The sequence below is a fragment of the Phoxinus phoxinus genome (assembly GCF_949152265.1).
Source record: "Phoxinus phoxinus genome assembly, chromosome: 16".
Classification (NCBI taxonomy): Eukaryota; Metazoa; Chordata; class Actinopteri; order Cypriniformes; family Leuciscidae; genus Phoxinus; species Phoxinus phoxinus.
In genome coordinates this window covers 25,251,491-25,311,284 of record NC_136891.1, presented here as the reverse complement: position 1 = coordinate 25,311,284, position 59,794 = coordinate 25,251,491, and the positions used below count along the sequence as shown (strand labels likewise).

The window sequence follows — 59,794 nt, the reverse complement described above, 5'->3', positions numbered from 1 at the left end:
GAGGATAGTTGTAACAGTTCATTAAAAATGTTACAACCAACCCCTGATTCCAAGTTATTCGGTCACATCCTCTGTTAAGGCGACGTCACATGAGTTTTTTGTTGTGCATCCAGACAATGTTATGTTTGGTTATGTTGATGGTTAAAGATGGTTGTTTCCATCGTTTATTCGCATGTTATCAGATAAAAACACTTACTGCCTGTAATGAGCACATTAACGTGTTTTTGAGCAGATTTTTTGAATTTATGCGCATCTTGGCATTTCCATCCAGTGTTTTTTTATAATGTGATATCACAAAATTCACATAAAAATAGTGAATTGCAACATTGCTGAACCCTAATGTGGCAGGAATACAGTACGCACAGGAACACTCACATAAATACACACGGCAACAGTTTTTTGTGCTAAAAGTTCTAAAAAAATAAGTTTGTCACTTTACATTATTCAAAAGTTCTTATATTATAAATCTTATTTCTGCAAATTACCTCTCATTGTTACATGTATCCCCAGCTAGTGTTACAACTCACCCCAGTAACAACAGAACTCTTTGTGTTTGGCATTAACTCACAAAATCTGTGATTGCGTAATTGCCAACGTAATCATAACGTTGGCTGTATCAATGAACTAGAATAATTTGTAAACAGGAATAAATTGGAAATGCAACCACAAACATAAAAAATAACTGTCAAAGGACTAAACTGAACAGAGAGTATATATACGCAGGGGATAATCACAAACCAAAATAGATATCGCTAATGATAATTAATCACAGAAACAAACAGACAAAATTAAAATCAGGAAACAGGAACTAAAGGAAACAACATCAAACTAAGAGTCCAAAGCTGTAACAGTAGTACACTGCCAAGTGAGTTTTATTTGTAGTAGACAAATGTGGTTACCGTGAATCAAAGCTTGAGAGACAAGCAACCACTGCCTCACTGATGCTCAAACTAAAAGTGTTACTACCATCCCCGCTCTCCCTTAAGAAAAATAAAAAGTAACCGTTCAACAAACAATTTTTTAAAATAACAATAAAGTGTTCACCAATTTACCCACCCATAAAAATACCTCCCTTATGTTAGCAAGCTCTGACTTCGGAATAAAGAATGACATTTCCTCATATTTACTGCAGCAATCCTCAAGAAACATTCCATTTATGGCGCTTTTCCACTGCACAGTACCAGCTCGCCTTGGCTCGCCTCACCTCGACTCGACTCGCCTCTGTTTGGTTTTCCACTGTGTAAAAGTTGTACCAGTACCTGCTTCCAGGTACTTTTTTTCGTATCACCTCCGGCGAGGTTCTAATGGCGCTTTTCCACTGCATGGTACGGCTCGGTTCGGTTCGGTACGGTTCAACACGGCGTGGAGCGGTTCGGTTCGCTTTGCTTTTCCACTGCGTGGTACGACTCAACTCGGTACGGCACGGTTTGGTTTGCTTTAGCTCGGTTGCTTTTCCACTGCAGTTAGTACCGCTTCAAAGTGGGTGGGACTGATCGTTAAGTTGTATGTCTGGTGGTAGCCGTGTGCGGCTAAGAGCTGTGCTACTTCCGCTCCTCGGCAACCAACGAGAGGAACGTCTGCACCTCGTCCACTGACCACGATTCAGCCATTTCTTGTTTGATTTTTTTGAACTTTTTTTGTCAAGTAAAAACTCTAAAAACAGGTGCTACCGCGTTTGCTGTTGTCTGGCTATTTAAATATAGCGGGTTTAGTGTCTCGTGTAGCAAATATACAATGACGCTGAAGTGACGATTCTGTCTGACCAATCAGTGATCTGCAGTGTTTTCACGTCACGTTTAGTATCGGTACGGTACGCTTGGAACCTCAACAGAGGTGGTACCATTTAAAGCGAGCTGAAGCGAGCCGTACCGTACCGTACCATGCAGTGGAAATGCGCCATAAGAGAGCCGTACCGAACCGAGCCGTACCGTACCATGCAGTGGAAAAGCGCCAAAGCGTGCTGTGCCGTACCGAACCGTACCGTACCATGCAGTGGAAAAGCGCCATAAGCGAGCCGAGGCGAGCTGAGGCGATACTAAAACGTGACGTGACACACGGGAGACTGCTGATTGGTCAGCGAGAATCGTCACTATTCACTGCGCCATCATTGCACGCGCCAGACGGAGTATCCTGAATAACCCTGGCATTTTTAAATAGTTTTGCCAGAGATTGCGTGATATACCCATTACTAATATTATGTAAAACAGCATACACTCGATTTCCTCCATTGTCCTGTGTGTGTGGGTAGCGGGTGTGTGTCGCGTCGCTATGACGACCACCAGGTACTATTGTGGAAGTACTATGCAATGGAAAACGGAGCGAAACGCGAGCCGAGTCGAGCTGAGCTGAGACGAGCTGAGTCGAGTCGAGCTGGTACTGGTAATGGAAAAGCGCCAATAGATGACAATGACGTCTTGTGCCACATAGTTCTCTGATTATTCCTGATCACCTGCCTCAGCAAAATCTTACAACTAAACATCTTATAGCTAATACTTAAATGTAATTATTATACTGGTGAGTCATGCTTTTTGTTGGTGGCAGTAAAGTAGAGGATGATCTGCCAAAAGCCCATTACATTGGGCCCAGCTGTGCCAAACTCATCGTATTTCTGAAATGAATGGTGGAGTCTGTTTTACTGCTATTTTTGGTCTCTTTCATGTTGCCAAGTTTGAGCTTGTTAAATCCTTGCAACTGAGTTCATTGTTTGAGAGTGTGATTGATGATGCAGATTGCACATTTTATCAAGGAGACACTGACGAAAGGCTTCATTGTATTGTTGAGGGCAAACTGGAATGTGTGGAACTTTTCACAAAACGGGTACCAGACCTGGAACAAAAAAATATATATATTTAACAAATGGTCTGTGAAAAGAGGTGCTTCATTTTCAAAAAAAAGTTGGTCTTATATATGAGTTACATTTAAATGAGCTGTTTTATTTTCATCTTTAATTTAATTAAACATTTTCAACCATGTTACCAAAATTGTCCAAAACCTTGATTTTTGTGCTTTTTCAAAACAACATTATAGCAATAAACAAAAATAACTTAAGTAAAAAAATAAAAAGCCAAAAGTACATTTAAAAAAAAAAAAGAATGGGTAACAGGGTTTCAAATGAACATACAAAACTCATAAAAAGTTTTCAGTTTTTTGTTGAAAATGGTGTCGTGCAAATGCCACTTCGTCTAAATTAAGCTGTTTCTTAGAAGACACTAGCAAGTTTGGTATTATATGTTTGTTTGTTTTTTGTTATTGACTGACATACATTTTCCGCAAATTTAAGATTAATTATCAATAACTTTTGCAACAGGGCTGTAGTTTGAGTTTGAATAGGGCATAAATAAATTAAATATTTTTTACTACATTAAATTCATATCAATTCCACATATTTCAATAATGTACCTTAACAATCGTGCAATTCGTTCCAGAAGTCAATTGCTTTTTTATTGGTTAATTGGTTAATTTTATGTTAGGTAAAACTTTATCAACATATCAAATAGCAACATACTGTATGAAACCCATTTTGCATAGAACATCTTCAGAATTCAACAGCCATTCATCTGCACACTGATTAACACAATCAGTGCTGTGACAGTTTTTATGATATATTTGTGTTTTATGATGTTAAGAGCACCCCATAGGTTGCGTAAAATCAAACTATAACACATCATCAGTGCACACAAACCATCACTAAACCAGTTTTCGGCAGCTTTGGGTCAATCGTTGGACTTCCTTATCAGATACTGAATTGCCTGTACTGTACACCTGAAAGCTTTGTGTGTCTTATCACGATTATTGTTCAGTTGGCTAAGTTGAACAGGAAATTGATCATTAGCACCACGTGGAGCTGACGGCGTCTTATCCAATCAAGTAGCTGTGTAGTTGTGATCTCAACAGCAGCTGGGTTTGAAGTGTGCAAGCTGATGACCTGTTAGCGCTGCTGTTTATCTTGGTATGTCAGCCATAAAAAAGTCATGAGTCATTTCCTCCCTGCAGGTAATAAACACTCCTACGCCTTACTCATCACCATGTACACGGTCTACACACACATCTTCATTTAGCAGGAACCGTTTACAGTTTCCAGTAAAAGGGGACCAACGGTTAAAAAGGGGAAAAAGACAAGTTCTGGCAGGGAGTTTGATGGGAGGAAAAATAGGAGTGAGCGAGAGCATCTTCATACGAAAGTCATTGTGAGCGCTGATGTGCTGGAGGGCAGAGATTATCATTTGAGAGATGAGGAAAGGAATGGGTTTGGTTAAGCGCTGGAAAAGCAAGCCCAGACCTGATCTGACAGTGCTGCAGCTACACGGCAGGTAAAGGGATAAAGACTTGAGATTTTCCATAAGCAAAGCTCCTTGTTAACTCACAATAGGTTCAATAGGCAGGGCTGATTATTCCATCGCATTCACTCCTGCGTAGTGGCAGCAGGGATGGTTCACACACAACAAAGATATAATGCCATAATTTCATCACCCTCTTGCTGTTTCAAACTTGCTGTATGACTTTCTTTCTTCCTTTCAACACTCACGAAAACTCATGGAGAATCTGCCTGCTCTTCCATGAAAGCTTTAGCGTAGGTTCTCCCAGCAAGACTCAATTGTTACGTCACTCATTACCTTCTCATCTAAACAATTGTTATCTAATACTCATAGTATAAAAGATCGGTACTTACACATGTCTGAGTTCGCAGATGCTGACGCCAACATTCACCTCCATCCTCCCCTCCATCACCAGGATGATCCCTTCCTATACCTCCCAGGGGTCGGCTGCGCCCCTGCCTTCGTTTTCAGGCAGGCTATGCAGGCTCTGTTACCCTCGGATTGCGAGCTACGGACGGGGCTACGCCAAAGAACTTTATTACTTAATGCTTGCTGAGCTGTTAATAAATGTATGCTTTGCTATGTCATTTTGCCTCCCGAGTCTTTCTGGTAGAAATAAAATGAAACTTAATGGGCACAGGTGCTGTCGTTTTAGTAAGATAAGAAATGACCAACAAGAGAACACTTTTTAATAATATAATTATTTAAGTGTAAAATGTGTTATTCTAGTTCCCCTTCGAAGTGAAACTCAACACTGTCTTGGATTGATGCAGCATGACTGGTGTCTGAAGCATGTGTGCCAAACACACCAATTGTATTGACCGAAGACAGTCCATGACATTACTAGCTGAGTGCCTGTGCATATACACAGTAGGAGGGTGCCTGTAATAAAGGTCATCAGCTCTTTTGTCTTCAGAAGATGCTTATTTGTATGCAGATGTAAGACAAACACTCCGGTTGAGCGCCAATTAATAATAATAATAATAATATGTTTATTTTATATAGCGCCTTTCTAAAGACTCAAGGTCGCTTTACAATAAATTACAAAAACACATGACATAGAAACATGACATAAAAACATGACATAGAAACTGTGAAGATACATATAGAATCAGAACAAGTGACAAAAAGATATGTTTTAATGTGGGTTTTGAAGTCATGTAGTGATGAGAGATAACGGTTGTGTTGTGGAATGGAATTCCAGAGAGTTGGGGCAGCGGTGCAAAATGCTCTACCACCAAACAATGCAAGTTTGTGCCGTGGGATCGTCAACAGACCGGTATCAGAAGATCTAAGTGTGCGAACAGGGGAGTGTGTATGGATGAGGTCAGAAAGTTGGGGGCAAGACCATAGAGTGCTTTGAATGTAATAAGGAGTATCTTGTACTGAATGCGATAGCGAATGGGTAACCAATGTAGACTGCGTAAAATTGGAGTAATGTGGGAAGATTTCTTTGAGTGAGTGAGGACTCTGGCGGCAGAGTTCTGGATATATAGAATTTTATTTAATGATGAATTGGGTAAGCCATAGAAAGTGAATTGCAGTAGTCAAGCCGTGAACTGATGAAAGCGTGAACTAGGGTCTCAGCATCACTGATGTTAAGAAAAGGACATAAGCGTGCAATATTGCGAAGGTGGAAGAAGGCAGACTTAGTGAGCGAGGAGATGTGAGGAAGGAAGGAAAGAGAGTAATCAAAGATTATACCCAGGTTTTTGACAGTGGTGGAAGGTTGAACCAGAACTCCAGCAATATTGACATTGTCAACATAGACAAGGGATGTAGTTTGAGGTGAACCAATAAGAAGTAAATCTGTTTTATCAGTGTTAAGTTTGAGAAAATTAGTGGTCATCCAAGCATTTATTTCATCAATACAAGCTGATATGGAAAGCGTTGGGAAAGGTGCATTGCGTTGAGAATGGATGTATAATTGGGTATCATCTGCATAGCAGTGGAAATTGAAGCCATGATGACGGATGATATTACCTAATGGGAGCATGTAGATGATGAAGAGAAGAGTTCCAAGAACAGAACCCTGAGGAACAACGTGCGGGACAGAGGCAGAAGTGGACTTAGACTGGCGGATGGAGATGTAATGTTGGCGATCTGACAGGTAGGAGGTGAACCAGGATACGGCAGTTCCAGAAATACCAAGAGCAGAGAGTCGTGAAATGAGAATACTATGAGAGATTGTATCAAATGCAGAGGAAATGTCTAGAAAAATTAGAATACTGGTGGAGCCGGAGTCAGTGGCCACAAGGAAATTATTAACAAACCCTAAGAAATGCAGTCTCAGTCCTGTGGAGGGTGCGAAAACCGGATTGAAAACATTCATAGAGGTTGTTGGATGACAGATGAGTTTGAAGTTGAGCAGCAACCACTTTCTCAAGTAGTTTTGAAAGAAATGGTAGATTAGAAATTGGTCTGTATTTGAACATGTCAGAGGGGTCGAGGCCAGGTTTCTTTAGAACAGGAGTGACGGCAGCAGTTTTTAGTTCGAGAGGAACAACACCAGTACTTAGAAGTTGAGAGATGAGAAGTGAAATCGAGGGTGAAATAACGGGTGCACATTTTTTAAGTAAAGTCGTAGGAATTGTCAATTGTCTGCTAATTCAATTCTGAGGAATTGAATGCAAAGAAAGTTAAGGCAGGTGTAATTAATACCTTGACTCCCGAGGCAGCTGCACAAGCCACAGATCTAGCCATCCATGCCACAAACCACACAACCGAGAGAGATCTGTGATAGGAGAAAAAAATCCTTGATGCTTTCAGCAGCTTCCACGAGATATCTTGCTTTCTGGCGTTTGAAGTGGGGGTAATTAACCCCAAACACACACCCACCCTCCAGCTTATGCTAAGGTTGGAGTCAGCCTTCATGGACCTGCAAGATAGGCACTGAGGGCCAGTCTAGATGTACGTACATCTGCGAACGCAGCGTTAATAGCGCCATGGCTAAGACGCAGAAAGCGCTTGATGTGAAACCGTAGTGTGTGTGTTATGTACTGTACCAAACCTGCAGTTCATCAGGTAATCAGCGCCTTTCCCCACCCACTATACCGTAAATTGCGTGTATTTAAACGCACAATTGAACGGGCCTCCTCTTCTCTTTCCATCATGCTATGACTGTTTGAAATGATCCTGATGCCAATAGTTGTAATGTAGCGAGGAGTTTACCAACTGCTGGAATGGAATGTGAACGCTGAGTCGGAGATTCGATGTCATCTTTGATTTCTTCCAGTAACTGTAATAATGCGTAGCTGCTTAATCTGTAACACTTAATGATTTCGTTTTCACTCAACTGAAAAAGTGTGATTCTTGTGGCAAAAATCTTTTCAGCTCGTCTCCTTAGCCTATGTCTTCGTCTTGCTCGGATTACTGCTGCCATTTCACCAGGCATATGCCAGGAAACCCGCTTCCTACACCTGCTTTTATGAGGCGGAGAATTTTCAGCGCAAAATCAGGCACGCTTTCACCGGCTTTTTCTGTACAAAACATGGAATACATAATTAGGAGTTTACGCTTCCCCTCCCATCTCTTTGTGTGACACTCCCACTTTCCCCTTGACCAACCCATGAATGCATATGCATGACAAGAAAAGCGCATTTTGCAATTTTCAGTTCCCGCGACAGGCAGTCTGCGTTTTCAATTCGGTGCGTCCCGTTCGTACATACCTCGCCATGGTTTTATGCGCACTTTGCGAAACAAATACGCCTAAAGTGGGCGCAAAAGCGTTAGTACATCTGGCCCTGAGTATGGACTAATTGTTAAGAAACCACTGAAAATGTTGTGTTCCACTATCTTTTCAATCTAGAGCAATGCTGTGGTTCAGCTTGCTCCTCTACATAATAATGTATGGCCCCTTCCTGAGGGAGGGTTTGAGAGCAACCACTGCCGAATTGGCAAAGGAATAGAGAAGGTTTTGGATAGGCAAAACCGAAATCTAAAACTCCTCTACCGGTCACCCGTTTTATATTACTTGCTGAGCAGTGCATGATTGCTTATGTCTGCCGGTGCATTTTCGGCAAAGATAGGTGGGCTGGGCATTTGTCTGAGGACAGAGCAGTGGGTGGAGTTTGATTGTCTCTAAAAGAAGGCATCTCTTTTACTCCACTCTGATACCCTGAAGCATCGTTTTCCAAGGTTGAGCTATATTCTCCTCTTATTTGAGGGTCTAAGTAGAAATGTTGTTTAGTAAGTACCCCCTTAAGTGTCAATGCAGGGAGAACAGAGTTATGTAGGGCACTATAGATTCCCTCTACTTGGTTTACCTCCTAGTGTTGGGTATTGAAGTAGGGATGTACAGTATGCTCCCATTCTGTATGGGTGCTTCATATGCCTCTCTAGTTTGACCTATGTTCAAAACTATAGCAGGTCCTGGAAGAACCTTTATTCAAGTCAGGGTTTAACTGCTCTCCCCCAGTGAATTAGGGGTTTTAAGTAGAGAATAAGAACACCTGTGGCTTCCTTGGGGTTAGAGTAAGGTGGATGTGAGCTATTGACAAACTGCTATTGTTATCTTTATCTCCCCCCCTAGAAGTAGTGGTAATATCCAAGGTCGTTGTTGATACTATTCTCCCTTTGGCGGATGGGGCTGTGTCAAGGTAAAAGAAGCCAACATAGCTGAGCTATTTATTCCTTAGAATGCTCTTGGTGTCTCATAAGGCTGATTTCTGGCCCACTAGGGAGGGAGGACGGTTGTAAAGGCAAAGAGCATCTTTTTCTTGGAAGATAGTGGCTTGAGGAGTAATACCACTAGACAGTCTCTATAAGTCTTTTTGGATGCACCCCCTGACTGGCTAAATAATCCGTAGAGTAAATTTATGATATGCCCATTATGTTTGTGCATATTCACACATTATGAGGCAGGCAGGGTATTGTTCCCTAGAGCGTCAATCCAAGACGCAGTGTCGGGGTTCACTTTGAAAGGGAACATCTCAGGTTGCGATTGTAACCACCCTGTGAAGGGGAATGAGACACTGCGTCTTGTTGACATGCCTCATATACATGGGTGCTTCGCTAGTGACGCCACGGACTGATGTCGGCCAATAAAATGTACATGTTTGGCACGTCTGGCTTTAGACAGGTCACGCTGATGGTGTTCCCCCATAGCGTCAATCCAAGACGCAGTAGCTGTGTTCCAATGTGAAGGCTGCATTCTTCGAAGGCCGCGGACTTCAAAAGATGCAGCCTATGCGTCCTTCAAAGGACGCACCATGTAGCCTTCGTAGGATTTCCTAATTGCGCAACCAGGTGTTCCCGATTACCGCTCCAGGCACCAAGCAACGGTGCAAGAGTATATGCTGCCACCCTGATCATTCATTTGATATAATTGAGTAAACAGCTATGGAGCCAGAATTGGCTATTGTAATTTTTATGTTTTATATTTTACTGGAGGACATGGTGAGGATGTTTCAGGTCATGTATTTCCAAAAATTCAAATGTTCATTTATATCTTACCTAGATGTGATTTTGTAGGCTAGTGTATTCTTTTTATTATGCACATAAATGGACCATGGTAAATATATTTACACAGGTTTTCAACCCTATTTGAATATAAAACCCAGTTGAATATAAAAAAGTCCAGTGCGAATGTTACTCCCGCTCGTCATCGGCAGCTGTCACTGTTGCTAGGCGACAAGAACTATCGTCCGTAGGCTAGACCGGTCGGAGCATAGACATGTATAGAAAGGCTAGATGGCTCAAGGCGGAGTCAGCTGTGTCGTCACTTGGCGGCCATCTTAGGTCAGGAGACTGCGCTGCTGCTCCCTGCTGCTGTGGACGGAAGGTGAGTGACATACGCCAACTAAAATGCTCGTAACCTGCTGAATTCTTGACGGATTTACAAACGGTTTGGTTTATTACAAACCTTATTAACGTGGCTATGATTTGTGCTGATGCCGATGTTTAAATTGTAGCTTCACGTTTTGAGAAACGCTTAACATTGCAGCGTAGCTGTGTATAGCCGCATCCCTGACGTTTATGACACACCAAGCCGTTTGAAAATCGGTTGAAAATTGAGCAAAATATAGTTATTTCAGCACTACATGCACAATAGACTTTAATGTTATAACTGGACGAGCGGTCCTGTCCTAAGATGGCCGCCATGTGACGTCGTCGGGTCCCATTGGCTCTCAGCGCCGGTAAGCTATCTAGCCTTTCTATACATGTCTCATGGCTCAACACCTCATCCATGAGGACAATCCAGGGCCAAGTTTCAGCAGTGGGTTTCCTACTCACACCCTCACCTGTCCCAGGACACTTGCAAACCTCAGGCAGAGCAAATTAACCATGGCTTGTTAACAACAACAGCACAATACATTTCAGCAAAGATGTGTGTATTAACTTTCTTCCTTTGTATTTTTTTTAAAGTAGTCCCATTTTTTGGGCCTGTATGGGAGTTACCTTCCCCAGCATTTTCCAGAATTGCTCTAAAAAAGCATAAAAGGGTACTTATGAAAAATATTAACACATGGGGTGCAATCTTAACATTAGTGTTAACACTGCAACATATGACACATCAGGACATGCATACAAAATACTTCAAAAATCATATTTCTGGATACTCAAATTTGGTTAAAACCTTTGTAGACGTAGCTTGCATGACAGCACTACAAAAGTGAAACCCCATTGCCTTATCTACTGCTTTTCTTATTGTTGTGGGCTTTATAGGGTGAGTGATATTTCTTATTTACACAAGTTAGGCACACTAGTGAAAATATTACAATAAAATTTAGTTGAATTTATTTAGTTGATTTATTTATTTAATTGCAATTGAATACATTTAGCTGTCTGCTCCTTGCTCCCTGAAACAATTATTAAAGGATAATTCCGGTATTTAACACCTTGAGTCTATATTGTAGTTTGTTTTGGATGAACAAGAGTGGTAGACAACATTTTTTTGACAATGGTTCCTCTCTCGAGTTTTTGACTATAAAAGTATTGGCCATGGACCCATTTAACATTGGAGTCAATGTGCATGTCCAAAAATGTCATTAAAACAGCCAATAATGTTCGTTTACAAAACTGTGCAACTCACCGAGTGGTTAGTGGTGTTAGTTGATGTTCCAGAAACAAAAAGTGTTGCGAAATTCAGTTTCTGTCGTGTTTTATTCGTCATTTTGTAAAATCCCATTGAATTCTGTTGAAGGACTGAGTGCTCGTTAATATTTATGCGCTACCGGAAACGGAAAGTGGGCTGTTTACATTTGGTCGATGTAGTCTTTTTGCTCGCTTCCGTTTCTCATAAGGCTAGTGAGCAGAGCAACTGTGCTCCGGGAGAGTAAGCGAAATAAACAAACAAAACCTTGAAAATTGAAAGACGTGACCACTGACCAGTGCAATATGAAGTTGAACTCGACTGTGACCGTGAGTGTCCCGCGAGACATAAACATCGGTTATCGCCATCAAGTGGTCGGGAGTATGCTAACGCTTCAGATTCAAATATTGAGCGGGAGTTACACGGTTGTGAAGTGTCTGAAAAAATTGTTCCACTATAGCAAAATAAACGGATTGGAATCATATATTGCGACGATATATTGTTTATAATCATCAACGAACACCACTAACCACTCGGTGAGTTTAACAGTTTTGTAAACGAACATTATTGGCTGTTTTAATGACATTTTCGGACATGCACATTGACTCCAATGTTAAATGGTTCCATGGCCAATTCTTTTATAGTCAAAAACTCGAGAGAGGAACCATTGTCAAAAAAATGTTGTCTACCACTCTTGTTCATCCAAAACAAACTACAATATAGACTTAAGGTGTTAAATACCGGAATTATCCTTTAAACTAATATTAGCACAAGTTTTGCCTCAAACCACCTGACAAATTAAGCCATGCAATGGTGACGAAGGAGTTAAGAGGAAGTTTATAAGAAAGAAAAACTTTTAACTCAGGTTTCGCTAGCTATTTGAGTAAATGAAAACATAATACTTACATTTAAATGTGAATTTGCCGTCCACCACCGAACTCTCGGCCGTAATAAAAAAAACAATCAAAAGTGACCGTAAAAATTATTTATAAATATGACAAAAGTTTTGTTTCAAATGAATGCTGTTTTGTTTCTTTGTTTTTACCTTTTTATCAGATAAGCCTGGAAAATGTATCAGTTTCCACAAAAATACGTAGCAGCACAACTGTTATTAACATTTAAAACAAGAAATGTTTCTTGAGCATTAAACCAGCCCTTCAGAGTGATTTCTAAAGGATCATGTGACACTGAAGACTGGAGGAATGGCTGCTGAAAATTCTGCTTTGTGAATGTGAAAATGTGCCTTGATATTACAAACTTAGTGCCGGTCACATTGGAAGTTACAGAGCTGGGAACTATTTTCAGGCGCTGCGTAATATCATTGCGCCTGCTGCACCCATGGTACGGCAGCACAGATCCTTGATTATTACGCAGGAATGAGAGTATAGTTCCTAGTCATATTGGCCTAGAAATTTGCAACTTTTCATTTTCTGTCGGTCTTAGTACACAATGTAACTACAGAAGAGTCAAGTTTTAAATAGAAAGAAAAATATCAAAACTCCTTGGTCATTTTTTTGAGATAGAGAATGTGCTAACGGTCTAATTAGTTTCAATTATCTATGCTAAGCTAGTGCTACCGCCAGACCCGGAGATCGGCTGAATGTATTCGAAAACGGTAAAAGTCAACTGTTTAACTCTAGGGGAGTTGGAAAATGAGACTATTTCCAAAAAAAGTGGAGTGTTCCTTTAAGTGAAGAACAGACCGATAAGTCATTTCTCCCTGGAAATCTTGCTATCATCTGTAACTTTATCTCATTTACGTTCATTCAAACATAGCATGTCAAGATTGTTGCAACTTATTTTTTGTTCCATAAAACGACATTTTTGGTCAAAATTCCTTTTGCAGTCATTCAACTTTTATTTGTCCACTGTTTTTGGGTAGGGGAGGCTTGTTTTTTTTTACTATGAAGGATAATGTGAGATTGACACTTTTGCAAGTTAAGAGTGATAATTTGACCCCGGTAGACCATAATAACCAGTAACTATGGCAACGAGAGTTGTTCTCTTTCTGTGTCATGCTGAAAGGCCCATCCATCCTGACACCCTGATATGATTGTGTGTTTGAGTTTTTCTCTCATCAGTTGTTTCTGGCAGTGTGATGTGCCACATCCTGTCTATTTGCTGCTTACACATGCCAGCTAGATAAGACTCTTTTGTTTTCCCCTTTCCCCCAAAATGTTTCGGAACGGGCACATCCTGTAAATGGGAAATCGCTTTCAGTTGGAAAACTGAGGATATATGCAGAAAAGAGAAGTGGGACAATAGGCCGGATCTACGGCAGTTCCTAAAGCCTCAATGTTCTGAATCACTGATGTTTATTTCACACAAATATACAAGCACATAATCGAATGCAAACAACCAGACAGAAAGGCGGAAGGAGAAGAAACTGGTTTTCTAATATATAAAATTCAAATTAAATTAAATTAAATTAAATATGAACAAATTACCAAATAATTACAGTGACTCAAATGACCGAATTGACTTTCTTGTTTGCCCCAGTTGTTTTTCTCGAGTTGCTATGTCATAACTCGCAGGTCGTTCACTCTCACAATCAGTCCATAGATTGACGTCTCCTTATTCAAGGCCAAGGCCACGAAAACACGGACCGTCGCAAACAACACACAGAAGCGCAACGTCATCTCTCATTGTTATTTTATTCCCGAACAGTGCAAACACAAGTATAAAAGATCTCAATATGAAATTTACATTCACATAGAACCATCTCAATAAATACATTGCAACCCCAAAAATAGCACAAATATTACAAATCATCAATAAAATACTCTTTTCGTTTACTCTACAATATATTTAATACGTACAATAATTTTGACCCGTATCAAATATGAAAATATCTAATCGACATGAAAATCTACTCTATGGTTTTACTGTGCACACTTTATGCATTATTAAAGTTAATATGTCATTAATGTTCATAACATCAGTAAGTTAGGCCACTGTAGTCAAAATAGATCATATTAAGCCATATCAAATAGAACCATTTAGCTGTTTGGCTACATTTGTTGGATCATAGAATCTGAAATATTCAGTGATACATTAAGCATTTTGGCATTCGGCATTTATGTTCATTAAATAAAAACAAAAAAATCTACAAATATGGAATTTGAATGGACAGCTCCTTACTTTACATTATTAAATATGTCTAAATGCGGCAAAAAGTATAGGCTAATCAGAGAAAGCATTCCTGAATACGTAGCTTAACATGAATGAAACATAGAAATAAAGGAATTGCCCATTTTGCGAGTCTGTATTAAGCCCCACGCCACGTGGTTCGATCAGTCCATATGAGAGTACAGTTCGAAACGGAACCGAATGCACACAATGTCGCAAAGTTGTGCTATAAAGGAACAAGTTTGATATGTTGGTAATGTGTGTTGGCACATATTCAAAGAAATACACTTTTTCTTACAGACCCTGGATAAAAAGGCAGTCACTTTAAGAGCTCAAAAAGGCGCCAATGCTACAAAACTCCCAGAAAGCTTTCCCCACAGCACCCCGCATGAAACAGGTAAGCGGATACACCGTCAGAAAAAGATTAGGATAAAAAAACAAAAAACAAAACAAGATGGTTCGTTTCATCAAGGCCATTATTCTGGGCTCATGCAGTGCTACTAAAGCATGTTTCGCAACATATCTTCGACACTTTTCACCCTTGGTTTGTTTTTGCAGTAGGCATGCATTAGAGACACAAATCAGTTTTCAAATAGAGGGACGTGACAGAATTACGGCATGCTGAGAGGGACATGCAGAACGGCATGCTTGAAGCCATTCCCTAGGCATCATGGGAAATCTATCAAAGATACAGTAATAACACATAAAGTAAATCAAAAGATATTTCCTAACTCGTATGAAATGAGACTCGTGAGGCTTTCGAGACCGAGAGCAGATTTGCATGCTCTGAAATACAGTAGATGCACTAAAATCCAGATGTTTAACCTAAGACCTACAGAGCACATGACACATCCAGCACTAAAATATCATGCATGTTCGACCGCGTGTTAAAAATCATTCCGCAAGCACAGTGAGAGATGCTACCGTTGATAGGAGAATCCGAAAGCTAAGTGCCACTTAGAAAAACCACAGACAAAATATAGGCTATGTGAAATAGATGTACTGTTAAGCCATTTTATCTCATACTGTAAGCCAATTTGGTTGTTTTTTTGTGAATAGTACAACGATTGTGCTGGCGTCTCAAGCAGTGAAGCAATTGTAACGCTATTTTGTGTCCTTGACTTATTATAATTCACGTTGGATCTGTTGTCATGTTATTACTGGAAAGGATATCCCAGAGGGCAAAGGGCAGCAGCAAATGCATACAGATGTTTTGTCCAAGCACCAAGTGCGTACACACATCACATACAGGAAAACTGTGCTGATTTAACCCACGCAAAGTTAAACATTTACCCACGTCACAGACTCGACCGACTTTCTGTAAATGATTACAAGACATCATAGCGTTAGCATTCGCTAGTAAATCATTGGAGTCTCTGATTCACTGCGGTTGTTTAGTATTTCTGCCGATCTCTCTCTCTCTCTCTCTCTCTCTCTCTCTCTCTCTCTCTCTCTCTCGCTCTATCTCGCTCTCTCGCTCTCTCTCCCTCTCTCTCTCTCTCTCTCTGCAACCGCCGACGTGTGCCTGAAAATCGAAGAGCTGGGAATAACTTTGCTATCAAGTCTGTAAACCCGTGACGTGTTCTTCGTGTAAACAATTTATTCAAAGCAAATCTCAATATGAGGAACCGTTTTTTTTCCCTTTTGTCTTTTTTGAAAACCCCAACAACGTGTTTGAAGTTTCTCCCTTCGTCGCCTGACTCAGTTACGTACAAAATACAGCGCTGTTTTGAATCGGAACTTTTGGTCCTCACCACTCACGTGTTAAAAATATTCATCACCGTGGCATCTCTTGACATTTTCAGGTGCAAGATAACACAAACACACACACACACACACGCTGGGTACGTGTCTCCACGGCTGGTGTGAAGCTGCCTTTGCAGTAGATCGCATGCTCCCGTGTAGGAGACCCTGATATCCTGTTGGTCTGGGGAAGACTCATTAAAACACACGCATACGTGCACACGTAAAGACATACATGCTTATTATGAACTTGCGTGAAGGGGCAGTGCCTTTCTCAGTTTGGCACGTTTGAATGTTTCTCTCCTCAGTGCAAAACTGTCTCGTCTCTCCGTGGTCTGCATCCCACTTCCTACCTTGTGTTCGGTTTCCCTCCCTGCCTCTGATTTACTAATGCATCGATTGATCACCGTCGAAACCCGTCTACTTGCGATCACACCTCCATCTCTACGTCGACGGATACGGAGGGCAGGTACAGAATGCTGTTATTCGGGGTGCTAATGTGCCCTACGGTGAGACTTTTCACGCCGTAACTGCTGACAGCGGGCGCGGATCCAAGCTTGGTCCGGATGCAGGGGCTCAAACCACGCGCTGGATTCTTGGATCGCGTGGGGTTCATGCCTTGCGGGGTTCGGCCCTCCAGAAAGTAGGTGAGCATTTGACCTTTGCCCTTCACGCTGACCTGGCCGCGACACAGGAAGTGATAATAACCGGATAGTAGGCGAAAGACATCCTCTGTCACCTGGGAATGTAGAAGCAAATAAAGTCAGATGTGTTTGGAGTGGCGTGCTAGTTTACCTTTACAAAAAAAATACGTTTATTCAAGTGTGCTATTAGTGTACTTCTTTTCAAATAAAAATAAGAAAGTATTTTTTATGTACTTCTCAGAAATAGACTTAAAATTACACTCAGGTATCCTTGACCTGTATACTGACAGAAAAGTATATTTGGCCTATACTTGTACTCAATCTTTCGACCGAGATATATACAAATATAATTAAGTATTCTAAGTATACTTGGCTTGTAGGCGGTTACTCTTTTTATTGATTAGCATATTAAATACTTTTCCCCCCATAGTCTTATAAATTGCATTGTTTGAAAAATATTGATTCATAAAGAAAACAGGTATGTTCCTAATTCTGAGTATGTACATTTTTGTGTAGTCCACTGGCAGTGTACATAGGAATTTACTTCAGATCTACTTAACTCTTTCCCCGCCATTGACGGAATTTTCTGTCATTTATGACACAATGCTTCCTGACGGAATTTTCCGGCAATCCATGTTTTCTCTGTTATACAGTAGAGGGTGCTATTACGCATCTTCTGAAAGAGTGCAGAATCTCTAGATCAAAACACAGGCGAAGAAGCAGAGACAAGCGATAGAAGCATTGCTTATGCAAATGTAATATAACGCGATCATCAAACATTAAACAGCATATGAATCAAAACTGCCTAAAGTGACCAAATGAAATGTTGACCCAGGACGAGCTATAGGACTGTGCAAGCATTAGGGGTGCTGATGGACTCGATCTACTCCATCTGTGTTTTGATCAACGTTCTGAATCTGTTCCGGACTAAATTTTTGACAAAAAAAACGTACCGGTACACACATTCAAGTTTTGATAAAAAACGGATGCATTAAAGGTACAATATGTAAGAATTTTGTAATAAAACATCCAAAAATCACCTGCACAGTGTGATATATTTCCTGCAGTTGTGTACTTACAATATCCCAAAAGTTCCCAAAGATTTATAATTACAGAGAAATTCCAACTTTAAATAATTGGCCGTCCCGGAATCCCTGTTCACTTGTCGCCTGTCAATGACATAATATCCGCATTATCCCTGGTTTCCGTTCGTACTGCCATAGTAACCATGGCGACAGACGTGGACAACTGTGTTAAGTCTAGCGGTACGCTCACGCTGTTATTGTTTCGTTCAAACATTATGGACCATTACAAGCAGACTTTGGGACAAAGGAGAACTAAAACGAGGATCAATATCAGCGTGGCGTTTTCGAGACGCCGAGAGCTCCACGTCTGTGACAAACTTTGACTTGACAGAGCTCTTGCATGTACTTTATTAGACAGGTGAGCGAATGTACATAAAACTATTCAATGTTATATAATTCAACATGATGAAATGTTAGAATATGATCTGTACGTTATTCTAATGTTGATCTAGCTTACTGCTTGTCTCATACATACAGACAAAGTAACACATAGAATAACATTATAACTTTCAACACACTCAAATGCAGTTTAGTGTGATAGTGTAGACCAAGTGAATCAGCGCTGCGTTACCTCACAAGTTTTATTTGTCTACTAAACTGAACCGTGTGAGTATAAATACAGCACTTGCGGGTAGTTCGGTAGATTAATGTCCTTATTCCTTTATATCCGCGGGACTCGTGAGACGCTGATATCTGTCTCTCATTAGCAATCATACTCTACTTTATCCCACAATCAAGTTAAAAACATCAATGTATTCACTCATCCATAAACATTATTAGATCAATCAGCTTGATCCATAATTCCAATGGAATTTTGCATCATCAATGTACGCCTTTGTGGTTAGCGACCCCTAGCGGCGAAACAAATTACATATAGTAGCTTTAAGCTAGAATAAATGGTTTTGTTGTTTGTTTGTTTAAAAGCAGAGGCTCTGTTCTTTCTTTTGATAAATTGCATGTTCAGATGCTCAACAAAATATTTTGTAGGCCATGAAAGGTTTAAATTATAAAAAATGTTGGTGCTGGCTAGCAGCAAAACACTGGCGGGGAAAGAGTTAAAGAACAGTTGAAGGTATATTTAAAGTATAAAAAAATAATACCTAAATAAGAACATAGTAGTATGCTTAAAGTTCAAAAACAATATATAATAGATGCTATACACTTAAGAAAACGTATAAGTATACTTGCAGTATAAAACTACTAGATTAGTGGTTTACTGAGAGAGTATACTTCAAAGTGTACTTTCATAAACTAAACATTTAGTACAAGTATTTGACCAGTAAACTATCAGTAACCTATAAGTTCACTTGTAGTAGTTGCAGTACAAACGAAAAACAGTTGTAAACTAGTTGTTTACTACTTGAAGTATACTTTTATACACTAATAAGTGGGCCAAAATAGTCCCAAGTAGTACTGAAATAGTACACTTAGAAGCATACTACTAGTACATTGTACGTTAGTTCACCCAAAAATGAAAACTTCCATGATTAGTTACTTTTTAGGGTGACTTCTTACATAAATTATACTTCAAAATATACTTTAACTTTACTTAATAAAATGAACTTTAAGTACACTTATTTTTTGTAAGGGTCACAGTGTGTTACCTGTATTTTGCCCTGAACTCCAGTGCTGTCCATTCTGCTGGCGACGTTGACTGTGTTTCCCCAGATGTCGTACTGAGGCCTGCGAGCCCCGATCACTCCAGCAACCACTGGACCCACGTTAATGCCTGATCAATGAATCAAATCTATCAGTAATCAGATTTATCTTACAAATCTCAATATCAAAAATACAGAAATATTGTGAAATATGATTAAAAAAAGTTATTTTTTTAATATTTTAAAATAGAAAACAGTTATGTAGTCTTGTGATGCATTCAGCTTAACTTACTCCAGTGTTCAGTGTAACATGATCCTCCAAAATTCATTCTAATATGATTTGATGCTCAAGAAACCTTTCTTATTATTTAAAAATTTGAAAACAGTTGTGCTGCTTAATATTTGAAAAAATCTCCTTACCCATAAGAGGTGCGTCTTATGTAAATTCATGACAAGAATGTTTTTGTAATTTTTTTTAAATGAAGTGTGTATGTAGTGTAAAGGGTTTATTATTGTGCATTAGTGCAATTATGTGTTTGTTACATGTAATCTGTTCCCTACAAAATAGGGTACACTCAGGACATCCTTCTGGATGCGGGATGTCCGGCACTATGTGTACACTTACTGACGTATTTCCTCTACTCATACACAAAAACACACTCATTTACGCACACTAACTCACACAAACACATGGCTGACACCTCGCTCTAACAAGGTCACTCACCAACTCGAAGAACAAAGTCGTTGTAGGACTGGTAGTTGATCGCATCCAGGACGTCAAACATCTCGATGGCAAAATCAGCCACTGTGCACAGGTCTGCAGAAATGGACTTCTTTACCTGTTGGGAGCAAACAGACACACATTATTCATATACTGACTCCTCTATACACTTGTCATAAGACAGAGAGTGTCAGGTGATTTTCTAACCAGAATTTTGGAATATTTGACCCCCCCAAAAAAGAAAGTTCTGTCATCATTTACTCACCTGTGTGATGTTATTTTCTTTTATCAACAAAGACGATATAGCAGAATGTTCATGCAACCTTTTTCTTTTCTTTTTTTTCAACCAATAAAAACATTTAGTGACCAGGAGCTATCAAGATCCAAAATGGATACAAAAGCACTATTAAAGTAGTTAATACTACAGTACTTCCTTCCTTCCAACTTTTCTGAAGTCATATGATAGCCTTGTGTTCGAAGAGATGTTGCTGTTCTCTCAAAATGTTGACTGGTGTTTCATAAAAGTTTGAATATGAGGATGTGCGAATGGGATTTTCAGAGCTTTTGGTTAATGGAAAAGAGAAACTTGGACATTTTTAGCTTCATCCTTTGTGTTCCATGGAGGTTTATGTGCTCCATCCTACAGGTTTAGAGTGACATGAGAGTGAATACATGATGACATAACTTTTCTCTTTATATCATGTCATTTTGATCATCATATCATCTGACCGCGGTGAAACATTACATCAGCAATCTGAGATTTAAAGAGAAAGTTCACCCAAACATTACGTCATTATTTACTCAACCTCATCTCGTTCCAAACCTGTATGAGTTTCTTTTTTCTGAGGAACTTAAAAGACAATTTATTTGAGAAATGTCTCTCTTGTTTGTTTTTTGTCCATAGAGTAAAAGTCGATGGACACTAAAACTGTTTGGTTACAAGCATTCTTCAAAATCTCTTCTTTTGTTTCTTACAGGCTTGTTGGGACAGAATTAAAATTATTGGGTGAACTATTCCTTTAATTTATGGGAGCTGTGTGTTTATGTTAGCTTTAGGGTTTGGAGAAAATATCATTAGCTCAGTATAAAAATAGCTGTCAAAGTCAATGGAAAGCCTCCACTATGATATAAAAACAAATGCATGTGTGTTTGCATTTGATGTTACTTTTGCTTTCAAAGCAGTGGCAGGTTTGACTGGTAGCATAAAAAGATATTCACCTTTCATGTCCAAATGCAAATACAATCTGAGATTAGCTCAACCGCACACACACACAAGTTCTCTCTTGATGGTCTCTCACACACACACACACACACACACACACACACACACACACACACACACACACACACACACACACACTTTGTGTACCTTGGATTCCTCAGTGGGGACGAGTCCGACCGCAGCCATGTAAGTACTGCCAATAGTTTTGATCTTCTCAATGTCTTTGTAGCATTCCTTATCCATCAGCTACAGACAGAAAAAGAGAGAGAGATGGTGTGACGGAGAAATAAATGAAGCCTAGAGTGGGATTAGGGTAACTCACACACTGAGCCAAAACATACATTTCTCGGACTGGGAAACAAGAAATTCTCACCGCATCAAAGTCAGCAATAATCTCGTTTAGCAGCCGGAGGCATTCCACACCCATGTTGTTTCCATCCAGCTCAATGTAGAAGTCATTGAAGTTGGGGATGGAGGCGAACAGGACGCCCACCTGAGAGTAAGACTGATAATACAGGTCCTGGAACAGTGAAAGAGCAGGAAATGAAAAAGACATGAGACCCTCAGGGGATGATACCACCGATCTAGGCTTAGCTGTGAATATAACAGAGCTTCGAGAAGGTACGCTTACAGTCATTAGTCACAACACAGTGGGATTGGCATTTAAAGACATTGTAAACTCAATTGGAGTTAGACAACACGTGTCAGGACCTACTCATTGCCGTAATCATACTCTAGATCTATATTATCACATGGAATAGATGTTGATACCGTTGAAATACTGCAGCAGAGCAGTGGTACAACGAGCACACTCACTAGAAAACAAAACTAGAGGTATATTTCGCGTTTCATGGAAAGAGAGCTCGATTGCATACAGAGAGGCTTTAAAAGCTGCTAGATCTGCTTATTTTTCAACCCTATTAGAAGAAAATAAACATAATCCTAGGTATTTATTTGAAACAGTGGCTAAACTAACGAAAAAGAAAGCTTCAAGCCCATAAGTTTCCAAGCAACACAGCAGTAATGACTTTATGAACTTCTTCACTTATAAGATTGATAATATCAGGAAAAAAATTATAACTGTGCAACTGTCTACTACAGTATCGCATCAGGGAGTGCATTGTAGTCTCCCTGAGGAAAAATTAGATTCATTTATTGCTATTGGAGAGGAAGAATTTTCTAAGCTCGTTAAATCATCTAAATCGACAACATGTATGTTAGACCCTATACCGACTAAGCTACTGAAAGAGATGATTCCAGATGTCATAGATCCTCTTCTTAATATCATTAATTTATCTTTGTCTCTAGGACACGTACCAAAAACCTTTAAGCTGGCTATGATTTAACCACTTGTTAAAAAAACGCAACTTGATCATACAAAATTAGTCAATTACAGGCCGATCTCGAATCTGCCTTTTCTGTCAAAGTTACTAGAAAAAGCAGTATCCTCACAACTATGTTCCTTTCTAGAAAGAAATTATATCTGTGAGGATTTTCAGCCCGGATTTAGACCGTACCATAGTACCGAGACAGCTCTCGTTAGAGTCACAAACGATTTGCTCTTATCATCTGATCGTGGTTGTATCTCTCTATTGGTGTTACTCGATCTTAGTGCTGCATTTGACACTATTGACCACAACATTCTTTTAAATAGACTTGAACATTAAGTTGGCATTAGTGGAATTGGACTAGCATGCTTTAAATCATACTTATCTGACCGTTATCAGTTTGTAGCAGTAAATGAAGAGATGTCTTATCGAAGTTCAGTATGGCGTACCACAAGGCTCAGTACTAGGACCGCTGCTGTTCAATCTGTAAATGCTACCATTAGGAGATATCATTGGGAAACATGGAATAAGCTTTCACTGTAATGTGACGATACTCAGCTGTATATTTCTTCAAAACCTACCAATTCACAAAATTAACGGAATGTATAGCTGATATAAAAAATTGGATGACTAGTAATTTCCTACTACTAAATTCTGAAAAAACAGAGATTCTAATTATTGGACAAAAAACTACCACACGTAATAACCTAGAATACTGTCTAACACTTGATGGCTGCTCTGTTAAGTCTTCGTCGTCGGTTAGGAACCTGGGTGTGCTCTTTGATACCAATCTTTCATTTGAAAGTCACGTGTCTATTATCTGTAAAACCACATTTTTCCATCTTAAAAATATATCTAAATTACGCAATATGCTCTCATTGACAAATGTGAAACAATTAGTTCATGTGTTCATGACCTCAAGGCTAGATTATTGGAATGCCCTACTGGGTGGTTGCCCTGCACGCTTAACAAACAAACTACAGCTAGTTCAAAACGCAGCAGCTCGAGTTCTACCAGAACCAGGAAGTATGACCATATTAGCCCCATTCTGTCAACACTGCATTGGCTCCCTATTAAACATTGTATACATTTTTAAATATTGCTGATTACTTACAAAGTAATAAATGGTTTAGCTCCGCAGTACTTGAGCGAGCTCTTAACGCATTATAGTCCTTCACGTCTATTGCAATATCAAAATTCCGGCCAGTTAATAATACCTAGAATATTAAAATCGACTGCTGGCGGTAGATCCTTTTCCTATTTAGCACCAAAACTTTGGAACAGTCTTCCTACCATTGTCCGGGAAGCAGACAGTTTAAAGCTAGATTAAAGACACATCTCTTTGACCTAGCATTCACATAACACATTCTAGACTTCTATAATTAAATGTTAGGCTGCATAGATTAGGTCAGCCGGAACTGGGAACACCTTCCATAAATCCTGATGTACTCGTTACATCATAAGAAGAATGGCATCTACGCTAATTTTAGTGTCTTTGTTTATCCCGAGGTTTTCCCGCAGCCTGCCGGATCCAGATCTGACGAAGGACCTTCGCCTGGACCCGATGACAACGCAGTACTGAAGTGCCAACTAGTCTCTCCCCTGTGAAGGATCCCTTTACCACTCTACAGATAAAGCGTTGTCGGGATCATTTCGGTTTCGCGTATCTACCCCGGGCCCGAAGTCTTAATGCACACATGAGCGCCATCAGCGTTTCTTACAGGTTCGCGTTTTAAATCTGTGTAGAGAGAACAGTGTCGTCTTAGCGGCCTCTAATTTAATAACTAATGATCGTTGCGACGGAAGTGAATCAATCAAAACTTTAGCTGGAAAATATCTTTATTCAAGAACCGCTATAAAGCCAAAACAATCTCTGTTACCTTAAATTATTCATTTATAACTGTAAAGACGTGCGCTTTGAAACAATCTACATTGTTAAACGCTATATAAATGAAGATGACTTGACTTGACTTGACTTTTAATTTTAATTAATACGCTAAAACAGTCACAAAAAAAGGGGATTTTTCTTGGTCTTCTGAAATAGAAGAGTTTAATTTACACACATACACATACACGCTACAAAGTTTTGGGAGTGACAACCGCATTTAAATGCAGAAGTGAACCATAGCAACAATTTGGTGTCTTATGGATGTCAACAAGAAACATGGAGCCAAAAGATTAGGATAACTGCATTTTTGTTTAACAAAGTAATATTAGCATTTACATGCACTTTGAATGTTTGATTCCAGTCGGAATAAAGCAATATTTTGTTTTTTTAAATGTCATGTTAATGCTTTAGTCAGAAATCATATGAGGTTAGCCCTTTTACATTACTGCTCAAAGTTTGGGGTGGGAAAGATTTTGTAAGAAATCTCTTATTTGATAATTTGACAGCAATACTATTTCACAATATTACTGTTTTTACTATTTAAAATGATTGCTGTGATGCAAAACTGAATTTTCAGCATCCAGTCTTCAGTGTCACATGATCCTTCAGAAATCATTCTAATATGCTGATTTGCTGCTCAAGAAACATTTATTATTATTATTCATGTTGAAAACAGTTGTGCTGCTTAATACCATGATTTTTTTTAGTATTCTTTAATGAATACAAAGTTCAAAAGAACAGCATTTATTTGAAATAAAAATCTTTTTTGAAATTATAAGTGATTTTACTGTCCCTTTTGACCAATTCAAAGTATCTTTGCTGAATGAAAGTATTAATTAGAAAGCGTACTGACTCCAAGCTTTTTTAATGGACATAATATAAAAGTCTTAAGCAATACAGTGTTTTTTTAATTATAAAAGTCAAAGAGGGGTGAAAATTTATAATTTAAACTAATTTAGAGAGGTTTTTTTTTTTCTTTTTTTTTGGACTCCAGGGAACAGTTGTACACTACAAATGCACAGCTTTTCAAGCCTTTGTTGTAGTAAAAAAAAAGAGAAAAAATGAGGTTAAGTGCAATTTAAATAAAAGGAAATAATTTCCCAGTGGAAAGAATGCAAGGAAATAATTCCAGAGATGGTTGCATCTTGTGAGTGCTTTTGTGTATACTGTGTGTCCGAGATTTTCACTTCCCCGTGCCACTGTTTACAATAGAATTCCACGCTCAGGAGAGGATGCTTGCTTCAGAGCAACCGTAACAGAGTTCAGGATGTCTGATTGCATCAATTCCTTGGAAAGGATCTCGGACAGGAAAAGAGGCGAGTGGCATGTGTTGAGCATGCAGCAAACATACGAAACATAACAAACTGCATAACGGGAGTGTAATCACACATTCATTGTGTTCATAAGGCCTCACAATGAAGCCTGGTGAGTGAGATCACAAAGTGAGATGGAGTGGCTGAGCATTTACACTACACACAATCATAATGTTATCTCAATTACGTGATCAAAACACAAGCTATCATCAAAGCATCTGCGCTGACCTCTCACCTAATTAGCAGCTGGATCACAACAACATTGCCATGAAGTGGTGACTCCGGGAATTACAACAACCAAGATGTACATTTTTATTGTGCTTATTCACCCAAATGTAGGACCAAACTGTGAAACTGTGTACACTTCTGTGAAACATATATATAAAAATAATAATTCTCTATACAATTTAAGTTGTTTGGTTCCCAACATTCCTCAAAATATCATGTTCCACAGAAGAAAGAACGTCATACATGTTGGGAATGACATGAGGGTGAGTAAATAATAACAGAATTAAAAAATTTTGGACAATATCAAGCCATTAACTTCATAAATTATAATCACTAGCTTCCGGTAACAGGCCGCACACGAGTCTAGTTCCAGCGAAAGAGTGACCTCTGACCCGACGCATGGCGTAGGATGTAGGCGTAGCGTAAGCTTAGGTGAGATTAGACGCCTCTCGTGGTTCAAACAAACAGGGCTGGGCAACAAACTCAAGCTCCTCCGACATTTCTCTTTAAAAAATCTAATTTTAGACTCTTCTAATTCATGGTCACTCTTCTGCCGGAACTTGACTCGCGTACGGCCGTTAACCGTAAGCAAGTGATTATTGTTTACAAAGTTATAAATGTGAATTTTTTTTTTTCAAAAACGAATCGCTTCACATCAGAAGGCCTTTATTTAACCCCCTGGAGCCGTATGGATTACTTTTATGATGGATGGATGTATTTTTGGGGTTTCAAAATCGAAGGCTCTATTCACTCCCATTATAAAGCTTGGAAGAGCCAGGATATTTTTGAATATAACTGATTGTGTTTGGCTGAAAGAAGAAAGTCATGTACACAGGATGGCTTGAGGTTGAGTAAACTATGGGATAATTTTTGGATGAACTAACCCTTTAAATACTCTAGTAATGTCTTTAACCCTCTGTGACCTGTAAAGGAAATCTGACCATGTTTCGTGGGTTGGACTGCAGGAAGTGTTGAGCTACATGTGCAGGCAGCAGGTTGAACAGAATCCTCTTATTGTCCAACTTCACTCTCTCCATGTCATCTCTCTCTTCCGCAGCCTGAAGATGAAACACACAAACAATTATCTGTATACTCATCCTCGTTGTATTACCTGTACAGTCACTTGAGAGTTTATTGATTCAATATTTAGAATTACAGTCTGAAAATAAGCATCCACCAGAGGGCACTGTTGCAGTAGCTTGTCTATCACACTGCTGATGATGCTTATATCAAGATATTACACTATATTTTAGTGTTTTCTGTTCATGATGCTTATCAAGATATTACACTATATGTTTTCTGTTCAAAATTTGCCATTCAAACGTGTGGGGTCATTCATTTTACGGTTATAAGGTTTCTACAAAAATATTAAGCAGCTGGTAATAATATGCAAAGAATCAGCATATTAGAACGATTTCTGAAGGATTATGTGACACTGAAGACTGGAGTATTTATGATTAAAAATCCAGCTTTGCCAACCCAGGAATAAATTGAAATATATAATTAATTATAATTCATCTAAATTTTATAAATTGTGAACTTAAATATTTTAGCTCACTGTAACATGACAGAGACGCACAACATGCAACAAAACACACACACACACACACACACACACACACACACACACTACATGTAAAAATGCAGAAAGTTTTCTTTGATGGTTAGTGTAAGGGGATATAAATATACAGTTTGTATCATTATGTCTATGGGAAGTAAGGTGTGTGTGTGTGTGTGTGTGTGTGTGTGTGTGTGTGTGTGTGTGTGTGTGTGTGTGTGTGTGTGTGTGTGTGTGTGTGTGTGTGTGTGTGTGTGTGTGTGTGTGTGTGTGTGTGTGTGTGTGTGTGTGTGTGTGTTCACAAGGAGCAAAATGATGCATAGAACTGTGTAAAATCCGTGTGGAGCTTTGTACACATAAGCTGGGTTTCCATCCAAACGTGAAGCAAATCTTTTCAAAGTTTGCAAAAAAACTAAAAATTAATTAGGTGTGTTTCCATTAGGTTGTTCGAGTGGATGACGGTGTTACTGGTAACCTAATTACCAACAGTAAATAAAACACCATCAGCGAAAAAAGCAGATTACTCACGTAGGTTTAATGTTCGCTACGTCAGAATTTATTCGGCAAATGCGTTTCCATCTCCCATTATTTGCATTAACTGTTTTTTGCACAAAAACCACCTTAAGTGAGCGGGTTTTTTAATTTATTATGCTTGCGTCTCTATCACTCGTTTCTGATGTGATACTTCAAAATGCACATAAAAACACATGCATATAATATGTGGGAAACCCCTCTCTTTCCCTCTATCTCACACACACACACACACACACTCACTTGGGTGGCCCAGAGGTAGTCCAGTCTGAGTTTAAGATCCAGCTGTCTGCAGTGAAGCACCAGAGCTCCAGAAAACAACAGCATTGCCAGAACCGGGTCATAGCCATGTGTGTGAAAAAATCCACCTCTAAACACACACACACACACACACACACAATAATACCCATAGGTTTTTCAGATAATTCAGCCTTTTGACCAAAAACATTGACTTTAACTTGCTGAGATTTTAAGTAACTACTACAATAGTTATTATTTTACATTTTTAGAATCTTTTAACCAACTTGCAAACCCCAATTTGGGAAATCAATTTCTATAACCTTTGCGTTTAGCTTGGCTCACCCTATGGCCTTCCTATAACCGCTGGTCTCCATGACGACAGTGTGGAAGATGTTGAGAAGGAGAAGCAGGAGGATCTTGGGTAGTGATGACACACGGAGGTACAGGGCCACAGATAGCGATGCCATCACACATGATAAAAATACGTACGGAGTGTATTTGCACACCCCGGAGCCGTCGGAAGTCCCATTCACTGTGACAACGGTCACCATGGAGACATTGGAATTCCCCACCAGTGACCACGGTACACATCCCACCTGTGCAGGTTCAGAAAATCATACAGATTCAAACGCACAAAGACAAGAACATTACAAATAAATGTTGCTTGGAAGTTAAATGATAGCTTTACTTTGGAAAGCTTTAATCCCAGAAAATTTTCATTCGGTTGCAACGAATTACGGTTGCAATGAATGGTTGCAACAATGATAAAATGCATTACAAATGGTATTTTAAAGCTTTATAAAAACATTTCTTATGTATTAAGCTTTAAAGGCACAATATGTAAGTTTTGCCACTAGGGGTAATTTTCTAAAACAACAACAAAGGCGCAGCTTGATGACGCTGTGAAGTGTGGAATCATGGGAGGTTTCGTCTTCATCTCCACAGCCAATGGAAAGCAATCCGACGGGACTAATAGGCAATAATCATGTTCATGGGTGAGCTAATTTATTAAAGTTTTATTAACGTGTGGTATGAAGAGAGCCGAGATGACCAGAGTTGTTTTAATTGCTGTTTTATTATGTTTATATGCTGCAGTTAAAGTTAAATTAAAGTTACGTTTAGCATCCACCTCCTTCTTCCCTGAACTTGAACTATGTTACTGTTACTTTTGATCACTTAAATTCACATTATTTTTTATTATTATAATAAAACAGCCGAAAGTGCTGAATTACTACTCATACAGGTCACCTTATCTTGCGAATTAAAATTGTGGGGTAGCGCAGCGCTGTTTTACTTCGTCAAAACAATCATAGTAAAATTGTGTTGAAAGTTATGTAAACCTTACTCGTGGCTGGTATGTGACACATATTGCACATTGCAGTTAGATCGATATTAGAATATCATATTAGAATATCATATTAGAATATCATATTAGAATATCAATCGCTCCCATGCACAGTGAATGGCTGCCCACTGCTCAGTGTGTGTGTGTGTGTGTGTGTGTGTGTGTTCACTGCTCACTGCTCAATGTGTGTGCACTAATTTGGATGGGTTAAATGCAGAGGACAAAGTCTGATTATGGGTTGCCATACTTGGCCTTCACATCACTTAGCTTAATAAAAGCTGGATGACTTGAGTTGCTAAATGGCATGCAATTAATTTTTCAAATGTATTGTGTGGTGGAGAAAATGCTATTACTGTTACTATAAATAAAGCTTTTTCTGATTATGATATGTTAGCCACTTGACACTGAGGCATATACAAACATGTTACTCGCGGTAAATCAAGAAAACACGGGATTCAAAAATAACATAAACACAGTAATTTTCTGTCGAGAAAGGTATCCAAACAGTTGCTCTCCTGTCTAATAAAACACATAATATATTAAAGCGTCTTTGGTGTTTCTATGGTTTCTACGGAAGTTGAAATGCCTGCGGATATGCCTCTTTGACAGGCGACGCAATGGCACCGGCCGTTACACTGGTTGAAATGGCTGATTTCTCTGGATTTAAGCATTGTTGTAAACATTTGGGATAAAGTACACAAGTTAACCAGATATATAATATTGTTCTAGTGGTTTTTGGATATTGTAATTCAAAAATATAACATATTCTGGCTTTAATAGATAAAGAAGTGTTATTATAATGTTTAAAGTATTGTTTTATTTAAAATTATAGCCTACATACAGGCTTCAAATAAAGTGTTATCAACCCGCTAAAATATTTTGCATCAGTGTCAAAAGCAACACCCTCAGTCATTCTCTCTTCTACACACACACACTCACCACACACCCCTGGGTCACGGAGTACATCAGCAGAACCAGAAACCCACATAGAACTGTTCTGATCTGCAGGGTCAGACAGTCAGGAGAGCACTGAGAAGACAGACAAAGACAGGAGAGAGGAATCAGCAAACCTGCTGAGCAAAACACACAGCAACTAGAGTTTTACATTTTTTCTGAACAAAATGACAGTGATGGCTGTGGGTGGATGCTAAGGTATTTGTAGCGTGTTCTGGATGCTTGTTAGGTGATGCTAGGGAGTCGAGCCCTGTGTGTGTGTGTGTGTGTGCGTGTGTGTGTGTGTGTGTGTGTGTGTTACCTGTACATGAGTGATGTGAAGGTACATCACACTTGCCATGTGGAAACACAAACAGAGAACCAGAAGAATCACAACCAGGAGACCTCTGCAGCAAGAGAGATAGAGGGAAAGAGAGGGGTTTCCCATTATTATATGCATGTGTGTTGTGTGTTGTGTGACCTGAGCATGTAAAATGTGTATTCAATTTAGCGTGTCTGGCAAATAAATAAAAGGTGTGTTATATTGTTGTGTCAGGTATTGTGTGTATGTGTCATTTACATACTGAGGAATGATGAGAAAATAGACCACTGCAAAAAACGAAGTGAGGACGAGCGAGATAACCACTGCACTGATGAAGGCCTCGTCATACACTTGCTGATACTGTGTGACAGAGAGAGACAGAGACAGCTTGATAGATCGCAGCAATTACATGTGTACATGCGTGTAAATATGTTTCTTCAACTACTGTATCTGCACTTTTAGCCTTGTTGAGTCTTTTAAACTATGTTTTTCCTGAACCATCATGCATGCACAAATGTGATTTCAACCTCATTAAAAATCACCATTCATTTTGTGATGGAAATGACGATTAAATAATTTTTTTAAAATAAAATGGTGACTCTCTTGTCTTTCTAAGGCTATTTTTTTTTTTAGCATTTCATGTATACCAAACACACACAATTAAATCATGTTTCTACACCATTCAAAATATATTTTAAGAATTGTTTGAAAGATTATTTTAAGATTGAAAGTCTGGGACATGAAAAAAACTAACAAATCTAAATTATTTATGATATAAAAGACATTTTAAGGTAACACTTTATTTCACAGTGTCAATGTTACATATGTTACATGTAATTACTGTAGTAATAACTGTAAATTATGCATAATTACATGCAATTAACCCTAAACCAAACACTTATCCTAATCCTAACCCTATAGTGAGTATGTAGTTAATTATTATTACTCAGTACTTAAATGTATATTATTACATATAATAATATACATTTTAAAAGTAGCAAAAACAAATGACGAAGACTTGGTAAAAAGTTCCAGAGGCAATTTTAATAACGTATTACATTTAATTTTGACAAAAATCAATACAAAAGTGCTGAAAGTTGAAGAAACAGCCACGTGTGTGTTCATGTAAACATGTGTTTTGTTGTATCTCTTGTAGGTGTCACAAGCAAACGTGTGTTTGTATCATTCCAGCGCAGCCTGCGAGAGATCAATGCAACACACTGCTTTGAGCGTCAGCTTCATTAGAGTATAAAGCCAGCATCCCCCTCTTCACAAGAGACAGAGGCAATGTCATTATACTCCCAGAGAGAGCAGGGAAAGCCACCGCGCTCGAGAGAATATATGTCGTGAGTCTGACAGATTTTCCCAAATCATTACTGTTGCCCCCATTCTGTAAGGGTGGGCAGGCGTCTAAGGAATAGAGAACAGAGCAATGGAGAGAGCTAGTGAGAAAGGAGGAGGAGGGGGAGAGAGGAGTTGAAAGTGAGAGGAGACAGGGAGTCACGAAGCACAACGGAACAATGCGGGGGATGCGGCGTGTGTGTCTGAGGAAATTCTTCACTCCATCTCTCTCGCATTTCGCCATGTCACTACTGCCAAATGCCCTGGATCGGTTACCGCTGTGTTTGGGACGATGGGGCATGTTGTCACACTTTTCACTCCAGTGAATATTTCACATGGTTTTTAACGTCTATTTCTGCATAGACACTCACAAGCATTCAAAAGTTTGGGGTCAGTTCGATATTTTTTATAAATAAATTAATACTTTAATGCATTGAATTGATCAAAAGTGACTGTAAAGACATTTTAATGTAGCAAAAGATTTTGTTTTTCAAATAAATGCTGTACTTTTAAACTTTCTGTTCATCAAAGAATCCATAAAAAAATTATAATGGTTTCCACAAAAAGCAGCATAACTGCTTTCAACATTGATGAGAAACGTTTCTTTATGCAGCAAATCAGCACATGATCAGAAATCATTTCTAAAGGACCATGTGACATTGATGTGAAAATTCAGCTTTGCCATCACAGGAATAAATTAAATTTTTTAAATATATTTGAATAGAAAACAGCCGAACTCCAAACTTATGAATGGTAATTTTCCTTAAAGTCTTAGATTAAAAAAAGCTTTTGATTAAGTTCCTTGAACACATGGTGACGAATAGTTGGGTAAGTTGTCATAATAGAACTTGCCTTTAAACGTACATTTTCTTTTCAGCTTAAAATAGTATTATACAAAAAAATTGCAGCAAAACTGTAAAAGTAACATTGTAATTAATACATTTATAAAACACAACAAATAAATTAAAATTTTGCCTTTTTTTAGTGTGGTTTTATTGTGCTTACTTATTTAGCCAGCAGCTATAACAAAAATATGACAATATAATATGATGTTATTTTAGCTTAGACACAAAAATCATTCTATTTTAAGAGGTATATGTTAGGAGGTGGAAGGATGAACCCAATCGCAGACAGTATGAACTCAAACAAGGTTTATTTACAACAGAAAAACAGGGGAAAACAAAAACCCACGAGGGGGTAAAACGAGGGCAAGACTGACAAGGGATGACTAAACTTGAAACACACTAGACAAACTTGACAATAAACCAACAACAGGAACAGGATAAGGCAGTTACTAGACAAGACTCTCACAAGGTATTCAACGGTAACATCAAACAATGAACCAGCACAGGACAGCAGACACATGGGGATTATATAAGGAACACTAATGACAAGGACAGGTGAAACTGACTAGACAATAATCACAAGACGAGGATAACAAGGGGGCGGGGTTACATAAGGAGACAACACAAGCACATGGCCCAAACAATTGGCCATGCACTTGTACACAAAACATGATTCTGTCATGATCCTGCCCTACAACCAGGGAAAATCAAGGACACTAAGGCAGAATCATGACAGTATAACCCTATGTAACAGCTATACTTCTCACATCTGACATGTTTATCCATTATGCAGCTGTGTGTACTCACTCTCTGCTCTCTCTCTCTGCTCTTGTATGTAAGGGTAATATAGTTGAGGTCTGCCGTCTCGGACTCCGTCTGTCGTGCCTCTAGCATACGACCAATGTAACGGTTCACTCTGCTCCCGGGAGAGTTCTGCACCTGGCCCGCCGAAAATGACGTCCGATCGCGCAGCTTCTCAGAAGCTGTTCGCAACGCCCGTCTCTGGAAACCCAGGGAAGATTTCAGTTCAATTTCAAGTATAGCAGATTCCAGTTCAGCAAAGGGGAAGATTTTCAATAAATAGTCATAATTTTTTATCTGTTGGCTATGCAAAGCTGTCATATAACTTCAGAAGATTTCAAATATAATGCAGGAGTCATATGGACCACTTTTATGGTGCATTTTTTGACAGCGTAGACTATTTCACATTTCTTTATTTGTGTATATACAGGTTTGGATTGACATGAGGTTGAGTAAATGATGACAAAAGTTACATTTTTGGGTGAACTATCACTTTATGATTATTAGGTAAAGAAAGCACCGCAAACCAACACATACTTTTAAACTCATTTAGACACAAATCTACATAACAGGGTGACAGATGGGTATTCGACACATCTCAGCATATTTTCTCACACATGCAATGGTGATAAGATGTTTAATTATGCACTGATACAAGTCAAAACACACACACACAGTCACACATGATGAGAACAGTAAATCTGCAGTGGTGACTGGATCTGTGTGCAATCATCCACACATCTGAAGGAGTGGCATTAGAGAGTGGACTGGATTAAAAGAGTGTGAGAGTGAATGTGATTTGTGTGGGTGTAAAAGGTGATTTAGGGTGATTTGGGGATTTTGGCTTTGCAAGTACTGGAGGACTGCACACAAAGCAATCACAATATGTCAGCAGCACCGGAACAAGTTTTTGCTGACTGACTGGTCATGACATCATAACACTGTGATGTCTTAGCTCATAATTAATAATTAGGTTATCAATATATTTATGAGGCAAACCTTTGTAAATTAGGTTCTTGTGGAGATACACTTAAGACTGGCAGGGTGTACTACTCAGGTTTGTGATTTAATATCAGACCAGACTTGACTTGAAATATATGTGACATTTTGCAGTGATTTAAAAAAAAAAGTATAAGCATCACAAACACCTATTTTAGGCTGTTAACACGACAACAATGTAGTAAAAACAGAAACAGTTTTTCAGACTAAAATGCTGTATCATGCATTCCAGGCCAGTAGTTGGCGATGTCACTTTGTAAAGAAACACTACGCGCCTATAGACCTTATGCACCAGAGAAACGCAGCCATCTTTAGAATATTGTCTTTGAACTTTCGTTTTTGCGTTCGCTCTGTATATTTCTATGGCATAGCTGTCCAGGAGTAATTCGCTTTTGAAGCGGATTTACTTAATGTAAAGTTAAAGCTGCAGTCCGGCACTTTTTTGGGTTTAAAAATATCAAAAAATAAATTTTTGAAAAAAAACGTAACCAGACAGTGTTCAAAACGATCTGCTTGCCTTACCTCGATTCAAAACGGTAAGCTTGTAATAATGATTTTAATTCTAGTGGTACTGGTGGATTTCCGCGGGAATTTCGAGCATGTCTTTGCGTCATTACGTCACTTCTGTACACATAGAGAAGGAGTCTCGGCTATTATAGCGTGTGTGGATGATGGTGGAGTTTTAGCTTAGCACTTGGTATGGCGGATCCCGAAAGTTTAAAGCGACAATCACCAGTGACAACTGGAGATTCACCAGTTGTAAAACCCAAAGACTTCGGACTTCAGAAAAAATATATTTTTCACGTTTTGACGTGATATAAGCAATCGTTAGATTTAATCAGCATGCTATAGCCTACTGCAATGCTTCCCCCCACCCCCCGAATTTGGTCAGAACAAAAGTGAATGTTACTTACTTGTTCAGATGACATTTACCGATGAAAATTCTAATGTTGACACTTTCAAAAGGTATACTCTGACATTGCTGATGACAGTACAGTATCCACAGCGACGCGGCAGCGACAGGTTCTCCTCAATACATTGTGTTCATCCGCGCTGTTTCATGCCGATTTACTACCCACGCACAGTTAATAATTCCGCGAATAACTGCAATTGCAGATTTCGAACAGAGATGGCGACAAAGAGGAAAAACGACGGACTGCAGCTTTAACAAAAGTTATCATGAGGATTGTAATATTTAAAGCAGATGTCTTAACATTTTAAAACGAGTCGTTCATTCATAAATACGCAAGATCTCAGTGAAAATACAGACCGGAAGACAAAACACAACGAGCGCAGCGCTGAAAAGGGGCGGGGCTACATAAGGTCTAAAGACTGAACATGTAATATTCATGCGCATGGCACCGTTTTCACAAATTAAAATGTTTGTAGTTTACATGGAGACGATAACTGTATCGCTTTCATAAACTTTTCAGGCCCACAAAATGCTGTTGTCCTGTAAATGAATGACAAAAACGCATAAAGCATTTTATTTTATTTTATTTTTTTATGGTGTCATTTTAACTGCAACATTAGTGGCAGCTTTTATGTTGACATCTTTTATGCCCATATTTCATATCATATCTCTAGAATGAAATTAATTTCAAAATTTTCAAAAGTTGATTTCAAAGGTTTTCTTTTCATTTCTTCTTTCATTGGTTTAAATATAGAGATTACTTTTGCAGTCATCAGCATTTTGTTGTACATGTAAATGCACTCATTGTGATAAATATCAGCATAAATAGATATTACTTCAGTCAATCTCCAGTCATTTGTATAATTTTAATTAATTTCGCTGGTGTCGCTGCAGGGATCAGTGGGTAGATGTTCGAGATCTCTCTTATAATATATATTTTTTAAATAGTTACTTTTAACTCTTTAAAATAATATCAGATGTTAAAACTTCAGACTGTTGGATGTTATGACTATACAACTGTTTAATAATAGTCTATTAAGTTTGGTTGATGAGAAAAAGTGGGCAGCTGCAGTTATTAAGATGGACATATGCAGTTATCACCCACCTTGTCATCATCCTCACAGGTCATGACGTTGGAGAAAGGGATCTCAGCCTTGAACATCTTTCTGCAGTGCATGAGCTGCACCAGCAGGTAACAGACTGTCTTAAACTTCATCCTTTTCGCTGGCTTTATGTCTGATAGGATCAGCCCAGGAAAAATCTGCAGAGAGAGAGAGGGAGAGGGAGGAAGAGAGGAAAGGGGGTGGGAAGAAATGTGAAATGAGGGAAGAGAAAAGATTAACTGAATGTGTGAAAATGGCTGCAGTAACTGTCGTCTGAAAAAAAGAAGTGGCTTAAAAAAGTGATATGAATCCCTTTGAACTCCAGATGGATTAGGATGTGTGTAAGGCTTTTGATTGTGCATATGTGACCCTGGAACACAAAACCAGTTGCACGGGAATATTTATGGAAATAGCCAACAATACATTGTACTCAGTAATTGTTCACCAAATGCAATCATTTCCTGTACCACTAAAATGACCAAAAAAATAATTCTACCCAATTATAGCACAGCCTTAGATATGTCCACTTTTCACAATCCAGACAAATTCTGATGGATAAAATCAAGTTCCTTATCTGTCAGTCATGTTGAAGACTGACAAATGAGGTCTCTCTCGGGAGCCCCAATCACTTCTGAGTTGTAGAAAAAAAACGGCCAATGGAATTGGCGAGCGGAATTTGCATGCCAAGCCACTGTATATGTGGCTTGTATATAAGGTATATAAGATGGCAGCACGCATACACTGATTCAGATTTTTGCTTCGGAGCCGAGTGGTTGCGTATAGCGTTCACTCTCTTCCAATAGCCTCAAAAAGAGCTTGCAAACAAGAGGGGATCTCTCTTGCACCACATTCAGTGGTGTTTCGCCTTTGAGCCAGTGCACAGTTATAAGTGCAGCGATTCCCCCTTGGTGCTTCGGTGCAAAAGAAGCTTCCTTAAAAGATCAAGCACGGGGGGCGAACGTCTTTTGAAAGATGCCTATCCGTCCGTGTGGTTCTGGATGCGTTCATTTCCTGTCCTCATCCGACAGCCACGATTGCCATCTCACATGTCTGGGCCGCGAGCATGCTGAGATTGTGGCGTTCGTGGATGGTTCATGCTCTCACTGCGAGAGCATGACCATGTCAGCATTGCAGTCGCGACTCTCATTCTTCGTGAGTCCCATCTGCTGTTAGCCAGCCCACTGCCTCAGCTCAAGGCAGAGCATTGAATCTGGTTAACACTTTGAGAGACTTGAGGGTTACTGTGGGAGCGCTTCTGCTGGGCCAGTCCCCACAGACCTCCCACTCCTCTAGCTGTCGAGCTGTCAGATGATGGCGCGGGTCCTTCTCGCGGGGGACCCAGCGTGTCATTCGGTACTCCGGGTTCCATTGCCTGCTTTTCTATAACTCAGAGCTGATTGGGTCTCCTAAGTGAGACCCCATTTGTCAGACTTTGACATAAGGACTCCGTTCTCTCCATCAGGGAACGACGCTTACATCAGTAACCAAGACTTTCTCTCTTACGTTATTTACAGTACAGTTTGTATTATCAAGAAAAACACCACCTTACAGGAGTAAAATGCTTTACAAGAGTTGATTCATGTTGTCTACGATGTAATGATGATGTGTTTGTACCTTGCGTCTGTGTGAGGGTACGATGAAGAAAGTCTCGATGGCGTGTTTGCTGAGGAACGCGTGTCTCTCGTGGCCGAGGCCCGGCTCCACCTCGTAATCTCCATTCAAACATTCCAGCGTTGCCTTGGTGATATGAACCTTCCTGTTGAGGGAAGGGCAAATGATCACACTATCACCTTTCTGCTCATATAGGAATGATATTCCACGTTACATGTTGTATGATGGTTTAATATCTGATTATGAATAATGTGGTGTGTGACTGACCCAGGCAGACCTCCTGCCTCCATCATGTTGGCCAGTGTGACGTCATTGGACCAGACGTCATACTGCCACTTTCGGAGCCCCAGAACCCCGCACAGCACCCGGCCCGTGTGCAAACCCACACGCATGTTCAGGTTCACCTCGGTCGCTTCCGCAACGGACCTGATTACACACATATTCACAAAAAGGTACATTTAAGTTTTGCATTTTTAATACATTAGTGGTCTTTATACTGACACTTACTAGTGTGGATGAAACATCACAAAAGAGGAAATGTTTTTGGTAACAGATGCAATTGAAGACATGGCCACAGGCACATTTGACACCCATGACTAATTAGTAGGTGTTATTTAATAAGGTAATAAAACAGCAAAAATTCAGATATATTAGGGAATTGTACAATTGGGATTGCCAGACCTGGAAACTTGAAAAGTTCTGGAAATAGTAAACGTTTCGTTATAATCTGCTGTAAAAGATCTTATTGGCTAAATATTACTTAGGTCTGAAGTGGCTTCACACGCACGCATGCACGCACACACACACGCGCACACACACACACACACACACACACACACACACACACACACACACACACACACACACACACACACACACACACACACACACACACACACACACACACACCATCTGTGCCAATCATTTCCAGTACTTAATGTCTGAATTTTGACTCAAATCAAAAGATTAACCTCAATCTAATGTTTTTTAAAGTTGCGATGAAACAGAAGAAGCCAAATAACTTTTCTTCCTTATAGTGACGTACTGTACATCTGAGCAAAAGGGATTATCCAAAAGGACCAAAAAAAATTGGGACTTGGTTCTATCCATCAGTTATAGTAAATAATTAATAACAATAATACAAATAAAACATATGCATGGATAAATCATTCACGATAAGATCTATAACTAATAGACCTTAAATTGATTTTAAATCCTCATGTAGTTTAACGATACATGTATTTGTCCCGAACCGTCACGGTACGGACGTCACGGTTCGGTCCATAAAGTCAGATGACGAATACAGTCAGTCACTAGCCTGGCAAGCCAGACTTACATCAAGATGTTTAGTCTGGTAACTCTCCATAGACGCGGCTTAATCCGAGGGGCGGGATAAACGGTTGTCCCTCAAAATCCCTCTGCACGCAATAGGATAGCGCTACAATCAACCAGAGCAACGAAGAAGGTGACGTAGTCAGAGTGGCAAAGATCCGGTCCAGCAAAACTCCGAACACTTCTTCCTTTTTTAAGAATGACTTAAGTGCCGTTCTTTGCTCTTTTCTTAAAGAAAAACTTAACTCCAAGTCCTCCAGAGTCGCGAAAGCCGATTCGAAAGACCGCTGTTCTCCATCCGCAGCCGCCACTTTTGTTTACAAGTGCCAGCCGTCACAACTCTGTCGTCATATGTTAAGCCCGCCCCCGCCTACTCTATACACGACGTGATTGGCCTGACCCAATTTAGGTTTTTGCAGCTAGAAGGTCTATGGAGAGTTGCTAGACTGCCCTGGCTGCAAAATACATTTTGCAGCCGCTAGGGTGCGTCTAGATTTCTAGGCTAGTCAGTCACAGCAATCCACACTCCAATCCAGAAGGGGGTGCGAGGTAATGCAACGCTGTTATCTAACCTCCACAACAGAAAAAAAACAAAGAAGAAGTAGAAGAGATTATCTACGTACCACCCCAAAAGCGTTCAGATGGCATACAAGAACAAGTAGCCAATACACTGAGTTTCGATACATTTTTGGGACGCTCTACACTAACTCCATGGACTGGAAACGGGGACGGCAGAAAGCGGCATCCTCTTTGTTTTCTTTATTTTACAAAAGCACAATGTTTTGTTTTTATTGTGAGTGTACACAAATAAAAATAGACCCTTTTCGAATGATGTCTTACTCTTAGCTGCATGACTATAAATGACGGAGTGCTTTTCATTGGTTTCCGCTGTTATAATGAGGGGGGTAGTGGGCAGACGACATCATCCAGATGTGCCAATCACCAGAGCTAGGCAGAAAAAAAGACTACAGGAATGCAAAAACTAATCTCTGCACAAGTTTTATTTTTTATTATTCTATTTACTTTGCACTTTTACACAACACAAGGGATGCTTTTCAGTTTTGCAGCCGATTGTGACCCAATTACTTCTGTTTTTTATCAGCCCTACAAAAAAATAAGAACTATGCAAGAGTGCATTCTGTTTACTGCGTAGTGCTTTATACACTAAAGGAGTCTGCACTACCTCAGGGGGGACTAAATGCCGCTAGGTGGAACAAACTGTGATTTACACTACTGTCTGTTCAAAATAAATTAAAAGAAACCTAGCATTGTGGATATGTTGTTTTTTTCCGTTGTACTGAACTCGACTGAATATCGACTAGTGACCCCAACACCTAGGTACATACTGAACCGTGACTTCTGTGTAGCCTACCGTTACACCCCTAATAATCAGCATAACAAACAACATTGCAAACAATAGAAAAGATCATAGAAAATAATTGGTGAAAAGCGTGGGAACCCTGAACGCTATATTTCCATTTAGAAAACTAAAGTCAGGTTTTCCCCCCTTATTTCAAAGCTTCTTATTCTCTCCTCACCCCTCACTATAATGCCGGCTGGATCTGATGATTGAAGAGAGAGAGAGAGAGAGAGAGAGAGGGAGAGAGAGAGAGAGAGAGAGGGAGAGGGAGAGGGAGAGGGAGAGAGAGAGAGAGAGAGAGAGAGAGAGAGAGAGGGGGGGGGGGGCTTTGGCAGGAGGAATTTCTTTTTCTGTTTGCTACCAGCATAATGCAGGATATCTACACTAATGTGAGATCGAAAGTGTGTGTGTGTGTGTGAGAGCGAGAGAGATGTGTTTGTGTGTGTGTGTGTGTGTGTGTGTGTGTGTGTGTGTGTGTGTGTGTGTGTGTGTGTGTGTGTGTGTGTGTGTGTGTGTGTGTGTGTGTGTGTGTGTGTGTGTGTGTGTGTGCATTTTCTATCACCTGTGTGAGGTGATAAGAGACTGCAGCAGCGAAAGCCGCCTTAGAATTCAGAGCAGAGAAATGAATATAGTGGAGCAGGTCTCTCACATACACGCACACACACACACATTCCCACACAAAATCACAATAGCTTTCAAATACAGCCTGTCAGATGATGGTAGCACCTGCTGGTTGGCTCAAGTGACTGATGTTAAAACGAAATGAGATTTGGCCACAAACACTGACTCACGTGATGGTGTCGATCATGTCCAGACCCATCTCCACACAGCAGTGAGCGTGGTCCGTTTTGGGCTGGGTCAGGCCAGACACACAGTAATAACAGTCTCCCAAGATCTTAATCCTTCTGCAATGGTTTTCCTGCCACAGAAAAGCACGATGGGAGTTTTTCCAGAGACACACAGAGCCATTAAAAGGAATGTGCAGTTGAAAGCAAGTCAGTGATGCGGTTCATAAATATCACATTTATACCAGGTTATACAGAATCTGGTTTCTGAAATACGGTTTTTACACAATTTATGAGTAAAGAAAAGTATGATCATGGTACTTCTGTGATTAACCATTAGGAAGTGTCCTGCTTTGTCAGTTAAGAAATGAGCAGATGAGAGTTTATTTGGCTATTAAAAAAAAACACTTCTACGTTTGTTTTTATTATATAAAACTGTTTGTGTGCGTATCACTTTATGTGGAACTTGCATTAAGTCTGAAGGCCTGTTCACACCAAGACTGATAACTATAAATTTAACTTCAACGATAACTATTTTAGAGTCTACACCAATTCATGATAATGTTCTGTTTATTATAACTTATAACTATTATAATTTTGCGCTGCTTTTAAATGTTTGAGCTCGTTGAAGTAGCCAGGATTCTGATTGGCTGTCAATGTTTTTATCGTTCATCACCTAAAAAATAGTTTTGAAAGTTATTCCAGAAATATCGTTCCTCTGTGTTATCTTTATAGTTGATGTGATGTGGAATTACCTATTTTTATATTTGATTGATTATTAAAACTTTATAATTATCGTTATAGTTATCATCCTTGGTATGAATGGGCCCTAACAAACATATTTTTCTGTATTAAAATGAATAAAGTCTATTGCAAAAGCTTGTATTTTAAATTGTCACAATATTAATGTTTTACTGTATTTTTGATCAAATAAATGCAGCCTTATGGTGAGCATAGGACTTTTGAACAGTAGAGTAGTTTCTATAAATGTTTCTAATTGAGTTGAGAATTTAGAAGCTTTATCACATTTGGAATTTCCACTTCACAATTTTGGGTTACACTTTATTTTAGGCGTGATGTAGTTTCATTGTACTAACTATGAAGTAATGAGTAATATTAATTAACTACATGTAGGCCTACTTACTGTAGAGTTACGGTTAGGGTTTGGATTTGTTTAGTGGATAAGTTTAGTGTTAGTTACTTGTAATTATGCATAATTTACTGTTATTATTACAATAGTAAGTACATGTATACAGTAAAGTGTAACTACGTCACCTTAAAGTAAAGTGTTACCCAAATTTGTTCTTAAACTATAGATACTGATTCAAATAGGCCTAACCTTTTGCAAATGCATTATTAGGATTATACCATTCACATCACTTAAACAAAACAATGAGACACTTTAGACTAAATAGAGTGAGACAAACAGAAAGACAGGAATTCTCTACAGATCAATTGCTCTATTTTATGAGATATGCACCATCTGGCACCACAGGGCAGGAGGAGACTGTGGTCTGTCACAGCGCGCGCACACACACACACGCATGCACGCGCGCGCACACACACACGCATGCACGCGCGCACACACACACGCATGCACGCGCGCACACACACACGCATGCACGCGCGCACACACACACGCATACACACGCATGCACGCGCACACACACACACACACACACCATATGTGCCAATCATTTCCAACTGTTGCCTGAATTTCAAACTGAATTCTACCTGAATTTTTCTTTTTTTCTTTTTTTTGTGACATAGAGCTACATGTCACAGTCTTACTTTTCTCTGGAACAGACTCTGTTTGATAAAGACTTACACTTGCTGAATTGGGGATACAGAAAAGCAAACTGAGCCATGAAATTGTTGAAGGAAAGGAAAATGATTAAAGTGAAAATTTTGAGCTAAACTTTTTCTAACACCAGCACATTAAACAGTTTTTACTTATTGGAGGAAAAATACGAAAAATACAAATACAATCCACGAATCACCTCTAGTAAAACTTGTAGTTGTAATTTACAGTACATCCAAGATACTTCTGTATGATCACAGGCAGCACCTTTGAAAAGTCCAATCACAGCTGTCAGGATGGTAATTTAGCATTTACTGTGAGGGGCTGCTGAAATATTTATTGGTGTTTGCTAAGACAAAATCTCTATTACTTTTGTAAGGGATCAAACTTCTGTGAGTAACCTGTCTTACACAGTTTATTCTTTGAACATGAATGATACCAGATAACATCTCAAATTATTTGGTTTGTTTAGGACAAGGTGGGCAAATACAGCGTGTTTCAACAAGATGGACTCGACTTGAAATCACTATATCTCTGCAACCAAGAACTCTCACCACTTGAAAGAACGGGGAATAGAGTTTCAATGGCCGCCACTAGATACCTCTCCCAGCGCACCTACAGCCACTAGCCTCGGTTGTTCGCAAGATGGTGACCCAATTGGGTCCATCTATTTGTGATCTATTTTCCATCTAAGTGATCTGGTGGATGATAGAACGCTTTTATTGTAAGTACATTTTAGTGCACTTTTAAAGTATAATTACATACATAATATACTTTAAAATAATCTACTTGAGTGAAAAATGAATGTACACTATAAAAAATGCTGGGTTTTTTAAACCCATATTTAGGTCAAATATGGACAAACCCAAGAATTGGTTTAAATTAAAATAAAATAAATGTTTTAAACCAACAGTTGGTTTGTCCATATTTGACCCAAACATGGGTTGAGACAACCCAGCATTTTTTTAGAGGACAATTTATTTTCAGAAACACTTAATTGAATGTTAATTGCAATTATCTAAAGTGTTGCCAAAGACTTGGGAGTGGGCTGTGTTGTCATAGTCAAGTAAGCAACCATGTATACAGGCACCTAGTAATACCCTAGCAACAACCAGAACAGTTTTTCAACAGCATGGCACTGAGCTGAAAATACTAACGGTGTGTCCGAAATCACATAATGTCTGAGTAGTTACTAGATTTAAATTTGAACCTACTTTAATCAGAAACTTCCTTAATTTGAACATACTTAAAAGTATAAGCCAAACAATGGACATTTTCTTTAAATCTGCCAGTTACAGAGGGTTTCGGGTAAGCGGATCCACAGCAGCTTTGGCGCCTACACTCTTTTGTTATGAATTGTCATCATTGTCCCACGTTCTCATTGGTTTGCAGGCATATAAGGGATTTCATGCCAGGGAAAGCTGTCCGTGAATCGCTCGCCCAAGATGAAAAATGTAATGCTGCTGCCAGATCTCGATCAACGAAAATCACATTGTATTTGATACAAAACTAAATAAAAACGTCATAACTGAAACTATTTTCATAGTATTTCATTTTCTCCATAAGGAAATTTACTTTTAATGAAGACAGACCTACTGTAAGCAGACCTTCTGTAACTATACAAGGCTGTTAATCGATAGTCTATGCGTTTGTTAACTTATTTTTCAAAGCTTGTGAAGGCATCAACAGATAAATGTAAGCTAATTTCAATAAAAGGTCAAACTACGGGTAGCATGCTACGGGTAACTACGGGTAGCATTAATAAATCTGCCATGTTGTAGCTGTCACGTGACCACTAGCGTCAGTTGCGTCGCTTTACTGCCATTAATAAATCCTCTCGCGTGGCCTCATGGCAGAGTAAAGTGTCCATCGAATGCGCACTTCAGAATCTCGGTGAAAAAAAATAGGTCAACCAGGTACTTTCCACCTACTGTTTTTTTTGCATACTATGTATTTGGACTACTCTGATGGCGTAATGTTTTTCGCACACTATATAGTAGGGAAGTATTCGATTTCGGACGTAGCGTAAGAACACTTAATAAACCACATAGCAATGCCTTAGCAACCACCCACAGTACCCTAGTATTCCTGTTGGTTTATGCTATTTTATAGTTGGCAAGTTGCTTTAGAGGAAGTGGTGTTTTTTCGACCAAATCACTTGACGTAATGAATGTAAATGCAGGTTGGATTTTTCCTCAGTCAGAAGTATTTTGTCCATTGTTATTTTTGCTCTAACTCAAATGCTTCCTCTCTGAGGATTGAGGAAAATTGTACAGAGGGACTCTATGAGAAGCTGTGGCCACTAATGGGGATTATGATTATAATGCTGTTCAGCATATTGTCGTCAGACTGTGAGCAATCATATAAGGTACTGCATATGCCCATTGACTCAAGCTTTCTAATGTGATTTGCTCCTCTCTTCCTTTCTCTCAACACATACATGCCAATAGTATTACTTACTGTAGCGAGCTCGTCAAATTTTCCGAAGAGCTCATTCAGTAGTTTTACCAGCTCTTGGGCCGTGCACTGTGATGCTAGACTGGTAAACCCAACAATGTCTGCAAACAGGATGCTGCACAGAATGAGAGGACAACAGGTTACGATGATTCACAGCAGACCTTACACTGTTCATTGTAACGGCTTAGGGCCAGAAAACTGTGTTTTATCAGAAACATGCACAGGACTATAAAAGCAAAATGAATCAACCGGCCTTTTTTCATTAAAACATTACAATCTGTAGTCAGATTAACCCAGGCCAGGGGTCCGGGGGGTACTTGGCTCATCCAATCCTTTATTGAGTGAGTTTAACCCACCTGAGGTGTCAAGGTTTGGCTGGTTAGTATAGTCCAATAAACTAATCAGTGTTGTATCATTCATTTATCATGTCAGTATGTCAATGTCAATGTAGCATGTCAAAATACTTTTGTTGAAGTTGCGACTAAACAGAAAGTAGTAACAAATCTACAATAAAAACATTTTGACGAACATTCTTGAAAAAGGAAAAAATGTAGGGCGGGGACTTGGCTCTATCCATCAGTTGTTGATTGGATGGAAGCAGATCTGAACGCGAGCTTGATGTTGATTGTAAGAAAATGGCGGGAAGTGGACTAAATGATTGGAGAAGTCCAGCATGCGTCACCAGAGAGCAGTCTGTCGTTTCCACCGGAAGATCCAGTTTAATCATTTTGATTAAAATCGTTTAAAGATTAAAACGGTCCAAAAAAAAAAAAAAACATGCTTATAGAAAATAAAAAAGGTGCATTTTCATTTCATGCCGACCTCAACTAAACTAAAATATAATAAAGCAGTAATATGAATTACCACAGGTTCATTTTAGTTTTACTTTAGAATGACTTATTACAGAATATATAGTAAATATGTCAAACTTTATAACACACCGTCATTAACATTAAAATGTAACACTGCGATAAAATCTTAATTAAATGAAAGTAAATGAATGTTTGGAGAAATCAATAATTGAAAATTAAAAAATTAAATAAAATAACAATCACAGTGGACTCTAATTAAAAACTAAATTAATAGGACAAGTTCGAAATAAAACTAAATTCAAAACTAATAGACAAAAGGCTCCAGATTCATTGGTTACATCACATTTCTGACTAAGGTTACAGACTCAAAACCTCGAAACTAAGCAAATATGGCAGTGAGAGATGAATGAGGGTACTAACGTATAGCTTTTACAGAGCTCGTAGTTACAGCCCTCCTTTCATCCTTAAACTGGAGCTGGGCCTGCATTAACCTCATCTTTTAGACAGTTAGTGGGTCATGGAAAAGTTACTTGTTTGCATCCTCTTTCACTCCCAAATCGGTTGGTTGGAGCAGGTCTTTAGGGATGGCATATGTGTGTGTATGTGCTATTGTGTGAATTTGCCCCCCAGCACTTGCTCCATCTCTCACTCTGCGTCTCTCTGCGTGTGTGGGCAGCGTGGGTTAATTGAGCAGCTCTTGAGTTGATAGCACAAGCGCTGTGGGCGCCGTACATGCTGTGCGAGCTTTGGTTGGGAGCCAGACTCAGGAACTTAGACGACTGCGCGTGAGTGGAGTGTTGTTGACTCTTATTGACTCACTGATTCAGTATTCGCAATCACAATTTAAGTACAATTGAATTGACACTGTCTGTCTAGTCTGAAAAAAAAAAAAAAACTATAAATGTAGTGCTCTCCTCTGAATGGCTTGATTGAAACACTCTCTCTCTCGCACGCTCTCGTTCTTTCTATACCTGACGTTGTCATGCCGTTGGATGTATATCTTGTGGAAGATTCTTTCTGGTGGCTTCAGGAAGTCCTCCTTCATCTCCATGGCAACATTCCTGGGCAGCAGGCTCATTAGTAGGCGTTCCTGTTGAATATGTCCATTACATTTTGGGGTAAATAGTGAGTTTTTTTAGTGTCATCAGTCAAGTTTAATATGAATTATAGGTTAAATTATTATTATACTCCTTAGAATTCATGTACTCATTTTTATCACTACTATTCCAATATTTCAAAATAATATAAAGCCTTGAAACTATAAAATAACACAAATTGAATTGTGGGAATTTTGCAGTGACCAAATATGACAAACAAATCAAAACTCTCTATTTGTTCACAATTGCTGCCCTTTAATTGATTTTTGACATTCATTCAACCAACTTTATGAGGGATGCCTTCCCAACATAGCCTACCTCCAATAAGCACTTTTTTTCCCAATAAATGACAAATTGGACACACAACATGTAATTTATCTTAGCAATGTGCTAATTCATGCTAGCAATGTGCTAAAACATGCTAGGGATGTGTTAAAACATGCTAAGTCTTGATGCCTATCTATATATATATCTATCTATCTATCTGTTTGTTTTCTGATAGACTGTGTGCCTTTGCCTTCAAAAACATTAAACTTTAAGCTTTAAAACTACTTCTAACTTTAAAAATTTGAAAACCAAAGTTTTTAAAACTTTTTCAAACTTTCTGGGGTGCGTTTCCCAAATACATTGTTAGCCAACTATGGTCGCAAGTTCCCTTGAATTGTATTGGTAACAGCAGAAGCTAGATGTTGTTATAGAACAAGATGTGAAAGCCTCATCAAGAATGTTAACCACAGACATGGAAATTTCCAAGTGAAGCCATAGCCTTCCAGCTGGCCTTTAAAATTATGTCATGATTGAGCAGCTCTATAAAAAAAAACATAAAATGGTTGTGCTAGCCATTGCGCTATGCTATTGTAAACTAGCCACTTCTGTTATCTGTATGCGTTTTATCTAATGAACTCACTGATAGCTATTAGTGGCCAATCTCTGTGAGAGATCACAGTTTTGAGCTTTGGAGTTGGTTGGCATGGCAAAGGTAAGTTTCCGTGGAAACGCATACAGTTCATTGCCAAGCCATGCGTTACTAAAAGCAGGTGATAAATGCTTTCTCGATGAGCAAATCCCAGCGAGCCATGCCACCTTTTTTAACTCAAAAGTTGAGCTGAGAGTTGTGTAGAGAGTTTGTATAATTAGCACAGCATGACTGTAATTGCCTAAGCCTCTTTCATTGACTGTGAAATTTAAAACCAATGAACATTATAGTCTGCAACATGTAGATGTTTCCTTGTTGACAAAGTTATAAAGTTGTGCTGTGTATATATACTTAATATATATTTACTTTTTTGACCAAAAATGCTGTAAAATAACTGTTAAAATAAATGTTCCTGTGATGGCAAAGCTGAATTTTCACAGACAGAGCTTCGACTAAACCAGGATTTGGCCTAAGTTCAATTAGGTCATTTTAGTAGCTTTTATACGTGCTTTAGAAGAAAAAAAACATTTCTGTGTGCATCTTGAGACAAAACAATGGCACTGACATATTTTAAGAATTATGATAATTGTATTTAAAGGGGTCATCGCATGCCCATTTTCCAAAAGTTGGTATGATTCTTCAGGGTCTTCGTGTAAAGTTTGTAATATACTTTGGTTAAAATTCCTCAATGGTTGTGTAAAACAACACTCTTTTTACCTCTTTAAAAACAGCTCTGTTCACAGCGACCCCTTTGGGTGCATGTCTCTTTAAATGATAATGAGCAACTCAACTTGTATACAACTTGTAATGTTGTATACAATGTAAACTGTATACATTTGTACACTGTCCGTAATGAGCGGACAGTATACAAATGGCTGAGGGCGGAAATATGCTAATACGGGACAGTCCATCAGTGGTCGTGGGCGGAGCATGAGCAATATGACATCATACAACTCAGAAAATCCAAACAGCTTGATTATTGAGAGGGTTTAGATTTTTTGAGGATAAAAAAAAAAAGGAGTGAATGGATTTTTTTCATTGTATGGTGGTTGTGTCCACACACTGCAAAGACACATTTATATGCAAACACTGTAAGCCCGTCTATATTGGTCGAATGATATGGGGAAGGTTTCTCTCGTGTTCCGTCTTTTCTCATGGCAAAGTATTTTGTGTTAAATGCAATACATTTCTCATATATATTTTCTTGTTATTTCATCTGACTCCATAAATGAATCTGAGTACCATTAAATGTGAGCGAATGTTTGACTATTCTTTTTAACTCTAATGAAAATAATGCCAAAGTCAGTTAGAATGATCAAATGTACATAATTTATTATGTCAGGTAAATGTAACATGCCAATTTCATAATCGTTCAAAGGTAATCGATAAAAAACATCAAATACTAATATGGAATAAAGAGAAGAGATGTGAACCCAACATTATTGGATACATGAGGCTGAGAGTCTTGAGTCTCTCAACATGCATGGCCCAATCTCAGGTACAGAAAAGGCCCTGATCCCTCTGCATACCATTATAGACAGAACCTCTTTCACATGGAATTAATGGAAATTTACATTAATCACAGCCCCAGACTTACTGGAGGCAGAAGTTGATTTCCATGGCTAAATTTGCATTGAGTTTACACCTTTTGAGAGTAGGAGACCATTTGCCTAGAGACCACCTTCCTTTGTGTGCCAGTTATCTCTAAACTCTTAAAAACCTTATTACCGTTAGTTTTACTTATTTGTAAATGAGACATTTGTACCAATCACTCTGAGACATTTTAAACTAAATATAACGATAATCATTCACATTAAACCATATATATTCTTGGGTGAATTGCAGGTGATAGAGAGAGGATGAGGGAGTGAAATGTAGATTAGGATGACTCAGCGGTGCGACTTTCATCCTTAGTGCACGAGGGGTCCTTTGTCTACTCGAGGAGTGGTTCCTCAACTGTTTTTTTTTTCAGTCTTACAACTCCATATAAAAGTAAATTTTGCATCCGATGACCCCTTTAAGAAATACTATGCAGTGCAAATTGTTTTTAGTTAAAGCAGCTCAAACTTGCATTTTAGTCTGGGACTAGGTTTAAGCCTCGTCTGTGAAACCGGGGGTTAGTTTTTTTATTTAATCCAAAACATACATATCAAATATTCTCCCCCACGTGATTTTATCCATCTGCCCCACAAACTCTCAAACTTTTGAAATCAATACACCAGCCACTCTTGCTGAATGTGCACTTTTGTGCACATAAATGATAGATCATCTGAATGTGCGAACGGAAAGATTAGAGACTGGTCCATATCTATGAAGCGAAAGAGTTTGTGTGTCAGAGAGAGAGTTGTGTGGTACAGCATGGTGTGATGTATAGAGTGGGTGGTGTTACCTTCTATTCAGGGAGTTTGTTGGGTAGGAGGTGGATGAGTCATGTGCAAACAATTATAACCAATTTCAGTCGCTAAGGAACAAGGGGAAAGTGTCCTCTCCGCTTTAGTTTGTATGAGTGTGTTTTGCATCTTTCAATCTTATGCCCCTCTCCACTTCATTTATAAATCATTCAGTAATTATCCACTGCAATTGAGCTCAACGAGGGAGATAAGTTATGCCAATGTTGCTATTTGATTCACACACTTTATCATTGATATAATCCACAATGACAGCTAAAGGAAGCAGTCTCACTGAGAAATAAAGTGGGATGGTGGATCTGCTTGTTAGGGTAGGTTGCTGCTACAAGAAAATGTTCACATCACAATCTGCTGTGTGTGCAGTTTTGTCCAGAAATGTCCATCCCGCAAAAACAGATACAACGAAGAATTTGATCTAAGTATAGAAAAGTCCTGTTTCTTTCAAGATTGGGCTCATAGAGGTGCTGTGTATCTAGTTAGATACATGGAAGATTTTTAAAATATATTAATTATATATATATATATATATATATATATATATATATATATTTAAAAAAAGGAAATTATTTACAGACGACTTTTATAAAAATAAAATAAAAATAAAATTCTCTACATTTGTAACTTTAAAATCACCATGAGTTTCATCTCTGCCTTGAGCAGAAGGTCCGTTCACTGGAGGACCACTTTTTAGCATGGAGTGGGTGCTTGTGAACAACGGATCTGTATTCACCATCTGCCCCGCTGAGGATGACATCACCAGCCCCACTCTGGACCCAGAGCCCTTTACCCCCGCTGCTCCTTCTCTGACACCACTCTATTGTGTGGATTTGCCTCGGGTCTTCTGGTCTCCAGTTCTGCTCAGTCAAAAGCAATCCCCTGGCTCCGCCTCCAGCCATCAATCCCGTTACTCCACTTCGGCCCGCTGGCCTGTCGGCTCCGCCCTCTCTGGGCTCCAGCTGGGACTATTGTCCTTACGGCTCAACCGGGCTCCCTTGTCCCTTCGTCTCCACCTTGGTCAGATGTCACTCTGCTTGCGCCATGGACTTACGGGTCTTCAACTATGCTTCAACCCTCCACCCCTTTGGCTCTGTCGGGCTTCGCCTTGGTCCTCAGTCACACCGGCTACACCTAAGTCCTCTGGTACCCTGGCACAACCCCAGACATTCGTCACTGAGGCTCTGCCTCAGCCTCCAAGGACATTGGTGCGGCCGGTCTTGCTGGCTCTTCATCTGCGCCTAGTGCTCAACTTCCATTGGCCTCGTCTCCATCAGTTGTCCTCCTGGAGTCAACTGCCAAGTCTTCACCATGGCCCCTCTTTGCCTATCTGTCTGTGTTCCTAGTTAGTCTGGTTATTAATTAGCTCTACACCTGTACTGTTTTACCTTGATTTCTCTAGTATTTAGTCCTTAGTTTCATCAGTTCTGTGTTCAATGTCATTAAAGGGGTCATGACATGGTTTTTTTTATTTTATTATTATGTTCCCTTAGGTGCAATTATAGTATTACTATAGTTTTTTTTTTACAAAAAACGTTTAAAATGTAGTGATTTATGACTTTTTCCCACCATGTTTCTCATCCTCTGATTCAAACAGTCTCTTTTGGGGGTGTTTCCCCTTTAAGAGTTCAGTGTTAATGCCCACTGTTATGATTGGCTAACGTCAGTGCCTATGCATCAATTATTAACGCCCCCAGCCAGAACATTTGCGGATTCGGCGTATTTAAAAAGTAGTTAAAAGTTTTAAATACATTACTTACAGTTTGCGTCGTCGTTGTTGAGCCCAGAATAGTCGGCACGGACTTATCTTTGAGCAACAGTTTTCTGGCAAAGCCAGCATCATTTTGGGATTTGTTCTCAAAACAGTCATCCTTTAAATGTAAAGAACAAACGCTTAAATTAACACTGCCGGGACTGAGACGTCCGCAAAAAATAAAGTGCATCCATTTTTCCCTGACGACTGGATCTTTCGCAGCGTATTCAAAGATGTTGTTTGTCCACAGCCAGGAACAGCACATCTGCGTGGCATCGTAATTTCCCTGTACACAGACCCACTCGCTGTCCGACGTACGTCGACTGAACGCTTGTGAGGCGCGCAGCGCGCGGGCGCGACAATGATATGAAATGAGCGTAGTTGTCTTGCGCTTAAAGCGTAGTTGTCTTGTGCTGGAGGCGGTCTATATGCAAACGCTGGTACGTCACTTCGTACCGTGACGTCACTTCTTACCATGGATCCAGAACGAGCTGTATTTAGAACTTGATTAAATAAATGATTCGTTTATAATGGGGAGGAAGTCTTAAGCTATGAAACTTGCAAGACGTTTTAATGGTACAAAGACCTCTTATATACCAAAAGATCACGGCAAATTTGGTTTCTCATGTCATGACCCCTTTAACATTTTGTTGTGAGTTATACCCTGGTGATCTCCTGTGTGTTCCAATTCATTCCTGAATGTTAGCTTGAGAGCCTTGTTTGAAAATAATTTATTTATGGCAGGCAGATCCCCAGTAGATCAGCTTCTTGGTCCGAGCCAGGTGCTCCCGATAGAGCTCAAGGTGGCCAGTGCCGGTCCTCCCTATACGCATAATACGCAAGTTGCGTAGTGCCCCCAAAACGCCAGGGCCCCCCTTGCTCTATAGAGAATGTATGATTTAGGGCTGGGTTTTAGTTTACTTTTTTTTATATATATATATTATGCCGCTTTCCATTCCTTTCCTTTAAAGTTAAGCGCTGTCACCATACGTAACATCCAAATCAGTCGAATCATGTAATGTTACGTGTGCAAGCGTATTGATCCGGGATCATTTTTAACGTTGAAATACACACAAAAATATGTAAAAACATCCATCTTCAGGACTTTCTAACCTAAAACGCTTTCAGTTGTGTCTTCAGTGAATATAATAGCTGGGAAAGTAATCAAATGCTTGCCAGTGTATTAGGTCAGTGTGCATCCGGTCTTAAAGTGAACGCAGCCTAATAAACCCGCTGCTCTTTCTGTCATTTATTCTAAATCAAACAACAAAAGAAAACGAGACAATCGTTCACTGCTCTTCAAAATATAATATTAATAACTTTAATAAGAATCAATGTATATTTAATCCATAAAGACTTTGCAATGTTTTATTTACTTAACTGTTCTTCCATTTGATTACTTTATTAAATTTCTGTATATTAGGCTATTGTTATTAATATTATTGCAAATTAAAAGTGTTTCTATTTGAATATATAGTAAAATATCAATTATTCCTGTGGTGGCAAAGCTGAATTTTCTGCATCATTACTCCAATCTTCAGTGTCACATCATCTTTCAGAAATCATAGTAACGTGAATTTTCTGCTCAAGAAACATTTCTTCTTATTATTATCAATATTGAAAACAGTTCTGCCGTTTATACAATAATATTGTATAAATGTAAAAAAGCCTTTACTATCATTTTTGATCAATTTACTGCAACCTTTCTGAATAAAAGTATTTACTGACCCCAAACGTTTGAACTGTCAGACAGAGATATTTATAACCAGAGAGAAGAACATTTAATTTCCCAGAAATAAATACCTATTCAATTGCAATTCAGTAAATTCCACTTCCCGTCATTCCAGTTCAAATTTCAGTTGAACTTTAAGTCTGGCTTTTAAGGAATATAATCAGGGTACATTTTGATTTCATGTTGACCTTAAAGCTTACATATAAGTTTACATTTACATTTAAAGCTAGTAATCCAAATGAAAATGCTAAAGCTCTAAGGTGCGCTTGGTGGACTGTATTGTCATTATAGTTGTATACAGCCTGAATCCCAAATAAGTCAACCACCTGACCGCACACCCGATCTCACAACTGTTTTGTGTGTCTTAGAGTACATGCATCTCTGTGAATGCGTTTGCTAAGATATCTTGACCTTTAAGCTATAGTCAGGGGGGGGGGGGGGAATAAAAGCAATCTTGCAAGGTAATTACCTGTCAAAACTCTCACTTTAACTTGAGGGAGAAACTGAAACAGCTGATCATTTGATCTAAAACATGCAACTGCTTGTTTGTGTATTTGTATGTTGTATAATATACTGCTGTCTACACAAATAATTGCCTTTGAGGACAATACAGTTTAATCAATAAAGTTTAATCAATGCCAACGCACGTGTCGCGCGAGTCTGACCTGTTTCTCGTTCTCGTCCTCTAGTTGTAGGCGCTGCTGGATGCAGTCTCTGGCCTGTAGGAAGGCCTTCCTCTGGGTGCGCTCGGTAAGGATACGTATAAACACACCCGACAGATTCACGCCGACCAGCAACACTGCATTTGCTACCAGCTACAAACACACAGAGAGAGAAAAATAACAGGATTTGTGTGACCATCTCGGTTTATCAGACCATGGAGAACGATTCTGACATTTAAGCAACAATTGGAGACTTAATACGAACTTTCATATTAAAAATGTGTGTGTGTGTGTGTGTGTGTGTGTGTGTGTGTGTGTGTGTGTGTGTGTGTGTGTGTGTGTGTGTACAAGAGAGAAAAACAGGGCACGGAGAGAAAGTAGCTTGAGGACGAGACAGACACAGATGCCGAGAGAGGGGGCAGTGAGTTCATTTTTTTTTTCAATCCGTCCTGAGATGATCAGACGGACACAAGTTTTGTTAAGCAACAATTGGCGACTGAATACTGTGTGTGTGTGTGTGTGTGTGTGTGTGTGTGTGTGTGTGTGTGTGTGTGTGTGTGTGTGCGCAAGAGAGAAACACGGGGCAAGGAGCGAAAGTAGCTTGAAGAAGAGACGGACACAGATGAGTTCATTTTTTCCAATCTGTCCTGATATGATAAACTCGGGTGTGGAGACGGACACAAACCCCCCACACTAGATAACCTGAGAAATTCTGCAGATATGCTACTGTGACTGAAAGAATCAGCAATTGCCTTGCTTTTGAGGCACTTCAAACAGGCGCCAATTAAGGGATTTGCATTGTTCATTCACAGAGCAACAGAAAATTAGATTACCCCGAATCCCCTCAACTGGTCTGCATTCTTTTAACAGGCCTTTGTGATTGAAAGTGAAGGCCATTTGCTGAATAGCACAAAGCCGTGGCATTACTACAAATCTTTAGCGAAGTTTCAAGCCTTATAAATTAGGTAATAAACAAAGTGGCCAGCTTGGTAAAAGGGTATTGGCTATTGATCGGTGATCACTTAAAAAAGTCTTGCAAGATCAGAGCCATTGCAAGCGGCTTATAAACGGCTGACCGTCCTGTATTTTAAAGCGTGATGTGCACCAAGGTTACACTGTGACAGTGAGTGAGAGGTTGTGGGAAAAAAAACTCATTAACTCAGCATGTGAGCGGTGACACTTGTGTCTAGATGTGAAGTGTTCTTGAAGTTTGGAGTGCAATAATGTAATACTGTATATGCGAGCTGTGAGATGCTGCCGTTTTAATGTGAAGTGGCACACTGATATTTTTAGATCAGGTGATTTTAATGAGTTTATGTCGATCCTCTTCGCTTAAGGTCTTTAGAGCATTTTGATAGGATTTTAAGCACTCTGTCTGTCTTTTCAAAGAAATCCAGGCTTAATAGGTCAACAAATCCAGTCCCTGTTCTCACAGGTTCGGTTTTTGATGACGGAAGCTGCAATTCCTGTGTGAGTGTTTGTCACAGACATCACTTAGCATCCGGCGAGGATGTAGTGAGACATGTGAAACTGTCACGGTGTTCAGTAAATCAGTGGAGTAGAGGTTACAAGCTGAACTGAAATGTGTCTGTCTGCCAGAATAAATAAAAGATCAATGCATTGAAATTAATATCACGAGAATTGCTCTGTTTCCTCACAGGTTGGGTTTTGAATCAATCTGACCCCAGCAAAAACAGTTAACTCACAAATGATGTCATCATTTGCTCACCCTCATGCCTGTATCACTTTAGTTCTTTCACACTTTCAAAAGAAGATATGTTGAAGAATGTCAGTAACCTAAAAGTTTTGGTTACCATTGACTTATACGGATATAAAAACACATTTCTCAAAATATCCTATTGTTCCACTGAAGAAAGAAAGTCGTACAGTTTTGGAATAAGGGTAAGTGATGACGGAATTTTCATTTTTCAAAAGTGAAAAATCTTTCAAGCCATGAAAAAACAACCACTAAAAAGAAAAGGTCTGTATGAAATGTCTGTGGGTAAAAGTTCCAACCCCGAGTTATTTTTACTGTGTTAAATGTAAAACGACATTTAAAATGTACAATGGATTTTGTAAACTTTTGTGGTAAAAGTAGCAGTTCTGGACAAATTTGAGTGACTTGTTTAAAACACTGTAATATCAGACTGTTTATCAGTGTTGAAAGTTTAATTATTCAAACTCAAGGGTATTTCACTATTGGGTAGTCCAGTCATGTGTTATGACAGAAAATGACAGCCTGCAGTGGTTTCACAGATAAGTTCTGACTGCTAAATCCAATAAAATCTTTTTTTTTTTTTAAATAGGTTTCATAGTATCTTTATACTATGTTTGGCACAAGATTCACAGCTCCACAAGCTGTGGAAACATCTAAATATCCTTTGTTCTGAAATTCTTAATAAAATAAAATAAAATAAAGTTTAATTAATTAAATCAGGGGTGGAAGTGATTTAAAATGTGCATTTAAAATACACACCGTGATATATTCAGATAGTTTCTTCATTCTTCTCAAGTTGTAAACTTACATTTTTTAATTAAAATTACCAAATTATTCCTGCATGATTTCTAAATGATTTTTTTGGTATATTTTTCCACAAAAGAAGTTCTGACTTTCTGACCCATTTTAAATGCACATTTAACTGTCCTTTCTTTAGGAGCTGTCAATCTTCGTTGGGTGCTGAAGTCAAACAGGGTGCGCGCTCTTCACGTCACCTGTGTGCATGTGCAGCACTGTTCGCCCACAGCCCTCATACTCCAGCAAGCACACTTAACCTGTAGTGATTTACCGTATATGACACGCCAAAAAAAAAAAAATACGAACATGGAATGTTCAATGACACAACTTACCGGTGTCCACACGAAAGGTCTACGCGCCGTAACCGATGTCACCATCACGATGAAATGCGATGCAGCCACCAGGATACCGAACAAAATCGCCAAAAGCGTCCTGACAGGAAGCAGAGAGTAGGCAACAAACGTAACGAGCATCAGCTGCCAGACACCTTGCTCAGGTGTTGTGCTCGGTGCTTCAGGTGCCAGCGCGCCCTGCGTCCCGTGACCCAGCGCGAGAGGAAACGGACAACAGAGCAGCGCGAACGTGAAGCTGAAGAGCAGCGCGAGTCGCGCGATCTGCTGAAGCTGCGTGACCTGCAGATATTTGACGTTGGTGACGATGAAGAGTGAGGTGAAGATGACGCAGTGGACCGGGTGCGAGCCCTTGGATACGGTGAAGCGCGAGCCGGCGGACAGCAGCTCCACGAGCGCCAGCGCGGACGCGGCGAGGATGAGGATGGCCAGGGCTTTAAGCGTGGCGTTCTGCTCGAGCTTCAGGTTGTACTTCTGAAAGAGAGTCTCGAGCTCCTTGCAGTCAAACTCGCGCTCACACGCACCGGCCAGGCAGCGACTTTTCCTCCGCCGCGTGCGGACTCTGGGAAACGGAACTTCCTCCATAGCGGGGCCATTCATACAGCCAGAGCTCTTCTTCACAAGCACCGCATGTTCAGCACTTGTTGTCGCGGTCCTGGCGACAACTGTCGCGCCTCGAGACGGACTCGCGCTCACTGACCCCAGCGCTAGACTGTATCTAATCCGCAGCACGCGCCGCCACCATCCACAGGTTGGTGACTGTAACGAGCGCAGACAGCACCCGCCTCCTCTTTTCTCTCCCTCGCGCTCTCTCTCCTCCCTCCTCAAGGCGGTCTCCAGGGAACAGACCACCCGTAGCGTTTGTTCGGCCCCAGAAAGAGGTTAACATCGACCACGCAGAGCCGGGACTCCCCTCTCCGCATCCCACAGCTGCATCTCAGCGCCGCGGCCGGATCACGCATGCGCAATCTCAGCCCGCGATTGAGAAACCAAGCACGTCTGTCTCCCAGTCCTCAAAAAAAAGATAAGA

At 39.5% G+C, this 59,794-nt stretch overlaps 1 protein-coding gene across 1 annotated transcript; it reads right to left on the bottom strand.

Moving 5' to 3' along the window:
* Positions 1 to 13,985: 13,985 nt before the first annotated feature.
* adcy1a (adenylate cyclase 1a) lies at positions 13,986 to 59,459 on the bottom strand. Its single transcript, XM_079583403.1, has 20 exons — positions 58,747 to 59,459; positions 55,903 to 56,052; positions 48,309 to 48,427; positions 46,529 to 46,640; positions 42,274 to 42,401; positions 39,058 to 39,216; positions 38,794 to 38,935; positions 37,182 to 37,337; positions 34,171 to 34,365; positions 31,440 to 31,537; positions 31,178 to 31,262; positions 30,862 to 30,951; positions 28,920 to 29,173; positions 28,581 to 28,707; positions 27,190 to 27,306; positions 21,865 to 22,011; positions 21,639 to 21,737; positions 20,273 to 20,387; positions 19,555 to 19,679; positions 13,986 to 16,960 (listed from the first exon to the last, which is right to left on the bottom strand). Exons 1-20 carry the CDS (start codon positions 59,362 to 59,364, stop codon positions 16,652 to 16,654), a joined length of 3,345 nt encoding a protein of 1,114 aa, XP_079439529.1. The 5' UTR covers positions 59,365 to 59,459; the 3' UTR covers positions 13,986 to 16,651.
* Positions 59,460 to 59,794: the final 335 nt, after the last annotated feature.

What these genes read in the sequence shown, in the direction of transcription:
- adcy1a (XM_079583403.1), bottom strand. Translation starts at nt 59,364, where the DNA reads ATGAATGGCCCCGCTATGGAGGAAGTTCCGTTTCCCAGAGTCCGCACG. An exon ending in GCAGAGAGAGAGAGCAGAGA is followed by an intron (nt 31,538 to 34,170) that starts GTGAGTACACAC and finishes TCTGTCACACAG; the next exon opens with TATCAGCAAGTGTATGACGA. An exon ending in GAGTTCAGGGCAAAATACAG is followed by an intron (nt 16,961 to 19,554) that starts GTAACACACTGT and finishes CTACATTCCCAG; the next exon opens with GTGACAGAGGATGTCTTTCG.